Consider the following 72,089-nt stretch of genomic DNA (forward strand, 5'->3'; position numbering starts at 1 on the left):
TCTTCATGGAAGCATAATTCCCCCTCATGATTCTGAATAGGGTCACCTTTTTATTTTTTACTATTTTAAGGGATGTACTAAGGGGTCAGAACGCACCCATTGTATGCTGACATCAGGAGAGGAAAATTACGGTAAGTATTGGATAACAGTTTTGCACGAGCTTCTCTTGGCCACCACCAAGCTGAAGGAAAGACCAAAGATGCATGGTGCTAAATGAGCAATCTGTCTCTTGTCTTTCCTTCAGCTCCCTCTAGTGGTGGCCAAGAGCAACTACAGTAGGACAGAATGAAAACAAACTGCTTCCTTTGTCTGCAACTGTTTGTTTAGCAGCAAAAAAACATACTTGTGGCAACTGAGTTTTTAAGCTGGCGGAAGAAATAATAATAATAATAAGTATTTGGATCCCTTATTATCTGGCATTCATCTCAAGAATTGTGATACTTCCAACAAAATGTGAATCCTTTGTATAAGTGCTCACTCTGTATTACAATTATTACATTTGTTGTAGATTACTTGAAGAAGGAAATGTTGAAGCTGCTGCAACAGAAAAGCAGAGAATAGAAGAACTTCAGAGAACCAAGAGAAAATACCTGGAAGACAACCATATAGAATATACGCCAAACTATTTCCGGTAAGTTAATTACTGAAAATGTTTTCTGCACATTGCTTGAATATAAAAATATAAAACTGTATGAAGGAGAGAACTGAACAAAAACTGGTCTTTGGGTAAGGTTTAGAATGCTCTGCAAAACTAGAGCGCCAACACAAAATTTAGCAAGAGAGATGTCTAAATGTTAACATTCTGAAATTGCAAGGTCAAAATAATGCATGCACACTTGCACAACTGTGTTTCTTGTGGCTTTTCTGTGAGGTTCCCCAGCTGTTCAGGTTAATGGGATTCCCTATAAGCTCTCGTTTTAAGCTCTGCAAGCTGCACAGTGCAGAGATCATAGCCTTTCCACAACCTCTCTTGGGGGGAATCCTCCAGTTGTGTCATTGTATTCTGACAGAGAAGAGACAAACCCACCATCAGAATACACTGATCAGCGTTGCCGGCTATAGCCTGCAGTGCTGAATGTATAGGGAAACTTCTGTATGACCTCCCTGCTGAACAGGCTGAAATTTGATTCATGTCTTCAATATGTTTTTATGCTTTTCATAAAGGGCAGAGACCAAGACTACACAGAACATTGGTGGCCCGTCCACACGGGGCACCGCCCCCCTAATCCATGCGCCCAGCCCCTAATCTACATGCAGGGTGCCGGACGCATGGATTGCAATAGGAGTGGTTTTTTTTGACAATAGTGAATTAATATTTGCTATTATCTTCCTGATTCTCCTCCCAGCCAATCAGGGAGCTTCCTGAGACCTGATTGGTAGAGAGGAGAAGCTCATATTGAAGGAGGCACAGGGGAAGCCACTGTGAAGCTGAGAAGGGGGGATGCTAGGTGAAGGGGCGCCAGGAGGAAGCGCTGGCAGCGACCTAGATGGGGTAAGTGTGGGGCTGGTGACCGACCGACGGGGGGAGGGGGTGGTGATTCGATTGTGTAGCACCAGCTGGCACAAAACAATGTGGTCCATCTCGGTGGCAGTGTATTGCTTTCGTATTTGAAAGACCACAGCGTTAAAAGGAAAAGAGGAATAAGTTGCTGAAAGTGCAGGAGGGGGGAAATTAGGTGGGAAAAAAACACCCTATTACCTGCCTGGTTTCCTGGTTACGTGCCTGGTTCCTAACAAACAGTGTCCTAATGTGACCAGGATGAGGGTGAGCATCCCCGAACACACGCTGTCTGCATTCAGGGTCCCTCGCCTAGATGCTGGTCACATTAGGACAAGCGGCAGTGTTCGCGTGAACAAGGCCATAGACAGTCAATTGGCATAATCACACCAATAATTAGCCAATAGGGAGGCAGCAAATCCAGGAAGCTATAGAGCAGCAAAACCAGGAAACGGCTGTCAAATATAGCAATTGTGTGTGAATCACAAACAGACTTCTGGTGACTGGTATCAAGGCCTGGTAGTGGTTGGATAGAATGATACATTTGTGTAAGGATGGCATAGTTCCCCCCCATCCACACAGTCAACATGGATAGAGAAATTCAAACTTAAATATTGGGGGATTTTGTATTCTCCGGTTATTAAACCTGGAGAGTGCAAAATCTGGTGCAGCTCTGCATAGGAACCAATCGGCTTCTAGGTTTGTTTGTTTTTGTCAAAGCTTAAAGGTTAGGTTCACCTGTCATAACATGTTACATGTTGCCCTCATATTAAGTGTGTAACATGTTATGAAAAGACCAGTCCCTGCTACCCCCGATCCTTCGAGTTGACAGCGATCTTTTTTCCCTGCAGTGTTCTGTAAATGGAAAACTACAAGTCCCGACAGCCCTAGCAGCTGTCGACTTGTAGTTCTCAATTAACTACCATGTCGCTGTGGTAGTTCATTGATTCTCCCTGTCAGAATGTATCGGCTTGCCCCTGTGAGGTATGAGCAAGCAGATACACTGACAGGTCAGCGTGGCATCAGTGATCTGCTGATCGCTGGTGCAAGGCTTTACAGGCTGCTACAACAAAAAATAACTGCACATTTTTTTTACCTGCAAAAAAAGTGCATTTATTATTTTTTGTAAAAAGGTGAACTTATCCTTTATTTGAACAAGCTAATGATAGAAGCTAATTGGCTACCATGCACATCTGCACCAGATTTTGTACTCTTCAGTTTTAGTAAATGAACCCCATTTTATTTGGACTTGGGGACTCTGCACTGGCAGAATACACTGATCAGCGGTTGCAGCCCATTTACCATCTATCCTTTTAAACAAAGTTTAATGCTTTTTAGGATTCTTTTACAAGAACATCAAGTTCCTTTTTAGGATGCACGATTATGAATCATTGTGTTTCTTCTCTGTGTTGCTTCTGCAGGAAGGTGGTTGACACCCATAATAAGGAGACATGGGTTTCCAATGATACTTACTGGGAACTGCGCAAGGACCCTGGTTTTAGCAAAGTGGATTTACCTGTTCTTTGGTAATGATAGAACTATAGATTTGATAAATCGGTCATCATATCAACAGATCAATAACTATGCACAATTCAGTTTCATATCGCTGTAAAAATATATATATATTTTTTTTTTTGTGATGCACAAAACCATGCCATTTGCTTTTTAAATTTTGTTTTAGGTCATTTGCAAGAATAATGAAAAATTCTGGAGTGCTGTTTAGATTGAATGTGTGAAATAATGTATTTGGCTAGTTGCCTTTGCCCTCTATGAGGTATATCTTGTACTTTCATTATTTTTGGCTTTCAATGACAAGGTGGTGCACTGATCAGTGTCAGTGAAGCTACCTCAAGCAGTTATTTTAACAGGTGATCAGTGGCTGATCGGGAAGAGAAACTTTGCTGCCTTCCTTTACAGCAACACTGTTGCTTGAAAAAGCAATTTTAACCAAACTCCCTGCAGAAGAAGACTTAGAACTCACCTCCCTGCTGGAGTCCAAAGATCTCCGTCGTAAAAACGCACAGCGTTCAGCGGATCTTCAGCATCTCACACTTCACGTAGTAGTACGGATGTCTGTGTTCCCCACCCCACAATGTGGTTCCGTCTGCCAGCTCCTACATCACTATAGGACACAATAGAAACTTAGGGGTTTGCACAAGCATCTTGAAGACCGCAGCCAAAGCCCTTGAAGACCATAACGTTCGCACTTGCTGCCAATGGGAGAGAGAAACATATCAGCCCTCTTGTGTGGGGAGGTTTTTTTAGAATGTATTTTTCAAACAAGAGTTCTTCTCACTTCCTACTATCAGTAACTATAGTAGAAATCGTTCTTTGTGTCATCATGCCCTTCCTCCTGCAGCAAATGTAGAAGGAAATGGTGACTGTCTCTGTAAATAGAGGTACTGGTGATGGATATATAGAAGGGTATAGCTTTGTTCCTACAGCATTCTGGCACCACCGATAAGATCGTACCTGTTCTTGTAAACGTGGGCCCTATTTGCACCTGATTTAAAGTAATGTACAAAAGAGGCTAACTATTATTATAGTATTTCAAAGTAAGGTTTCCAATGAGTCTCCAGTCACTGGCTACACGCTAGACCGTGCCATTCCTATAAAAAAACAAAAGGCACAGATTAACTACCATGCAGTATGCGAAAGGCCCTTAAAGCATCTGTGCTTCTTGTAGCAGTCCAAGCCATGCACCTAATTTCTATTGGTTTTCAATAAATGATCAGCTATTCTCCTTGGAATGTAATTCACTTTTTTTTAATTTAGGATCTAAAACCAGCTCCATGCACACTCCTGCCTTGTGATTTATTTTACTCTAAAGCAGGGGTCTCCAAGTTACAGCCCTCCAGTTGTTAAAGAACTACAATTCCCATCATGCCTAGTCATGTCTGTGAATGTCAGACTTTTACAATGCCTCATTGGATGTGTAATTCTGCAACAGCTGGAGGGCCGTAGTTTGAGGATACCTGCTCGAACGACTACCATGTGTTCCTCTACACACCTTGTCTCCAATGAAAGCGGTATTAAATCCAAAAGCAAACATATTTATTATATTGCAGCCTACCATTAGATGTGGTGACAGTATTCATTTTCTTTGTTTAGGCTTTCTTTGCTTTATTTTCACATGATGATCTGGCCAGTAAGTCTGTTTTTCAACAGAACAAGCTGTCCTACAGATGTAGCGGTTAGAGCAGTGATTCTAAACCAGGGTTCCTCCAGAGGTTTCTAGGGGTTCCTTGAGCTTTGGGCGATTTCTGCCTCTCAGATAAGTTCCCACTGACACCTTTGATCTTTTTAACTATCTGTAAGGAGGTAATTCTTCCCAATGACCACAAGTATAAGGACCTTTCTTCCCACTGACCATCTCACTAATGTATCATGAGTTGTAGATTTCTAATTTCAAGGGTTCCTCTGTGTTGAAAAGGTTGAGAATGGCTGGGTTATAGAGTCGAGACAAATTATGTTATGTTTACTTTTTATTAACGTTTTGTTTTACTTAACTTGAGGCACAGAGACTTAGGCCACCCATACAGGGTTCAAATCTCAAGATTTGAACCATTAATGGGCAGGCTGATTGTGTATCAAGTTGATCGACCAACTTGGGCACAACCAGGCTGACAGATTCCCTTGCAATTGTATCATAATCACTACGGGTAATTGTGTTAAAGTGGCCATACTGGGGTTATAGCTGTATGCCATAACCCCGGTATTTTATTTTTATTTTTTTCAGCAGACAATGCTCTTTCAGCTAAAAAGCAGTCCTAGGGGCTGATTACCCCCAGATCTTTCCTATGCTCTCCAAAGCAGGTGATCAAATTGAGATAGGTTTGATCGGCTGCTTTACAAGCCAATGACAGCTTGTAAACAAATAAGCTGAAACCAGAAGTGACTAAATCCTCATCACTTCTGGTTTCTTAGGTCAGAGAAAAGATCGGGGACTGGAAGGTAATTCCACTCCACAGTGTTCTGCTGATGTGACAGGTCACATTGATCTGGAGTTTTTCTGTCTCACTAGACCTCTTTTCACTGCCTAATTAAAGTGATTGGGTGGCTGTAGAGCCCCTTGGATTACATTTACAGTAAAGTTCATCACCCCAGATCCCCAGATCTCTTCTCTACCCTGGAAAGCATGAGGTAAAAAAAAAACATCCTGTGCTTTCCAAAAAAATAAAAATACTCGGACTATCAGAATATCGCTTCTGGCCTCCTAGACCATAGAGATGGCTGGGGACCTTCCGTCCCTCGCTCAGCTGCTATGATACCTCGGTAGCACTGCCGGATCGCATACCGCTCTCCTCCATTTGCTGAAGAAAAGAAAAACTGCATTTTACCCAGCTTTAGCTCGAGCTTGGCTTAGATGTTCTAACAGATTTAAATATGCTAACAAATCGAACACTACCTTCGTCACCAGACTGACAATGCTGCTGTCCAAAGGTGTCTCTGTTGCTCCTTAATCCAGTCTGCAGGCACACTAATACAGGAGGTCTGTTACTGACCTCGTCACCAGCTGAATACAGAGGGGGGAGAAAGCTTAAAAAAAGAGAAAACGAATGCAGCAACCACATCTAATGATTGGTAAGCTGCCATATATTACGATTTTTGTTTTTGGGTTTTATACTGCTTTAATGTTTTTCATTGCCCATATAAGTACACATGTGAAGAGCTGCATAATCTGTAATAACAGCGGGTATTGAATGAAACCTTTCTTGCCATGTTAACTCTTCATACTCCTAAGTGTGTGTTTGCACATGCCCTTTACATAATTTTAACACCTTCTGGATGATTGAGGTGATACACAGAGATGGAAACAAATCCTCCTACATAAGTTGTAACTGACTGTATACAGTCGTCTTCCCACTACATTTGTCCAAAGTGCAGACTTTGCACAAGATCTCTCAGCTCTGAAAAAGCAAGGGGTGGAGAGCTGAAGTTACATCGGTGAAGAGACCTGATTGGAGGGAGGGGTCACACCCCCCTTCATACAGCACACAGGAACAGAGCTGAGGCTGTCAATCAGCTGTAGCTCCCTCCCCTGTAACCTTTTTTCTCTTGGTGTCAGAAAAACTTGTCGGAAGTCATTATAGAAGAGGAATGAGGGAGCAGACCGAAATGACACTTGGTGCTCGGGATTGAGACGAGTACACACTGTAGAGGGAATATGGTTTGTTCATATTTAATGTCTGAGATTCAAAACCACTTTAAATAGTTTGTTTGGGGCAGTTTGGCCCAATCAAACTATTTCCTGCTAAGAAATGTACCCACTGTTGGTGCTACAATACCGTGTTCCATCAGAGGTACAGGGAATTCCCAGAACAAAATAGTTGGTCTGAGCACTGCCCAGGCTTGTATTTTTCTGAATGAATACAGAGAATTCTTTGATTGGCTGAGGTGGAGAGGCAGTCAGAGGAAGGCTTTGTGAATGCGCTCACCCCCAACTCTCTATTTTGTTGAGGGGGTGGGGTGGGAAGCCCCTCTACTTCTAATGCTTCATACAGTTTATACTGCGACTACAGTGGGCACATTTCTTAGTTAAGAAAATAGACCCTTTGGACCATCTTGGCCCAAGTGAACTAGTTAATGCAAAAGTAAACCTGGACTTTAAAGGCTAAATCCACATAAAAAAATAAAAATGAAATGCACATCAATTTCCGCATTCATTTTTCCATGATTAGTGTATTGCGGATGCAATGCCAGGTTCCTGCAAACACTTTCTCCAGCTCTGTCTGTATCAAGGTATGGAATTTCAATTGGAGCTAGAGGAAGTGTTGGTGGACTAGGAATGTGGTGATCACCGTACTTGTGTTTCATTGAGAACTAAAGCTCATCTGCCCCAGTGGTCGATGGGACTTGAAGTGTGTAAAAATAGCCGTGAAGGAGAACTCCCACGTACTGTCATGGGAGGGGCTGATTTGCGCCATGTTACAGCCTAAATACAGGTGTAACCTTTTATCCTAGGACATCTCTTGTAATTTTTTTAAAGTATTTTTAGCCAATTTTTGTTGACTCCCTGCATACAGTGCATCTTAGGCCCCTTTCACACTAGAGATACGATCGGGTCTGCTTGTCCATTTATCAGGTGGACCTATTCGGACCCTCCATTCTCCTCTATGGAGCGGTGAGCGTAAACGGACAGGTATGCGTTTACACCAGCTTACATCCAATCTGATCTGCTTAAAGCAGACAGATGGGGAATCATTCCCCGTTTGTCTTTGGCAGTGATGGCGAACCTTGCCCATGATGCTCAAGCACTCTGCAGTGTAGCTAAGCATCATGGGAAATGTAGTTCCAAAACATCTGGGGTGCCAAGGTTCGCCATCACTGGTCTGTGGGATCAGATGGCAGTTGGGCATAAACGGACAGGCCCATAGAGGAGAACATGCTGTGTACGCTCTGCATAATCGGAGCAGACACAGACTGGTCGTCCGCCTACTCCGCAGGGATCAATGAACAGATGCCCCTCTGAGCAGGCACTTCTGGTGGAGTCTGCCCCGTGTGAAAGGGGCCTTAAAGGGTTGGATGCAAGGCTTATTCTAGGGTTCATATGCATGTCACCAATTCACACGCACAATGGAAACATTCATGTGTTAAGCTGACCATACACTATACAAATCTGATTGTATAATCGCCTTTGAAGTTACCAAAACTATGTAATAGAAGGGAAAAAAAACGAATCAATCTATTCAATTCATTTCTAATTGGGCAAGCTTTTGCACTATATGGCTGATGGTAGATATAAAGGAGACTGTACATTTAGATTGTGATGTATTCCGTTGGGCTCAGATGGCTGCATTTCTGAGTTCCAAACCTAGAGCAGAATAGGAAAATGGTTACCAGAACCATCCAATGCTGCCTCATTGTTAAAAGGGAACCCTGCACTCGTTTGTTTTACTCCACATGCACATCTGAATCTTCCATTACATATGCCTATCATCCACGTAGATTTTATTTTTGAGCAGTTTCCATTTTGTTTAATATTTGCATGTTTTATTAACCTTTACTGCTTTTTTTTATGTCACAATGAAGTCTCTTCAGTAAGATGTAATGTGAGGCCACACATTGACAAGATGAAAGTTGGTTCAACCTGCTGTATATGAGACTGGCACTTTGATTAAAGCCATGTTTTACAGTATATGTAAAACTTTATAGCGCAAGCTTTAAATTAAATGACTTGAATGTAAACTTTGGGGTCAATTTACTAAAAGAGTATCGCATGTTTACCTTGAAAGTGAATTTTCACCTATTTGGTATGTGCAAGGAAAAAAAATATTTAGCTTGCACTTGATTTGAAGTTAACTTCATCTTATTCACCAAGTTAAGTAAGCTTTCCGCTTGCAAAGGAAATATTCACTTAGCATTGTAAATGAGGGGAAGTTGTTATAGACATCACTCATTGACCACTCAAGCAGAGTTCTCTCTGCTTAAAGCATATTTAAACCCCAAAACAAGGATGTTATATTGCAGCTTACCAATCCTAAATTGAGTCTCAACCTGAAAAAACGTATATCTGAAGATTGCCAGGCTGACATAAAGGTTTTATTCTTGCCAGAATTTTTTTTTAATAGAATGTGAGGGGTTAGAGGCTGTGTCATGTTTTTGCTATGCTTTATTAGAGCAATTTTCTTTCACTTCCTGTACTCGGGACAATTTACCAGACAGGAAGTGAGGGAAAATCTGCATCAGTGAACCAGACAACAAAAAATAGGGGGTTTTAGCATTCCCTCCCCTCTGTTTTATCAAGATCTAAGCGGAGGAGGACACGTGACCGCACAGCAGTGCTGTGCAAAAAGGTATTTAGGATTCGATTTTAAAAAAAGGGGGGACACAGTACTTTATACACAATATTTTTATATCTTGATAAAACTAAGGTGATGGTGGGTTTTTCTAAATGTTATATTCCAGCCACAGGAAAGAGCAGCAGGAGGGGCAGGGAGGAGATCACTCTCACACACAGGCTTTGGAACTAACAAGTAGGGAAGGGGAGAGTGAGAGAATCAGAGCAGAATGATGGGAGTGCATAAACAGACCACTGCATCATGGATCAGCAGACATGATTACCGTGGTCAGCACACACAGAGGGACATAGGAACAGGCAGGATCAACCAGGTATTTTACAGCATAGAAAAGGACAAAGTATAAGGCACAAGCACTATGCTATAGATCAGGGGTCTGCAAACTTTCTAAACAAAGGGCTAGTTTGTTGTCCTTCAGACTTTTGGGGGGCCGGACTGTTACCATTGTGAGTAGAAAAGGTCCCACCCTCAGTGGGAAAATAAAACATGCCCCTATCTTTGGTGCCAGTGGGAAGATCGGGTGTCATTGGGAGAAACTGTGCTCCATCATTGGGAGGAATTGTGCCCCATCATTGGTGTCATTATGATTAATTGAGCCCCTTCACTGGTTTCAGTGGGGGGGAATTATGCCCCATTTTTGGTATCAGTGGATGATAGTGCCCAAAGGGCCGCATCTGGGCCCCCCGGGCTGCAGGTTTGAGACCACTGCTATAGTATAGATCATGTCTTAAAGGTACAGAAGCTTGTTTTTTTCCTTTTAGGGTTACAACCGCTTTAACTTAAAAAAAAAAAAAAAAAAATCTTTCTTCTGTCTCTATTGTTGTGTTTCCTTCACTACTTGTTTGTTGAAAAGGTTGTCCGTAGGGTAGTGAGTGAGGGAAAACGGCGCCGATCAACAGTTTGTGTTCGTTCAACCAGCAGGTTGAACAGAGAAAAAAACTGACTTGATTGCCCCATCAGCATACTCTACATGGATGGGGCAAATCCTCCCCACCAAGCTACTGTATTATCATAGTGGGGAGGTTTCCCCACCGTTAGAATACCCTGATCAGCCTGCAGCGCTGATCAAGCACTGGAAAATCGCTCTGGGTGGTTGTACAGAAGTTGATCTCTAGATCGACTTCTGTATAACCTCCCAGGTCATACATGGATCGAAATTCAGCCAGTCAACTCAACTGGATGAACTTCAATCCATGTATGGTCTGGTTTAAAACCTGACAGAAGTCCTAATCCTTTCTCACTAAAAAAAAAAAAAAAAAAGCTAGAGCTACATTTTAATTTATCAAGTAGCTCTGTAATTGGCAGGTGTTGGTCATATGATCATCTCTAAGAGATGACCAATACAGATGGATCCTTCAAGTTGAAATCATATTTTATAATTCTCTAAAATACTGGGGTTCTGGTCTCTGACCGAGTGGGATCCTGGGACTACAGTACAGCAGGCTCTGGAAGGGGATCCAGTGTAGGGTCACCATAGTGTTTCTGTAAAGGTGAACTTCCACTTTAAATTACCCAGGAGAAAGGGCTACAATATTAAGTGAAAGGAGCCAACTTCTCCGGGTCCTCCCGGTTTCCTTACGCATGCCAAAGACATGCTGGTAGGTTAATTGGCTCCTGTCTAAATTGGCCCTAGTATGTGTATGAATGTGAGTTATACATTTTAGATTTGTAAGCTCCTTGAGGGCAGGAACTGATATGAATGTACAATATATATGTATATCACTGCGCAAAATGACGGCGCTATATAAGCTCCTGAAATAAATACCCAGATTTCAGTTTACTTGGGTCCAATCAGAGAATGTTTGGATATTTCAGCTCTTTACGCTCCCCAAACAATAAGCCTGTTAAAATGTGGTCTGGATTTTAAAGGACAACTCAAGGAAAACAAATTTTGGAAACATCTTGGTGCCTTTAATCTTGCCTATCTTGAGCTATATCGTCACTGTTTACTGTACAATCATGAAGCTTCATTGATGCCAGATGCTACACTCCATACTCTTTTTCTGGTGCTGTGACTAAGATCTCCAGCTCTCATTAAGGATTTGACACCTTTTCACTCTTTCATTTGCCCTTGTCCATTTACAACCCCCACTTGTATTTTGTGAATAGACAAAGGTAGGAGGAACCCGTTGTCTGCCCTCTTTCCTCTCAGCTCATCCATTCACAATGCGCTTTGTAAAAGGGAGCGAGGGAAGGTAAGATGGGCCCTTCACTGTATGAAAGCTGCAACGTTTGTGCCAAAAGAGCACATTAATATGACCTCAATGAAGCAATGACTTTTTTTTTTTTTAACAGTAATCCATAACCAGGCTATCCACCATTAAAGGTAACATCTAAATTGTGGTGTTTCCAAAAAATTCCCTGGAGTTCTGCTTTAAGAAGGTTTAAAAGTAAAACCTTACAGAGACATGTACACAATCCTTAAAATGATAATTTAACTTTCTTACCAAATATTAGACGTGAGCTTGTATCATTTGTTGTTTTTGTGTTTTAAACTGTACAACCAATACATTCTACTTCAGGCTGAGCCTGAATGGTAGAGAACTGAGATTTTCAAACGACAAAGAATGATACTTTTAATGTAAATAGACCCTGCATGTATATCTTCTCTGACTAGCCTGCCAATGAATGTTGCTAAAGCCTTACTAAAATACAAGCTTTGTTTTAGTTTAATATTTCTTCACGAAGACACATCAGGTATTGCAAAATCGGAGATTATTGGAGGAAATTTTCTATTTGACCTCTTCTAAAGTCTAAACTGTAAACTTGATGATTTCTTTTTGCATACATTTGTCCTTACATCAATCTGCTGCTAATAACGCTTGTTCAAATAAACTTCTATGTGCACTGTTTCACTTATCAAGGCTTGCGTGTTTTTTTTTTACCACGTTTTAAGTGTGCCAATTGAATTCAAGCAGACACCTTGCAATTTAATGGAAAAAAAAAAACGTTAACAAGTATCCTAAAACTGAAATTCTAAAGGTAAGAATGTATTCAAGTAAACACGTGATGGGTGAGAGAGACCTACTGTTCTGTTCCGCGGGTGATTTTCTTGTTCTTCAGATGCAGACCTTTTTTTGTTTTTTCTTCACTTGCTTTATTTTTATACTTAAAGAAAATTTTGGATAGAGTTTGGCTTTTTTTGTTTTTAATATAATTCATTTGTTAAGCAAAAAGTTGCATTGTACAAAATTAGACAAACATAAATTGAGATGCACAATGGTTAAAATGGATGGAATTGGTGGTTCGAGCAGCATGAGCACATTAACAGCAAAACTGGCATTTAAATAATACAATTCCAGAAGTGTCATAGCAGTTATAGCAAACACCTTTTAAAAAGTATATGGAGAAGTATGGGTAGGTGGACAAGTTACAGCAGGACCACCCAACCAAGTAGCGGGTTTGCAAGTTGCCATCCCAGGGCATCAGTGTTGTGAATGAAGCCGGTGGTAGAGGAAGTAAGCAGCTGTGGAACAGCGCTGCAGAAGCCGATGCTTCCTGTATAGCGCTGGCTCCCGCCACAAGCGGAGTGATACCAAATGCACTCAGCCTGGGACAGGCTTCCATACCTGAATTGAAGACTATTATTAAAGAGGAAGTAAATGTTGCTTTTTTTGTTTTTTCCCTGACCTGCAAAGTAAAGGCATGATGTGGTAGTATGCATCCCATACTGGCACATTATGTAAAACTTACCTGCAAACTAAGCCCTGGTCACTGCTGGAGGCTGCATCCCTCTTTGCCTGTCTTCCTTCTGGGTCTGCAGACTCCAGCTGTGCGACAGGCCCGAGCTATGTGATCTCACTCCGTGGACGTGCGAGGGTCACAGAACAGGGCTCCGAAGAAACCGCACGGGTGGCCGTTCTTTCAGAGCGCATACGCTCATGAATTCATTGGTGGCGTATACAGTAAATGTCTCCTAAACGTGCACCTTCATTATACGGTAACCTATAGGTACAAACAATCCATGGACGTTTACTTCCTCTTTAAAGGTAAGTTTATTACTAAAATCATAGTGTATATATGGGCTACAAGTGCTACTCCTTACCCCAGAGGATTCCCTCATCCACAAGCAATATTGTCTTCTCATAAATGGAGGGTTTAGTAAGCATGTTTTAATGAGCATGCAGTGGAGGAACACAGTGGTGTCCAAAAGCTTGAAGAGCTACTTCTGTTAAGGGACGCTATATTGCTGTGATTTATTTTTGTCGCCCATTTCACTGGTGTGTGTGTGTGTGTGTGTGTGTGTGTGTATATATATATATATATATATATATATATATATATATATATATATATATAAAATCATTTGGACTTTTGAGTATATTTAACTTTCCGCGCATGGTAGACTGGATTTTATTATTTTTCTTTACTTGCGTGCAGCATTTAATTTATGAATAGGTTTTGTTAAAACATTCTTAAGGAACATACATACACGCTCAGACTTTTTGACAACAAACATGCAAATTAGCTGTTTTGGAGCAACATCCGAACGTGTGTACGTTCCATCGGACAAAATTTTTTGTTTTTCATCAGACTTTTGTTGGCTGTGCGAACGGACAAACTTTCTGGCAACAAAAGTCCGATGGAGCAAAGTCTGATCGTGTGTACAGAAAACCATAGGAGTTTGTACAAAGTACAAACAGGCATGCTCAGACCCAATGCAAAAGATCAGACAACAATACAGAAGTTGACCAAAGGTGGCGGTAAAGAGCAGAAAAACCACGTGATTTGGTGAAAGTTGGCTGAAAAAGTCCTGCTGTGTGTATGCAATACAAGTTCAGGGCCAACGCCCTTTGTACAAAAATCCAAGGGAAAGTTTGTACAAAGTCCTATCGTGTGTATGAGGCTTTAGTAAAACTGGGAAGAGTTTCAACCGGAGACAGGTTATTTGCAACTGACTTCCTCTCCTAACATCCGCCCTTCTTTCTTGTCCTCCTGGCAGAGGGGACAGGTAAAGCGAAACAGTCATGAACAGAAGTACAAATTTGACAGCAGTATTACCATATTTATTGACATATAACACGCACCCCAAGTTTAGGAGGAGATTTTAAGGGGAAAAAAAATTACATTTAAATGTCCATCGATGCACCCTTGCCCAGTGTCTTTGTAGCATTGCCTAGCCTCATTGCAGACTGATTATTTAAAATTGGCGCCGATCTCCGCTGACTGTGAGAGGAGCAAGTGCCACCGACATACACAAAGCAGAGTGTACTCGGCTCCTCTCGCAGTCCTGCCCTATGATGGACATAACATAGGACTGTGAGTGGAGCCGAGCGCCACCAAGATACACATAGCCGAGGCTAGGCTTGTCACGCCCAGTCCCTGCGCTATGTCCATCATAGGGCGGGACTGTGAGCCAAACCGAGTACACTCGGCTCACAGTCAGCGGGGATGGGCGTATAACACGCACCCACGATTTCCCCCTGATTTTAAGGGGAAAAAAGTGCGTGTTATACACCTATGAATACAGTCAATCTTTTCAAGTTTATCCAGAACTAAAACCATTTTGGCTGGTGTTATGGTTTTAAAGCCACAGAAGGATACTCAGGCAGACGTTGTACTAAAAACATCCAATTCATGGTCTTGTTTCAGTGCATTGTTGGGTCCAACAGGTATCAGTTTGCCCCTCGTTAACAACTTGAAGGTTGGTGCATTGTCAGCCTTCTCTGCAGAACTTGGATTGGGCCAAAAGGTTATACAAGTCAATCTAATTCAACCAATAGAAAAAAAAAAATACTGTTAACAAAAAAAATCCCTAATAAAGCATGATCCAATTTTGCTTGAAGGACAAAAAAAAAATTCTTTCCTACTATAGGTTTGACCTATTTTCCAGATAGTTTACAAATCTGACAATGGGTTTACATAAGTAGAGGTCTGCCCGTTTGAGTTATTGGTTGTGTGGTCTGGACTGAAGAGGTTTTTTTGACAACCATATCATTTTTAGGTTAAGATTGCACCTATATATCTATCTTTTTCAGACTGTCGGTGTCCATATGATTGAATACATTTTGAGCTAAAAAAAAAATACAGCTATGGCAGTCTGGTTATGGTACAGTATGAATTATAAAGAACAACCTTTTTATCTTGAGCGCTGGCTACTCAAATTTTTTTTAGCTTATTATCTTTTAAGACTTCTATTGAGCTTTAGGTGAATCAGATGCAGGGCAGTCCATGCTGGTGCAATGCTTCACAGGCACTAAGCTCTTTCTCCCCAATATAGGAACCCTTACAAAAGGTGAAATACACTGGAATGGTATTGCCATTCCAATTGACTTCCATGTTTTACTGTCAAATCTTAACTGAACAAGCTGAAGTTGGAAGCTAATTGGCTACCATGCACAAGTACCTGCACCAGATTTTGCACGCTCCAGTTTTAAGTAAAGCTAGAGGCTAGTTATAAGACAGAAACACCTTCCATATGTTTGGGTTTCCTGTAGTATGCTCTCCTATACCTCCAATGCTTTGTCAGCCTCTTGTTACACAAATTGTGCATTACATATTTTAGCACACAACCACCAGCCCCCATGATATCTATATTGTTCTGTATCTGTCTCCAAAATGACACCCATGCAGCTGTTTAACTTTATCAATCATGGGGACTATATTTAGCAATTACTTAGGCTGAAGGATTAGACTGGATGGCAAAAGCTGCTACACTGCAATGTATCCAACATCCATGTCATAAACATAACATTTTGTTCTAGGCTAGGGGCCAAGCACATACTGTATATCTAAGCACGACAGGCTACACAAGAAGCTAAGGCTGCCTACTCAAGATATATATTGTTTAAAAGTCAAATTGATGCCAGTCTGTGGGTTATATATCTGTATATAAGTGACAGACTTACTCAGAAACTTAACAGTAGGACATTTACACCACAAAAAGCAACATAACGACACTGTTTACTGTACCGCCAATTCTTTACTGCACAAGGCCCATGTTCCAATGATGGCCCTAACACTTCTACTATATCTGTCAGCAGGAGAAAGGAGGGCAGAATTCCTCTGCCAGATCCTGTGCTTTTTCGTACAGCCATGGAAAAGCTAGTCTCTGGTTTCCCCCACTCCCTTCTCAGCAGTTGGCCACCCCAAAAAAAAGACCAGAACTCCTCCTATGCCCTGCTGTCCAGCCACAGCACCCCCTAATCTCTGCTTCCCCTGGCATGAGCCCTTCTGCAGACTGCACTTTCTGCTTTCCAGCAGCAGCACAAGGTAAGTAGAGGGCTCTGAGGAAGAGGGTTCTCCCTTGAAACGCATCAGCCAAGCCATCAGACGCCATCTGGTCTCCTTGCATCATTTGAGTATTCCAGCAGTCCTGGAGGTGAGTTGGTTTCACTTTGCATTGATATGCACCTATACATAATGCGTTTCACTTATCTTTTAATAAATGTTTATAATGGCATTGTACCGCTCTTGTTTTTGTCATCTTTCAGTATATTTGGATGCCCATGGTCCTGAGCGGACAAGAAGACCCTAGGCCAGTGATGGCGAACCTTGGCACCCCAGATGTTTTGGAACTACATTTCCCATGATGCTCAAATACACTGCAGAGTGCATAGGAAATGTAGTTCCAAAACATCTGGGGTGCCAAGGTTCGCCATCACTGCCCTAGGCTTTGACACGCTTCTTTCCCACAAGCATAACACTTAAGTGCAGGAGTGTAACTTTCTTACACTGTCTGTAGCCTGAGCAAGCATCACTGCCATGAAGTCATCATGACCCCCAATGCTACCAACTTCATAACATAAAGAAAGCTTTTGCATTTTCCTGAAGTCTTAAAGTGGTTGTAAAGCCTCAAGGTGTTTCACCTTAATGAATTTATGCATTAGCCACTTATAGACCAGAATATTTTCCCCTTAAGGGCCAGGCTATTTTTGTAATATGGCACTGCGTCCCTTTAACTGACAATTGCATGGTCATGCAACGCTGTAACCAAACAAAATTGCAACAATTCTGGGGGGGGGGGCACACAAAAGTTTCACATCATTTTTAAATGGCATTTTTATTATTTTTTTTTTTTTTTTTTTTACTATTAATAGCAGGATTGCGGCAGAGAGATCGGACACTTTTTGGGACCACTAAAATTTATCAAGCAATCACTGCTATTAAAAAAAAAATAAATAAATAAATTACTGTGTAAATTAACTGGCAGGTAAGGGGTTAAAGAGTAAGTAAACCCTGATGAGTTTACCTCTTCTTTCATTCCCTGCAAAGGTAAAGCATAATGGACTACTATGCATCGCATAGTAGTCCATTATGTGTCACTTACCTGACACAGAATCCAGCGAAGTCACCCCTGTCCCCTGTAGTCCAGCGCATCCATCATTCGTCAAAGCCACCACTCGCGGCATATCGCCGTTGTCCGCTCAGTGCGGCTGCGTGCCACTGTCTACGGCGCATGCGCCGTAGACAGCGGTGCCGCCTGTCTTTCGGCAAATATCTCCTAAACCGTGTAGGTTTAGGAGATATTTCTTGGACCTACAGGTAAGCCTTAATCTAGGCTTACCTGTAGGTCAAAGTTGGTTGTAACTGTCGGGGGGGTGGGACTGACTAGAACAGCAGACAGATCTCTTGTTCCTAATCACTAGGAACAGCAAACCTTTCTCTCCTCCCACCAGAACGGAGATCTGTGTGTTTACTTTGAAAGATCCCATTCTGGCTATGGTGATTTGTGGGAATGTGCCAACCTGCTGCCGTATAACGGTGGCTGATCAGCAAGTGGTTAAAAGTGAAAAAGCTTTCACGCTGCAGAGCTCCCCCCCACCCCCTTTTTCTTACCAAAGACCGATCCAGCAATGTGCTCAGCCGCTGTCTCTCCACAGTGAGCAGATTAAATATCAGCAGGAGCCATTGGTTGCTGTCAATCAAATCCAGTGGGGCGGGGTCAAGTCCTGCTGCCTATGTCAGTGGACACAGCAGCACTGAGGAGTGAGCACGCATGGGTGGCCCCAGGGAAAGTGGCTTTGTGAGGGGGCACCCAATAAGATGATGATTGGGGCTTATAATTATTTTAGTTTTATTGGCAAAAAAAAAAAAAAAAAAATGCCTAAACAAAGGTATGTAACCTCTTTAACACTCCAGTGTAAGGTAGATTTAATTAAACTCAAGTTTAACACAATGCTGAAAGCCTTCTTGTAGCGATTTAAAAAGTAATCGTTAGCATTCCTTTTAAGATCAATGTTTACCATCCCACAGATTTAGCTGAGGGTTGCTTTAAAAATGACTTCAGAGATGTTGCAAACAAGCAAAAAGCATTGTAGCTTGCATTTTCAGAAGGAATGCAACCATGGCTACCGCCATAATTCTTTCAAGTTTTCTTTAAAAGCAGAGTTCCACTTGTTTTTCAGGCTGCCTAAAGCCTTGCTCTGCTCTCTGGCACCGTCACTGCAACTGTAGGCTCCCATTTGTGTCAGTTCGCGGCTTCACAGCCAGGTGGGATTCACGCTGTGGGCTAATAGTGGAGAGGCAATCGTCTGGGACCTGTGGGGTGTCCCAGACGCTTGCAGAGAGGGAGGGGCCGTGTAGGGGGAGAGGCATTGCCACTTAGGTGGCAAGAAGATGGGAGGAAGTACTTGTCAAAACCAGGTATCCACACCAAAAAGAAATGACATGCCAAATGTGGCATGCAATGGGGGAAGGAGTGCGTAACCACTTCACGCCCACGCTATAGCCAAAAGATGGCTACAGCGCGAACGCAATCTGCCGGGAGGGCATCCCTGGACATTCTCCTATTTACTTACCCTCTGCACGCCTGCTGCAGGCACGCATCGGGGAAGTTCTGTGCTGGCCGTGTCCCCTGGACACAGCCAATCACAGTGGCCGTTTACAGCACGATTGGCATGTCCAATGGGAGGTGATCTCATAGCCGGCTCTCCCTCCTCACACAGACAGCGTGTGAGGAGGGAGAGATGAAGCGGTTAGTGAAAAAAATTAAATAAAGTGCCCATCTGCCACCGGTCATTGTCCTGGTGCTCCAGGGCCTTCAAAAGTGTAATAGGTAGTCAACAAGTTAGATGTGTAATTTATGCTTCCAAAACACGTGACGGCACTCCCTGCATGTTGGGTCTCTCTAAGTGGCCAGGCTGTGGAAAAGTCCCACACATGTGGTGTCGTAATACGCAGTAGGAGTAGAATTTATTTTGGGGCATTATTTGTGGTATACACATGCCAAGTGAGAGAAATAACCTATGGGGGGAATCAAAAACCTCACCATGCCTCTTACTAAATTCCTTGGAATGTCTACTTTCAAACAAAAAAAAAGGGGGGTCATTTGTACTTTCCTGGCTTGTTTGGGTCGCAAGAAATGAGATTGGCCCTAGTACATAAGGTGTGATCAATATTGTATGATTTGCACCACAGCTTGTAGACTCTAACTTTCACAAAGACCAAATAATATCCACTAATTTGGGTTATTTTTACCTAAGATATGTAGCAGTATAAATTGCGCGCGCCGGGGGGGGTTTAAGTGTAAAGTGGTTAAAGAGGAACTCTGATGAGTTTACTTACTCTTTGTCTCCCTGCAAAAGTAAAGCATATGTGTCGCTTACCTGACACAGGAGCTAGCAATGTCCCCTGTAGCACACAGCATACATCTTTTTCCAGGTATCTCTGCTCCGGCCACTCACAGCTCCGGAGTTTGGGTGGGACTCTGCTTTAAGCACCTCAGTTCTTAGGCCGGGTTCACACCGCTGCGATGCGGGAATGCCGCGAATCCGCGGCGTTTTCCCGCATCGCATTACTCCCGCCGGCAGTTCACACTGCCCTATGCGGACGGCTGGGAGTGTCAATGATATGTTAATGACACCCCCAGATCCGTCCGCATATCGCAGTGCGATCTGCCGACTCGCACAGGAATCGGATCGCATGGTGTGAACCCCCATGCGATCCGATTCTGTTGCGGACCAAAAAAAGGGTCCCGTGCGAGTTTGCTGCGGGAGCGATGCGAATTCAGCCATACTATCTGTATGGCTGAACTCGCATCGCTACGGAGATCGGATGTGATTTGCACTGCAGTGCGGTGCGAATCACATCCGGATCTCCCCCCGCAGCAGTGTGAACCCAGCCTTACTGTAGAAAGCTACTATTTTTTGGGAGCGATGACAGACAAATGGGAGCAACAATGACAACACCACCTCACAAAATGAAGTCTTCCCGTAGGGAGCCCTTGTCAGACACAAATGTAACAATAGCAGCTGCCAGTGTAATCAACATCTGCAGTGTACACATACACTAAACAAAAAAACTTTGTATTACCACATAAATTATGACTCCATGTTTATTGAACATCTACTGGTTTGAAATGCATCCAAAAACGTATAAAAACACACTAATGGCCTGTGTCCACTTGCTTTAGTCTTTGGCTGGTGCCATCAGTTTTAGATGCTTTAGGCCCCTTTCACCGGTGAGCGATTTTCTGCTTGAAGCTTCAAAAAACAAGCCTAATCCCCTGTAAACATCTGAGCATTCTGTCACTCAAAAACAAAAGAGCTTTAAAAAAAAAAAAAAAAAAAAAAAAAAAAAACTTTAGCAAACTGGAGTAGGGCTGAAACTAATCGATTATGAAATTAATTGATCAGCCAGTAACATAATGGGGTTAGGAAAAAAACTAAGACGAGCCCTTTATAGTAAAAAGAGCAAATCACTACTGTAAATATTTTTCACTGTTAAACAGTAATGTTACTAAACGTCTCAGACCCAGTTGATTAGACACACACAACGGTTCATTTACATGGTTTCCTATGGGACACGTTCACATCTATGCTTTATTCAGCCATTGCGTATTTGGAACAGTGATGGGGGGGGGGAGCTGCCATAAATACCAAATCCCACCAGCGCAGAGGACCGCCCCAGGACCAACCAACCACCAGGGTCCCAGGCACTCCCCTCCCCCAAACACCAAGGAGGGGGAAACACCAGTGGAACTATCGAGATTAGGTGAGGAACACCACCCCAGGGTTCCCACTTACCTTAGCATGGCTGGTGCTATTATCTCCTAGAGCAGTTCATGAGACCTCATCTCCTGAGGATGGTGGTCGATCATGCACCTGACAGCTGACTCTACAGTAAGAGGACAAGGCCACACCAGCTGAACGCTCGGCCCATTTTCTGTCCCACATCTGGAACCAAAAGACGTGGGATTGTCAGAAGTGCCCACCCCCACCAGAACTGATATTGCCAGTCATCCGGCCCAGCCATAAAGTGTCACACGCTGGCTGCCTATACAGCAGGAGGGACCTGGTGCACTTCACACAGCATGCCCCCCTCAGACTTCCTCCTTCCCCAAGGGAAGTTGAGGCGCGCCAAACTGCAGTTTCAAACAGGTAATTCCCGGTCTATGGTGCGGTCCTGAAAGATGAATGGGGAAAACTCAAATAAAAAAACACCTGAAAGTCACTCTGCTCAGGTGTAAATGCAGCCTCAGACTTCATTGACAGGTGCTTCTGTTCTGCAGTAATCCGTTCCTGTACTGAATCAATCAGGTTTTGCATCCCACGGAGTTGTATGGATTTCAACAATCCACATGAAGCAAACAGGCCCCCCAACTGTAGCCACCACTTGACATCCTAAACACAGACAAGTTCTGGCTTTCCCAGAAAGAACACTATGCACATTCAGGTTTATTTAAAGTGTATTTTATTTTTTAATTTATTTATTTTTAAAAAGGCCACCATTCAAAACACAGTTTAATTGCTAGTACATGCTATTAAAAGATGTCCACTCAAGAGAACATGGTTTTCAATTATAGAAATGGCTGTAACTGCCCAACACAAGTTCATAGATAAGTAATGATAAATTTGCCATGCGTTTTTAAGATGACTTTATTAAGCACAGGTTAGCCAAATGCACAGGGCAGTTCAGCTGTGGCCAGTAAACTTAGAGGCAAGAGAAGTCTTACCAGCAGCAAAAGTACAATACCTTTACACAGTGCCTGCAGACAGTTCATTTTTGACCACTTTTTCTGATAATTGCCAAGCCAAACATAAGTCATTGCCAACCTTCCTGCTCCATAGTTACCCGCTTACATTTTGTGTGGGATGGAGAATCCTATTGTTTCATTTTCTGAAAACATGAAACCCAATGCTACTTTCAAATTGTATACATTGCAACATGTTAGGCAAGCTGATCTTAGAGCAAGGCTAGGTAAATCACAGGATCCAGGTAGCCAATAAATTAAAACGTTACAGGACAACTTCACATGCCCCAACCAAGCTCCTAAACTGCTTATGGATGTCAAGATAAATAGAAACCAGAACTATGGGAGCTGCCACTATTAAAGTGGCAGCTCCCATAGTGGCATGTCCCAGAAGACTGCTAGACCATTCTGTAGGTGCAGCTCAACTCGGCATCCAGCTGTGAAGCCGCAAGATGTCACAGCTGGATGCGAGATGTCAACTGCCCACAGTTGAAATGCCAGGGAGAGGAGAGGGAGAGAAGCAATGGTTCGGGCAACCACATCACTGGATCCTGGTACAGGGTGAGTGTTTAAGAGTCAGCAGCTACACCAATTAAAGAATAAAATCAGAAGCTGTAAATAATGCCAATACTAGACATTAACTGAGCATTCAGGCGAGATCATTTTTAGTACCCAGCATTCATGCACACAGTTCTTACTGACCTCCGTGGTACACAGCAGCATCAGTATAGATGTTCAGGTCTGTAAGCAACTTTATGCACTTTGGTGGGCACAGATCTGCTAGTAATCACTGGCGTGCATGTGTATGAGCGCACCAATGATAAGTCCACATATTATCCAATTATTCCAAAGTGTATACAAGTATCAAACCGATCTCCAAAACCAAGGTTACCACTAAAAAAGTGGTATTTAAGACCAAATATTTTTCAGAATGTCACGGTGCCTCACTGTATATAGTTTGTGGGCTGTTCATGAGGTCTATCAGATGAGCAGTCCAACAGCCAAATGAAGTAGCTCATATGGCAGGTGGACAGAACTGCAGTTTTTTTCTGAGAGGTAGAGGAAATGCCATTACTGGATTTACAGGTGAGAAACTTCACAATGGATTCACAAAATGCAATTTGCTGAAAAAGCTTGTATACAGTGAGGCATAAGGCAAAACTGAATAGGATTATGGATCACATACACTTTAGACACCAGTATGCACACTTAGAAGTCAGGAGACACTAGACAATTCAGAAAGCCAATACACTAGGATGAGGGCTATGTGCTTGTGCATTGTGGGATGATCAGCCATTTTACCAGTCATTTAAAGGCTTGAAAGTTTGTTTGAGAGCCGACATAAGCACGCTGACAACCCCGAAAGGTGAATTCATACTGCAAGGCAGAGCAGCTGCAGATCAAACAGAAGCTAAAATGGCAACTTCCATAGCTGTAACAGATAGGAGTGTGTAGTTCTGCTTTTACCTTTCTGCTGCCAGAGCAGTTTGTTTTCAGTGCACATGTTTATAAAATTATTTTAGGCCTGAAGATTGATAAACTCACAAAATATTATATATTTTCTGAAAGCAGGCGGCACCCTATAGAATAGTGATATAGTTCCAATTTATGTCAAACGATATAAAGGTCTGGTGAATGCAAAATGTAAGAGGGAAAAAAAAAAAAAAAAACACACACACAACACACACACCCTGGGGGGGGGGGGGGGGGGGGTGAAGATATATGAAAACAATTCAGTCACTAGACCATTTTACCTGAAGTCAGCTTGTCAGATTTACACACACACACACACACACACACGATGCCAACCCCCTGCTGTTGTATGGACCTGCCAGTGAAAGGGTAAAGCATAACTAAACCCTCCTATCCTTTACAGCTAAGGAAGCTGCCATCTTAGCCTCTGATCTACAGTTGCCATGGTGCCACACGTGATCAATTATGACACAAGCAATTTGATGGTTTGGCAGTTTGGTTGAGCGCACAAAGCAACTAACCATTATAATTCCATGGCACGGAAAGCGCTAAATCAAATGGGTTTATTTCCACTTTAAGGCCCCTTTCACACAGGAGGAGCGGCGTCGGCAAAGTGGCGCTATTTTTAGCGCAGTTTTAGCAGCGGTATTCAGCCACGCTAGCAGCCGAAAAAGGGTTAAAACCAACGGTATAGCCACACTGCCCCATTGATTTCAATTGGTAGGAGCGGTGAACACACTTCTCCAAAGATGCTGCTAGCAGGACTTTTCACCATCCTGCTAGCGCACTGCTCCAGTGTGAAAGCCCTCCGGATTTCACACTGGAGTGAAAGGGGCCTTTTTTCAGGTGCTATTTTTAGCGCTGTAGTGCCGGAAAACGCCCCGGTGTGAAAGGGGCCTAAGTGAAAATGGACCCCATAGATACTTATTTTCAAGAAAGTAAGTTCTTTTCAACCAAGTGCAATAAAATTTGAAATGCTACATCAGCCAAGCCCAGTATAACCAAAGCTATATAGGCAGCAAATGTAACAATTTCAAATTGGTAATAACTGCATGATCAGATTCAGAAAAGAGTAATTTTTTCCCCCAATGGCAGATCCGGCACAGCTAAAAACCTTCTGAATAAAAAGGCAGATGATCGGAAAATACACATGGTAGATGAAATGCAAAAGCCAAATCTACAACAAATACTGAAAATGTTTATTTAAAAAAAAAAAAAGTTAACAGTTTAGAGTGGACAGGTTCTTTAAATAATCTGTCTACCAGATGTGTTCTCAAATAAAGTATGCAAGTTTTTTGCAATTTAAATACATTTTAAAAACAATCAAGAATTCAGACCCCATTTGGGTTCTTGGGAGCTGAAAAGCATAATGTGACATTTAATACTCGGGATTAAATTTATCCATACACTAACATAACATGTCCACATAAGGTACCTTTAACTTTTGGTACAGCCATGTTTGTTTAAAATTTATTATGGGAGGTAAAAGACGCAATTAGGTTAATCTTTCATTTTCTTCCAGCCATGATTTTGAGATATTGTAAAGCATTATGCGCAGCATCATTGTGAGCGTTGCCACAAGAAAGACCTGTTCCATGGCATACAGTGACTGGACTGGTGGAGAGCTCTGCAAGACACTGGAACTGTCCATTGACGCTAAGTTCCTCTGAAAAAATAAATAAAGAAACAAATGAACAATACAAGTTACTCACTTGAAGACCAGGCCTTTTCTGGCACAAGTTTAAATGCATACAGGGAATAAAATGGTAATTGTTTTTACGTTGCACTGTTTTCGTGCATGAGGTTTTTCAAATGCAATTGTTTTTGGAAAACACCACACACCATACCCCAATTGTTTTGTAAAATATGGAAGAGGTTACGCCAAATTATATATACGCCCAACCTGTCATGCTTTAAAATTGCACAGGCTCGTGAAAAGTAATCAAAAAATTAAGAATCTCCATAGGCGAGGCTTTAAATATTTTTAAAGGTTACCCGTTTAGAGTTACAGAGGAGGTCTAGTGCTAGAATTATTGCTTTCGCTGTAATGTTCGTGGCGACCTCTCACGTGTGGTGCAAATACCATTTATATATGCGTGCATGACTGACCCAGCACAAAGATGGGGGCTCTAAAAAAAAAAAAAAAAAAAAAAAAACAACAGGACGGGAGGGATGTTGTGACACCACTTCTAGTCTAGATTGGTAGTAAACAAATTGTGTTTTTGTTTATATTTTTTATCTATTGCTTATAAACGGTAAGAGATTTGGGCTGTCTTTGACACAAGATCTCTCCATAAAGAGGCCCTGTCATCCATCTTTCTATTACAAGGGATGTTTACATTCCTTGCAATAGGATTAAAAGTGATCAAATTTTTTTTTTTTTTTTTTTTTTTTTTAAACCGGTCCCTTCAATTTTTTTTTTATGATCACTTTTAATCCTATTACAAGGAATGTAAACAGCCCTTGTAATAGAAAGATGGATGACAGGACCTCTTTATGGAGAGATCTTGTGTCAAAGACAGCCCAAATCTCTTACCTTTATAAGCAATAGATAAAAAAGTGGTGTCACAACATCCCTCCGGTCCTCCTGGTGGCCACGATGTTCGCTGGGCACTTGCGATCACTCCTGAGAGACACAGAATGGAGATCTATCAATGTAAAACAGACAGATCTCCGTTCTGTCAGGCGTGAGGAGACACCGCTATTGTTCATACCAAGTATAAACAGCGATATGTCTCCTTCAGGCAGTCCTCCCTCCCCCTTCCCGGCCAGTGACATTTATACAGCAATCGGCTAACGATAGCCACTAATTACTGTATATAAGGTCAATGGTCCCACACAAAAATAAAAACTATAAAACTTGGCAAACCAATCAATATACGCTTTTTACATGCAATTTTTTTTTTACCAAATATATGAAGAACACATATCGACCTAAGCTGAAGAAAATGTGTTTTTAGATTTTTTTGGTGGATATAGCAAAAAAGTCAAAAATACTGTTTTCAAAATTTTTGCTTTTTTATAGAAAATAGGAGGTGAATACCAAAATAGCTCTATTTGGGGGGGGGGCAGCGATTTTGTTTGGGTACAGTTTTGCACGGCCGTGCAATTGTCAGTTAAAGCGACGCAGTGCCATATTGCAAGAAATGGTCTGGTCATTAAGGGGGCTGAAATGGTTAAAGCGATTGAAGAAGGCAGAAGGCTTTTTATCTTAATGCATTTTATGCATCAACGTAAAAAGCCTTGTGCACAGCAGCCGCCGCCCCCCCCCCCCCCCAATTCTCACTGGAAATCAATCTAGATACAGCGATTTTGCATTAGTCTCTCAGCTGCCCATGACTCCCTCATTGGCTGAAACAGTCATTAGCTCCGACAACTGTCAAAGTCAGTCAACCAATAAGGAGAGAAAGGGGGATGGGCGGGTGCTTGCTGTGGGGGAACTCAACAGGAGGGAGAGGCCAGAAGCACCAAAGAGTGACCCGAGAAGAGGATCTGGGCAGCTCTGTGCAAAACCACTGCACAGCAGATTTTTGTTCTCCCCATCTGGGCATTAAAATTGAGGTATTACTGTCAAGTGCATTTCTACTTGCAACAGTACCTAAAAGAAAAATCTAATGACAGTCTGCCAATTCAAAGATAAGCATGAAGTCCACAAAGTATTTCAAAAGGTTAGGCTTTTCCTAAAAGCAGCTACAATATGCCTTTATTAGGTTTACAAACTGAAAAATATGATTTTTATAACAGCTTACCTGTAAAATTTTTCGTTGCGTACATCACAGGACAGAGCCACAGTAATAACTGTATGGGTTATATGGCACCTTCAGGTGACTGACACTGACTGGCATACCCTAAACAGGAAGTTCAATTCCCCATATAACCTTTACCAGGAGTACCTCAGTTTTGTAGCAAAGAAATACATGCAAAACCAGAAAGAGGGGAGGGACCTGTGTCCCGTGATGTACTCCAAGAAAAGGATTTTACCGTTACAAAAAGCCCATTTTCTGTATCGTACATGCCGGGACGTCCCAAAGCAATGCATTCCGAGGGGAGGGGTCACAAACCAAAGTAGGGTGCAATCAGACCCGAGGACCTATACTGCTGCCTGCAGCACACTGCATCCAAAAGGCGATAAAATCTGGTGAATGTATGGACTTAAGACCAGGTTGCGGCCTTGCAGATTTGAGCCCTGGAGGCTGGTGATGCACTGCCCATAAAGCACCAACAGCCCTGATGGAGTGTGCTTTGACCTGAAAGGTGGAACCTTCAAGCCATAAGCTTGAATAATTGCCAAATCCATTTGGGCAATAGTGGATTTTGATGCTGCCTGTTCTTTCCTAGGACCTTCAGGCAACATGAACAAAACATCTGCTCTCACTACATCCAAAGAGTGTAGTGGCTTTCTTCCTTATAACAGGGTTTTGGAAAAAATAAAAGTAAAACAATATCCTCATTTAGGTGAAAACCTGAAACCACCTCCTTTGGTGGAAAGCTAGGATGAGGATGCAATACTAATCTGTCCTTGTGAACAATATGGCACTTTACAAGAAAGAGCCGCCAACTCAGATACCCTTCTTGCAGAAGAAATGGCTACCAGAAAAGCTACTTGTCAAAAGGCCCATTGAATGTTGTATTGGCTCAGAAGGCTGTTTCTGTAATGCCGACAGAACTAAATTCAAGCCCCAAGGATTCAGGGGTGCCCTAACCGGTGGATTAAGCTGCGTTACCCCATGTATAATGCTTCCGATCGAAGAATGAAGCAAGCGGACGCTGAAACAATACTGATAAGGCCCGAGACCTGGCCCTTGATGAGTACTCAAGGCCAGTTTCATATCTAGCCCCATTTGCAGAAACACAGGCATTCTACATATGACATACTTCCTAGGATGCCAAACCCTGAAGTCACACCAAAAAACATGCCTTCCAGACCCTAATAAAGGACTCTGGAAGCTCTCTTCCTTGCATAATCAAGGTAGGTATCACCGAGCCTGAAAGGCCACGATTCTTTAGAATGTAGGTTTCAATAGCCAAAACTTCAAATTTAGCATTTGTAAAGTAGGATGGAACACTGGTCCCTGCGATAACATGGTCTGGACGTGGTGGTAGGGGCCATCTTACCTATTTATGAATACCAAGATCTTCTGGGCCACAAGAACTACCGACTTTCTTTCTGATGCTGCGAAGAAGTCGAGGTAGCAGCAGAATAGGGGTCATCAATGCATCCGTTCCACATGCAAGTTGATCCCTTGTTCTTGATAAAGTTGTCGACTGTTGAACCTGGACGTAAACAGATCTACATCTGGGATACCCCATATTTGGCATATAGCCAGGAAGACATTGGGGTGAAGGGACCATTCCCTCTGGAACAACTGCTGGTGATTTAGTCTGCCTGCCAGTTCTCTACCACTGGAATGAAGATTGCCGATATGCACAGCACATTTTCTGCCCAGGTTAGGGTATGGTTTACCTCTCCCCTGGGCTGCCTGACTTCTGGTGCCCCCCTGGTGATCGATATAAGCCACTGCTGTGGCATTGTTGGAATGAATCCTGACAGGAGAATTCTGCAGCCTGAATGTCCAGTCCCTTAGGGTTAGATGCGCTGCCCAAATTTCTAGAATGTTGATGGGCAAGGTCCTTTCGGTTCTGGACCATTTCCCTTGGACAGATGCTTCTTCCAGGACTGCCTGGTAAGGAGGATTTCTCCTTCTGCAGTTTCTTGGATACCCTCCACCAACTGAGGCTCCGACGCATTTTTTAGTGGAAAATCTAGTGCCTGAATCTTGTTCCAGGCCGATAAGATACAGTTTTGCAGCAGTCTCGAATGAAACTGAGCATAGGGAACTGCTTTGAATGAAGCCACCATCTTCCAACAACTTCATACAAAAAGGCGAACAGAAGGACCCTTCTTCGCCCCGACCCGCTGGACCAGCTCCTTTATGGCGCTGATCTTTGCCTGGGGTAAAAACACCTTCTGGGCTGTATCTATGACCAGACCCAAGTACTCTACTCCTCTTTGAAGATTTCTCTAGGTTGATGCCCCAACCTAGGTATTTCAGGTAATAGACCAGTCTGTAGTCCACTTGGACCAAAGAGTGGTCACCACAGTCTATTAGCAGGTTGTCCAGGTATGTTATACCTGGATTCCTTAATCTGGCCAGAAGTTTTGTAGACAACCGAGGTGCAGTAGCTGGACTGAAAGGCAAGGCTACAAATTGAAACTGAAGTTTTTCTACTATGAAACGCAGATACTTCTGGTGAGCGGGGGGAATGTTTCGGTAAATGCAGGCAAGCATCCTTGATGTCGATTGATGCCAGAAGCTCTCCCCCTTGTAGGATGGAGACTACCGTTTGGATTGATTCCATTTGAAGAGAGCGAATCTTCAGGAACCGGTTTAGATCTTTGAGATCTAGAACAGGTCTGACATCCTCATTTAGTTTTGGGTACTGTGAAAAGGTTTGAATAAAACCCTGGCACCTGCTTATCCACGGGGACCACCGTGATCACTTGTGACAAAAGTTGGTCTAATAATAGAAAGACTCTCTGGATCTTTGGGGACATTTGTGAGGAAACGAGGAGACAGGAATTCTCCGAACTCTAGTTTGTAACTAACTCTATTGTGGCGACCACCCATCTGTCCCAAAATTCTTCCTGCCAGACCTTTGAGAACTGCAGAAGTCTTCCTCCCCACTTGGGGCACCTCTTCATAAAGGGGCTTTAGTGTTCTGTCTTGTGGGTTTCCTTCCCCAGGACTTTTGTCCCTGGGGTGGACCCTGAGGTTTACCTCTTGAACCAGATAGTGGCGGCCGTTGTGACTGCTTGGAGGTTGATGTCTCTGGCACTGGAAAAAGAGCCCGTTTAAATGAGGGATGTTTACTCTTAACTGGCAAAAGGGTACTTTTCCCACTTGATATTTTTTTGGATACATTTGTCCAAAGCCTCCCAAAACAGCTTTTCACCATGGAAGGAAAACCAGCCAGGAGCTTTTTGCATGGCACTTCAGCTAACCAACTTTTTCAACCATAAGATTCTACACATATGTACCAACCCAATCGCAAGGCAAGAGGTTTGAAGAACAGAATGTCTGATTACGTCAATTGTAAAACAAAGCTGCTGGCAGCTCAGCCAATTCCTGGGCCTGCTGTTTAGGAAACACCTTAAGTACCCGTTTCAAATGGTCTCTCAAGGACTGACATACCCCAATTGCCGCTACCGCAGATTGAATCACTGAACCTGCCAAGGAGAAAATGTTTAACAGGAATGCCAATTTTTTTTTTATCAGTTGGATCCCTAAGTATTTGTGCATTGTCAACCAGACAAGTCAAACGTCTATTCATAGAGCATATCACAGCATCAATTGCTGGTATACTCCGATCTTATTAATTTTTTTCCGCCATAGGATAAAGTGTTGAAAAAAATTTTTGGGTGATCTAACTCCGAATACAGAAGCTTTTTTAGTAAAAAATGGACAGGAAAGGCACGCAAGACTTTCAGAGGCTTTAGTGAACCAAACAGGAAGTGGGCTCTTTGGCTCCGTTAAGGGTAACTTAAATGTGGAACAGACCAAAAGCATGCACCAGCACTTCTCAGCATGTTAAGCTGAAGAAGGTCCTTCCCCACTTGATCCCACAGAAGAGGAATCATCAGCCTTTCATGAACCCAAGGGAGATTCATCTTCCCCCTCCCAAAATGCCTCCGCTTGAGGACCCTAGGTGGTAGAAGGGGACTTAATGCGTTTTCTTCCACTCTGAAGATGCGATTATAGCCACTAATCTTTCCTCTAAACAACTCATAGCTGAGGAGAAAACCTGATCAGTTATATAGACATGGGCTGAGGTGTCAGAAGCAAATTGCAGCCCCTGATGGCTCCCTCTGACCAGCCTCCTTAGAACAGGATGGTGTTGCAGAGGGAGGGTCCTTAGGACCCAAGGGCAAGCCTTTCGTGTCCTTTGTTTTTGCGGCATTAGAACCACCTCCTCTGGTCATAGTGCTGAGCATAAAACGCAGAGGTACAAAAAAAAAAAAATGCACCCACTGCTGAGCAATAGTCCAGTAACTGCCGCTGCCATTAAGCTTTCAGCGCTCTCGCATTTTCAACAATTGCACGATCATGCTATGATGTACCCAAATGAAATTTTTATGATTTTTGTTCGCACAAATAGAGCTTTTTTTGGTGCCATTTATTCACTTTTTTTTTTTGCAATACAAGCGAAAAAAAAAAATCTCTTTAGTCTACTTTAAAAAAAAATCCAATAAAAATCGATTTTTGTCATAAATTTAAGCCAAAAACGTATTCCGCTACATGCCTTTGGTTAAAAAAAATAAAAAAATCCTGTTAAGCGTACAATTGGTTCATGTGATCATAGACAGATGCACGCAAATCATGTACATATGTGCTCAGGTGATCAGACGTGTGCAGATAATCATTGGGACATGTGATTTTACTGAGACATATGTGGGGACATGTGTTTTGGGGACGTGTTTTACACGGTGTGTTACCATGTTGGTGATCAGTGTGTAAAAAGCTGTAAAAAACAGCTCACACACTGATCACCAGCTGGCTGCAGTGATCCGCTCTCCTCGATAAATAATGTGTGAGGAGAGCCGATTGCCTAGAAACCGGCTCTCCGTTTACTTCACATGACGGCTGTGATTGGACGTGGCCATCATGTGATCAGGAGGGCCAATCACAGAGCCCTCCTGCCGATCTGAGATGCGCTTGTCACCTGGACACGGCGTATCGGGATCACGCTGTTGCGCGGGTCCACGTGATCCCCCTCCTTCTGAGGGACATTCCTGAACATCCAGTCAGGAGAGAGCGCCCACCCGGCCGTACATATGCAGTGGCCGGGTGGAAGTGGTTAAAGGAGAAGACTCACAAAAATTAGAAAAATTCTTTATGAATCTTACCTTACCCAGCTGCAACCCAATTTCACCTCTCAGTGGGCTACATTAGAAAACCTTCAGGGATTGCAGCCCCCTTTTTAAATCGGGGATCCACTGCCCTGGGCCTATAAAAAAAAATCACCCCGCCAGGAATATGGTTGGGGGAAAAAAAGAAAGAAAACAAACACCCCAAATACTGGATCCCGCTCTCTAAAAAGAAGTACATTACAGGTAAAACCTTGTTTCTTCAGAGAGGAGGCCTGGGTACCATTCAAATCGGCCTGGAAAAGACACTTTGAATGGATCCGGTTGCATGGCTTGCCCCAGTAAGGAATATTCCAGCGGAGCTCAGCACAGCTTTTTACTCGTGACCAACACCTAAGACACTGGTGAAAAAACAAACCACACACACACACACACACACACACACACACACTAGGGGGGAGGGGTTATATGGGGAATTTAACTTCCCGTTTAGGGTGTGCCAGTGTCCATCACCTGAAGGTGCCATATATCCCATACAATTATTACTGTGGCTCTGTGTCCCCTGATGTACGATAAAGAAAAATTCTCCTCAGTAAACCCTCAAAAATGTTAATACCAAAGACCTTACTTCTCAGACTTGACAGCCAAGCCCTGATAACTACTATCCTACCTCAATGGCAAATAGAGGGCCCTGCCACTGAACTAGGGAATGACTGTTGATGGCAATTAGTCCTGAAATTCAGGCACCCTAGTAACAGTGAAACTAGCTGCATTAAGGCACACTGAAGACTGTTTTCAGACTAACAGGACCTTCTGTTTAAATATTTGACAGGTTTACTCTAAGCAATAACAATGTAGGAAGCTGTGGAAGAAAGGGAGCACTACACAGATCAGGTTGCTAGAATTTAATTAAGGGAATCCAACACTACAACATATGACAGAATATACAAAACTGCTTGCAACCAGAAAACGTGATTTAGAACCAGAACAGTAAAAACGGACATCAAACATTCACAAGAAAATGGTTTACCTGTAAATGTACTTTTTGAACTTGGATCTAATCCAAATGCTGCTTTTCATTAAAGGCCAATTTCATCTTTTTTTGTAAGAACACACACAATTTTTTCTCTGCAAAAAGTGCATTTTATTTTTTCACTCTACAGCCTGTAAGGCATTGCTCCCGCTATCAGCGATGCCAGGCTCCTGCAGACACCTACTACAGCTGTCTGCCCACACCTCGTACAGGCATGATCAAACCGGCAAGGACGCTCACCAGCACCCTTGCAGTTCATTGAGAACTACAAGCTGTTGGCAGCAAAGGTGATGGTAGATGGTGTCAATTCGTTCACAGAACTCTGAATAACGAGGGCGTGTGGACGGAGCCCCGTCCGGCCGTTCTGTTTTTAAATTGTGACAGTGAGTTCCGGGAAAAAGAACCCCCCCCCCCCCCCACCGTCACAGGGAGGGGCAGGAGCTGAAACATGTTACACCCCAAATATGGGTGGAACATGTTACATATTCCAAAAGGTGAATCTAACCTTAAGGTGAGTGACATTCATACATAATATATCAAAAAACACTTACCAATATCCAAGTAGGATACACGGATGTCTTGCTCTTCTGCCACCTCTGTCAACATGGTCACATAATCTGTGTTGGGAATACTTAGTGGGCTTCTTTTCAGCAGGTTTATTTTCTCTCCAGATGAATTTTTCAGGTTGTCCCAGGTACAACCAGTGTTATTCACAATCCCCTTTTTCTGTAACGATCAAAACATTCAACATTAAACGCCAGTATTTTCTGCCATTTCTTTAAATAAAGTATCCAACAAAGCAGTGCAAGACGAAAACAGCAACTTTATTTTTTTGAGACATTTATACAATAAGCGCGTACAGGGCATATAGACAGAATCCAGAGTGCAAGAGTACAAAACTACATAATTCCAGTAAGAGAAGTTTGTCAAATGTGCAGAGGTCCAACCGGTGCAAATAGTAAGCTTAGGGATAGGCAGAATACACCCCCCCCCCAAGTACTGGCCATTAGCCGCAGGGGACATTGGGTTGAGAACACCCCTAATGACTGAGGCAGTAAATCAGACAATACAGCCAGATACCAGCCACAATATGTTCCAAGTCAAACACCCAATTTCATAGATAAAAATCTGAAGAGCACAGGAAAGGAAGTGGGGGAAGAAGAAGAAAAAAAATAAAAATAAAATAAAAAAGGGGGGGGGGGGTAAGAGAGTTGGGTTGGTAAGGTACTATGCTAGCGTGCGCATGTCGATAGGAAGACCAGAAAAGACATCAATTCTTAGAACAGTTTTCCAGTAGGTCCTTACCCTCAGTAGATAAACATGTTCCAGTAGAACCATGTTTTTTGTATAATGTGCCCCCTTGTTCTGGGCAGTAAGTACTAAAGCAACCAGCTCGTTGATGCCCTCAACCTTAAAGTGGTTGTAAAGTCAAAAGTTTATTTCAACACATGATATAGATATATATGCGTGTGCCCCCATAGCAAGCTGCTTGCTGTGGGGGCACTCAACAGGAGGGACAGGGGACAAGAGCCGGCAAGGGACCTGAGAAGAGGAGGATCCGGGCAGCACTGTGCAAAACCACTGCACAGAGCAGGCAAGCATGACTTTTTCCTTCCAACAAAAACTTTTTTTCTCTTCTGGAAGAATAATTCTTTGCTCCACTGAACTTATTTGGTACCCCAGAAATTGTACTTGCAGAGCCAGGTTGAAGTTGGACTTTTGAACATTCACAATACTTTGTGCCTAAGCCCTTTGAGGACAAACATTTAACTGGCTGTTTCTTCTTGACAGGAAAGCACTATCTGCAGGTCTGTCAAGAACTGAATCCAAATCAGAGCTGAACAATAAGTCCAAGAATGGGACCAAAGCTTGGTTTTTGGATGACGCATCTCCCAGCCAGGTTTTTAACCACAGGGCCCTTCTGAGTTAGTAAGGGATGCGGATTTTGTTGTCATCCTAATAGATTCTGCTGATGTGCCTGAAACATAAGCTACAGCTGCTGACAAAGTCGTAAAGGAAGTGAGAATTTCTTGCTTGGGAGAATCCGCCATTATATGTGCTTTAAGCCGATTCACCCAATATTCCATATTCCTAGAGACACAAAGTAGTCGCCATTGCTGGTTTGAAGTTGCCCATGATGGATTGTCAAGCCCTCTTACGCTGTTGAGCCATCTTTTTATCCATACGGTCCTTTAAAATCTCCATGTCCTCATATGCCAGATCAGTTCTTGAAATCTGAGAAAAGGCTGCAATGAGTTTTTCTGCTGGGTCTTCATTGAATGGGAACCTCCTTTTATGGGCCCTTGGGAACAAAGGCAGAGAGAACCCAAAGTAAAATTAGAGCAGAACACACATCTGCCCCTTACCTGGGTCTTGCTGGTGCCTGTGCCACTTGCTGCAGCCCCAGAACCCATCCTGGTACTGTAGTGTGTTGCATGTGGCTAAAACGCCAGTTCCAGACTCCATTAGCGCCTCTGCACCGGACCAGAAATATAGGCACCAGTCCTGTTCCTCCCCCCTCCCCCTGCGTTTTCCAGGAGAAATGCCATGCGCCTGCTCCTAGGATGGCGCGCCACTTTGGGGTACCTCACTTTCAGCAGATGCAGAGTCCTCTGACTGCCCTCCCAAGATGGCGTTGGCGTTCAGGGAAGTGGCCGGATAAAAATAAAAAAATATAAAAAAGGTCCACCGCCTGGAAGCGGCAACACCTAGAGCAGTCCCAGCTCTCTCCGAGCACTGATGAGGGAGAAGTAGCCCATCGCACAGCTTCTGCCATCACCCTGTGGAAATGGGAGGAACTGGCTCTCTGATATATGGAAAGAAAAGTGATGGAGCAGGGAGCCTGACTTCTCAGGACAGCACCTTGAGAGCTCCTCACTCTGCACTAGGTGTTCCCCATCGGAGGAAACAAAAACTGGCAACATGTGGGAAGAAGCCTCCTTTTAAAGTTTGGTGGAGGTGTGTTGCCTGTTGGCAAGTGGGGAGGAGCCACTCTGGTGCTGTCCCGAAAGTAGTTTAGGGAAATAACCAATTTCAAAAAAATTCTTAGGTAAACATAAAAATATTGCATAGCATGTAGTGCTTCATTTTATAGATGACATTGTATACTCCATTTCATATGTAAATTATGGCATTTTCAGCTATACTGAAATCAGCATTAGTCAAAACTAAGTCCACTGCAGGTCCATATAATGTGCATACTTGCATATTCTAGCATATTTACCTACCCTCTAGAGTGCCCTTCTCCAATGAAGGTAGGTCCTCCTTCCAACATCTCTTCCCAGGTCTATTATGCGACCTTGGCAGAAATCTTTCTTACAGATGCTGAGAATAGGCCGAGTATGCGGCACTGCCCAAGTACTAAATAGAGTCTCCTCCACCAAAAATACTGAACCTGATCATTTTATTTTTAACTTTAGTTAAGCTTGAGTCATCAGAGCAGTGACTCATCCCTTATCAGAAAGCTTAGCAATAGGTTTTCTTCAAACTAAGCCTCTTTGCTGTGTTGTCTACAAGTTGCACTGAAAAAATAATCTGCTGTAAGCAGTGCATTTCCTAGCACAGTGATATTTGTCATACTACCATGACTATTACAGAGCTGCATTTGCCATTGACCAATTATAAACCCAGACTTATTGCAAAGCGATTTGACCTTAAACAAGTGGGCAATATTTTATAATGAAGACAAAACTGCACAATAGCAAGAAATTATTTAATGGTGAATAGATGTAAAAATAGATTAGAGTGGATTATTTTGAGGAGGAGGATATAATTTAATGTAACTTTAAATCTAAAAATGTTATTGATTTGTATGAAATCTAATGAAAGGGTGGAATTGCTGTTATGGCAGAACAGACATAATATCCTGAACTAGCCGACATCCAAGTCTATAGAGAAGTAGTTCAGACACTGCCATGAACCACCCCATTCAAAAGAGACGTGGAGCTTCATATCGATGTGTTGAAGCAGCTCTCCAGCAAAAGTCCAAAGAGCCGGCACTTTTATACTGTAAGGACAGATTTGCTGGTCAAGGTATAACGGTTGTTGCCTTTTGATTTTTCTCTTTTTTCAGTGTATAGCTTACCATATTAATGACATACTTACCAAGGAGATATTGAGATTATCAGTGGGAATGCTTTGTAGTTTAGCCAATAACTTCTCTGCCGCTATCCTCTTTGCCACTTTCTTTGACGTCCCTGAGCCTACAAAGAAAATGATTCAGAAACATTTAGTTGCATGGCATGTCAACCACATCAATGGCAAGCCTATCCATCTAACAGTCCAGAGATCATCACATTCTTAACTACATTAGTGCCATCAGTTTACTAATCTGTAGTATAATTTAACAAATAATGTAGAATATAATGTATAATATAATGTATCTACAAATAATGACAGTGCCTGCCATACATAAAATTTTTTTAAAAAAAAACGCACACACTAAACAGTCTTCCTCATTTCATCCTGTATTGAAGTGGTTATAAACCCCCAACATATGCCCAATGAAGTGACAAGCCTCAGGTGACACACAGGGGTTGATTTACTAAATACAAATAGACTAAACATTGCAAGTGCAGTTGCTCCAGAGCTTATTAAATTAGGGAGAGCTATAGACTTCCATCATCCAATCAAGTGCAAGCAAAAATCCTCTCTTGCATGTGATAGGTTACTCTTTGCGAAGTTTCACCTCATTTACAGGTTTATTCTGGATTTTAGAGGTTTACAACCACTTTAACTGTGCTACCCCAAACTGCATAAAGAAGAATATATTAGATGCTTTTAGTCAACTAAAAAGTTTAATGCATTAGAAGACCTTAGCAGCTCATTTTAGAACCTTCTAGTCTTACTCCCATACTGATCTTCCAGGTTATAGCAAATCTAAGAAAACTACAGAGAACGTCTCGTCGAATAACTTCTCATCAAAGGATAATGAAAACAGGGCAAATCTGGTGCAGCTGTGCATAGTAGCAAACCAGCATTTTAAAGCGGGGCTCTGCTTGTTGGCTCCCCCCCCCCCCCCCAAAATTTGGCACCTTTGGGGGAGGGTTCCTGGTTTTGACAGGCATCACCCAGAAGTTTGGCACACCTCCTCCTTCCCCTGATTCACAAAGCGCAGAGTGCTTTGCACATGTGCAGTAGTGAGCTAGCTGAAGCTGCGAGGCTTCACGGAGGGTTTCCCTTTCAAGAAATGGAGGGGGGGGGGGGTCAGCACCCAAGAGCCAACCTGAAAAATCGGCTGGGGTGAAGACACCGCTGGATCTCTGGACAGGTAAATGTCCTAATATTAAAAGTCAGCAGCTGCAGTATTTGGAAGGAGCCTGGAGCTCCTAACTTCAGCTTGTTCAATTAAGCTTTGCCAAAAAAAAAACTGGAAGCTGATTGGTTTCTATGCACAGCTACACCAGATTTTGCATTTCTCCAGTTTTAGTACATTGGCCCCAATTAGTGTTTCAGCACTTTGAAATAGAATCGAAGACTGACCCAGTGTGCCTGTGCATGGAGAATGGTTTCAATGATCAACATACTACTAATAAAGTGCTGCAGCTGCCTTCTTAAGATTAATCTGGGATTTTGGGCTCCAAAGGCCTGGAAGGGTCATGTATCTGTGCAAGGACCACTAGGTAACCAAAGGTTTGAGTTTAATGATCTTGCATGACTAACAGAGGGCCATCACTTGCACTACAAGTCACAAAGGAGATTTTTGCATAGTATTAGGTACTGAATATCAAAAGTGTAAAAAGACTTTACCTACACTGTATAAATTCACCTGTAAATCTGCAGTGACCTGGTGATGGATAAAACCTCCCAATGTCAATATTTTACATGTATGGCTATATAAATACTAATGGTATTACTCCAAATACAGTACACAGTTAATTTACCAGTTTCTACAAAAGTTTCCACTCTGCAAGACAAGGTGAACTCCCTCTTATGAGCCGGTCCTGCTTCCTCCGATATAAAATACTCAGGAAGTCTCCATCCTTTTTGTACAGCAAGCTCCTAAAGAAAGAGTCAATTGAAAACATCATAAACACTTAGTATGCAAGGACTTTCATCACACAGACAGATCAATTCACAGAACATTAAGGGCCTGTTCATGGCAGCGAGCGGTAAAACCGACCACTGGTGTGTGCTGTGAGAACGCAAATGAGCCAATTCCAGCACATTGCAAGATTTTTTTTTTTTCTTTCCACAGTACTTTATGATGCAACCTGTCATTCTAAAAAAAAAAAAAAAAAAGGGGGAATGGTTTGCAGTACTTTTTTTCTGCACACACCATAGGAATGCTGCGATGTGAACTGACACCATAGGAAGCGAGGCATTTTGTCCTGACTATGCAATGGGGATGCAATGCAAATAGCTGCCAGTACAGCCCTGCTGTGAACAGGCTCTGAAATTTCAAAATTTTGTAAAAACATCTAGAAATGCAGATATGTAACTAATTGTACTAGACAGCCATCCACAGCACCTTAGAACTTTTCTGAAGGTCTAAGCTTTGGCAAATCCTCTCAAGCCACAAGGCAATAATGGAGCCTGAATGCCAATGCTTTAGCACTTGGTATAGGGATATAGTGTGCAGGTGTGTTCTGGAGGGTTTACCAGATAACCTGGGAGACCAGTACTGCTGTGATGCACAGGTTTACGGTATGTTTAAAAAAATAAAGAAAATTACCTGAAGTGAGCCAATAGGATTTTCTTGCGTCTGATTAGCCGTTTGCTTGGATACATCTCGTGTAATGGGTTCTGTCATAGGCAAACTGTAATTGACAAACATGCAAATGTGAAAATCAAGAGGCTGTCTTTATAAAGAGAAAATAAAATGCACTGGTCCTAAAGTTAGTGGACATGTTAACCTATTTTAGCCATTTTCCAACTTTCCACTCTCACAGATCACATCCCTAGACAGGTCTCCATCACTAAAACCAAGTCACTTTTGGAGGCCAGCGCAATCTGGTAAACATAGAAACTCAAGCCCGCTTGAAGCGTAATTTCATTCTGCCATTCTCTCCTTGAGGCTAGGTCACCTTTGGAAATTTGTGAATTGGCACTCAGATTAGAATTGGACAGTGGTGAGAGCACAGTGCAGCTTGAGAGGCCCTACAGAAGTTATGGGTTTTGCTTGCGATTCACCTACTACGTGTTACCATTGCCTTAACGTGAGCTTAGGTCATACAGGTTGCATTTCTTCCCTGAATCGTTGACAAATCTTTGGGGATCACATGCCTCGTCACATCAACCTTGGGAGCACAGCCAACTTCCAAAAGCACCGCATACAGAAATAAAATAGCTTCAAGCAATATGCACTCTGCACTTAGACAAAAAAAATACTCTTCAGTACCCCCATGACCTGTCTAAGAGTGGGGGCACAAGATAGTGGGGGCACAAGATAAGACCAGATAACGAGAACACGGGGTAAATACAGAATTGGTGTTTTGCTAGACAAACTTGTAACATATGTTTACATATTATTAGATCATATCTCACTTTAGAGTGGCATCTCCTCTTAATATGTTCAAAGCAGATTCTGCAGCTTTATGTTTTGCAATCTTCTTGCTAGGCCCATCCCCTAGAATATACACAAGAATGAAAATTAAGTTCAATCATCAATAGAAAATGTATAGTCTATTGTGCTAAAGTGGCAGCACTATCAAAAGCACTGCTATTTTCGATCACATTTATCACAAAATGGAGGCTATTCAACCTGAAAAATACATTCATATTTGCAGCAGCCAATACCATTCTGTAAACCCATCATTGCATTTCCAATGCAAAGCATCATGCGTTTCCCTTTGGGTGGGGCAGGTATGCCATCAGCAGTACAGCATTGCATAATGCAAGTGCCACTCTCTGAATCAACAAGGGTCAATTAATGCTGGAGGAGAGGGCAAGATGACCTTGTAAATTATGTAATTGCCCTGAAGACTTTGAAAGAGGCAGAGAGAAGGGAAAAATAAATAAAAGCATGTGATTTTGTGCACGCGGTGTAGAGGGCACGCGCTACTGGAGTGCTACTTGTGCTGTGGTTGGACACAGCCAGAGCCAGTCAGCAGGTCTGGCAGCCACGAAACGCAGCTCGCTGATTGCTCCGTCTCCACTGAACAGCTAAGCTGAAACACTGACCTCTTTTCCCTCCAGTGAATCCATTCCCCACACAGTAAGCACCTCCCAGGAACACACTTAACCCTTTGATTGGCCCATGGCTTTAACCTCTAACCTGCTAGTGTCAGTACAGTGACAGTGCATTCTGTTAGCACTGATCACCGTATTGGTGTCACTTAGTGTCCAATTTGTCCACCGCAATGTTGAAGTCCCAGAAAAAAATAAAAATAAAATAAAAGGGTCATAAATCTATCCCATAGTTTGAAGACACGATAGATTTTGCAAAGCGATCAATATATGCTTATTGGGATTATGTAGCAGAATACATATTGGCCTAAAAACTGATGAAGAAATTTAATTTTTTTTATAGCAAAAAATACAGTTTTTTTATTCAAAATTGTCTTTTGTGCTATAAACAAAAAAAAAAAACCCAAGGAGGTGATCAAAAGCCACCAAAAGAAAGCTCTATTTTTGGGAAAAAAAAAAAAGAAGGAAAATGCTATTAGGGTACAGCATCACAGGGCCGCGCAATTGTCAGTTAAAGCAACACACTGCCATATCGCAAAATAATGTCCTGGTCATGAAGGGGGGGGGGGGATTAAAACAATCCAGAGCTGAAATGGTTCATTTGGGCTCACTATGGTGTATAAAAAATAAAAAAAGGAAGCAGTAGAATAAATAGTAGCCAATAAGGTGCAAGAATCTTTATACACTTGGAATATTTTCCCCCATCTCATACCAACTATCCCAGCCGCAGCGGCTGAAACACAACACCAAGGTCACTTGGGAAAGTTGCAATACAGAAACGCATGACTGAACTACAGATATCTGTTGCTTCTGCTCAAAGACGTTGAAGATTTGGTTCTTCCATTTACATTAAAGCAGCTCTTACCACTCATAGCAAACCTGTTTTGTACTTAAAGCATATCTAACCGCAAAAAAAAAACAAAAAAAAAAAAAAAAAAAAAACAGAAAACTACCTGTTGAGCTTGCTAGAAATGCAATGCCCTTGTCACTGCACAAAGAATGTTATCTTTATTGCGGAAACTATTAGTATCATCAATCTGCCATGTCATGTAGATAAACCAAAGCCCAGCCTGTGTGACAACCACAGATGTCCCAATAGCTACAATGCAGGGGGAGAGAGAAAAAAAAAAAAAAAGAAAAAGAAAAAAACCCACACACACACACACACACACCCCATGAAGGGGTTGATTTACCAAAACCTGGTGCAGCTGTGCATTGCAGCCAAGGATGAGCTCAGGCGTGTTTGCAAACAGCACATGCAGAGCACTCCAGGAAGTCAGCACTGCGGAGCGCCAATCACAGGCATTGAGACATTTCCCGATCTTTGCAGCCGCGCATCGTGACAATGTCTCATTGCTTGTGATTAGCGCTCCGCAGTGCTGACTTCCTGGCGGGCTTTGCACATGCTGTTTTCTAACACGCCTGAGCTCATCCTTAATTGCAGCCAATCAGCTTCTAACTTCAGCTTTTTCAATTAAGCTTTAACAATAACACCTGGAAGCGGATTGGTTTCTATGCACAGCTGGACCAGATTTTGCACTCTTCAGTTTTAGCAAATCAACCCCAAAAGAATCAGAAGCGTGTCAATTGCAGGAGCTTCAGGTGAAAAAAAGACAATGACATGAAAAAAAAATACAATGAATGTAGCTGTCGCTTCTAAAGGACTGGTAAGCTAAAATACATTACACATTTGGTTTTTGGGACTATGCCAAAAGTTTTTGACTAAAGTTCAAAAATGAAGTCCTTTTAATAGGACACTCACCTGCTCCCGGATCCAGCAATGTCCTCACCCGGCCAGTTTCTTCACCGGGTTTCGGTCCCTGGCACCGGCATGCCAACTGTGGGCTGTGTGACAGCTTGTGGCTTCACAGCTGGCTGCTCACTGCACTATTTGATTGGTCCCACAGCTTTCTGGAACCTTTGCCATGTCCCACAGGGCAAAGGAGGGGAGGCCAAACTTCCAGTCAGATTGTCGCAGCGATTTGACCAGAAGCAGGGGAGCGGGCATCTGTTAAAACCAGATACCCATCTTTGGAGTGGCGAAGTAACAATGTTTACACTGCTCCTGCCCATTGAAATGAATGGGGCAGCGCAGCCATACCGCCACTATAGCAGCGCTTTGCGGTGGTTTTAACTCACGCGGCCACTAACGGGGGGGGGGGCGCCCGCACTGCCCTAGAATGAAAGGGGACTTCCCGAGTGTTGAAGTTTACCGCCAGCACAGAGCCACTGGAATAATGTTGTGTGCAATGGAATAATTCCACTGCTGACTGTCAATGGTTCTGTGCATACACACAAAACATTGTCCTGCACTACTACAGAGGAAACGCAATTGGGGGGGGGGGGGGGGATTCATAAAGGGTGCTGCACAAAACTAGTTTGTTGCTGAAATCTATCAGAGGCCAGCACGGAGAAGTGTGCATAATAGGCACTCCTTCCTCAGTGTACTCTCTCCCCAGTCACTGCCCCCATTAGATACAGGTGCATGGATTTTTTAATGTGGAGGCCAGAGCCTGATAAGAACTGAGAGTCTAGTTCCCCATCAGATCCGCCTTCCTGTTTATTGATCATGTATCGCACTGGGCAGATCCATAGCGGCTATTTAGTCCAATAGCGGCTTTCAAATCTGCCTACTGCCATCTCTTTTCAAACAAAATGAAGGTGCATCTGATGGGAAACTAGTCTCAGTCCCCCATGAGGATCAGCCCACCCAGTGACTCAAGTCATTTCCCAAAAAGGGAATTGCCATATTTTGGGAATGACATCACCGCTATCCATGGCTGGGGGGGGGGGGGGGATCAAGGATCACATACAAAGCATTCAGTAACTAACCAAGAACAGGCTACATTCCCAATTGTTAACAGGCAAGTTTACTCCAATCAGAATACTTTCGTATTTAGATATAATATAAAAGTATTGTTATAAATAATATTCGTATTGCTGAGTAAGTCCGCTCCTTAAAGCGAGAAAGTCCTAGTAGCCAAACATTACAAAACTATGCGCATTAGCAATTCTAACATTTTGTAACCTTGGAATACAAGCCAACCAACTCTATGCAACAAGAGATATAGTGAACCCAACAAATGATACACATCTTTCACAGTTTAAAAACGAAATCTCACCTTTTTTCTTAGAAGGATTCACTTTATCCGACATCGCAAGTCTCATCTGTCCCTGACCAAGACTTAATAGGAGTATGAGAGAATAGATATTGAGGGAGCAGGTTACCACTCCCACTGCTGAATAAACTACAGCTGTTCTCAAGGATTCACATTCAGGGACTTGGCCTATATTTACCAGCCTGCTCAGAACTTGTCACATAACCAGACAGTTCAGTAACCGATACCATTAAAGCTGGGCAATGCATTTGTCTTGATACTACCACTGGTCCTATAAACTTGGTGCAGTATAAAATACTAACAAAGCCAACTTTGAATTGCAAAGCTCTAGAAAGGCCATTTACTGGAAGTCTTGCTCCTAATAAATGATAAAGTACCGTATTTATCGGCATATAACACGCACAGGTGTATAACATGCACCTTCATTTTAGGGGGGAAGTTTCAGGAAAAAAACTTAACATTTTAATGAAGTACTTTGAAGCAAAAAAAAAAAAAAAAGTTTTGCATTTAGTTCTATTTCTAGGGGGAAATAAATAACACACAACAGTTTACTTTTAATAATTCAACAGTCAGGCACACATGAAAGAATAAGCCCCCGTTCACATTGGTGCAACTTGTCATGTTATTTGATGGGTTGCATCCTATGGCTAGCAATCACACTGCTCAAATTGGTGCGATACTGACTTCATGGTGCCGCATTGATTTGAAAACAATTCCCCCCCCCCTCAATGACCCTGACAAAGTGGCCCACCGACACCAACGATGGGGCACAATTCCTCCCAACAACGATGGAGCATTATTTCCCTACAGACATGGTACCTTTCCTACTCCAAATAGCAACAGTTCAGCCCCCTAAAGTCAGGACAGTAAACTAGTCCTTTGTTTAGAAAGTTTGGAGACCTCTGCTCTATTAAAAGGGGAAGTAAACCCTGATGGATTTACTTCCTCTGTCTCCCTGCAAAGGTAAAGCATAATGGGCTACTATGCATCACATAATAGCCCATTATGTGTCACTTAACTGACACAGGAGCCAGCAATGTCACCGCTGTCCCCTGTGGCACATCCACATTCTTCTGGTTATCACTGTTCCGGCCACTAACAGCGCCGGAGCATCGACGACATCACTACCGCACAGGAGCCGCCACTAATGGCATATCGCCGTTAACAGCGGTATACTCAGTGCGCCTGTCTTTGTAAATATCTCCTAAACCGTGTAGGTTTAGGAGATATTTCTTGGACCTACGGGTAAGCCTTAATCTAGGCTTACCTGTAGGTCAAAGTGGTTTGTAAGGGCTTACAGCCACTTTAAAGTGGTTGTAAACCTCAGACATGAAATATGAACAAAGCATATCCCTCTGATCGTGGATGTAATCCTTTGCAGTCTTGTGCAAGGAAATAGAAAAGAAAAAAAAAAAAAAAGGGCTTGCCTGCAAAAAAAAAAAAATGTGTAGGTGAACTTAAAAACATCAAACATGAAAATGATAGGGGTCATTTTCCCCAAACACACGCTTTTCAGCTGACAGCCTCATACCGGAGCATATTATTTCCCCAATAGTAACACTGAAAGTGAAACTAGGATTATGGGCTTGTCCTTCAGCCTTCTCCAAGGTGTAGACAGGGGGGTTGTTTGTCTTTGTTCCAAATTCATGTAGCAGCTGAATTGGAGTCTTGCTGATGTTGGCTGTTGGTATTTCATTTAACCTAGAGAGAAAGAACAATGTTTTTGAAAAAAAAATTGTTGTTATATTAATAGTTAGAATCTGAATGTCAGGGAGGGAACACGAGCCCTCCCGGGCTACCAAGGAGGAGGACGCCAGTTCAGCTGCTCTCAGCCTGAACAGGGGACCCCGGATGTCTGTCATCCTGACCCTAGGTACACAGACCTCCTTTCCCTTCTGTCATGGGCTCTCCCAGTTTCAGGGGAAGAAGAGCTCCGATCCAGCCTCCTCCTCCGGTGGAGGAAACAAAGACTGAGGGAGAAGGGACTGGTCCCACCCTTTAAAGGTCTGATGATGCGTTTCCTGCCTCCGGAGGTGGAGCCTTATCTCTCTAGTGCTGTCCTGGACAGACGACTAGAGACAAAAAAATAGTTATATTTATATGAGGCAGTTTATGGCACATAGCGCTTGTGTAGCAGACATTTTGGTATAAAGAACCAACGTAAACAAATTCAACTGTATTCTCTTGCCAATGAACAATTATACCACATGTGGTTGCACTCATTTTCTACACCCAAACATCAAATTTGAATTAAGAGATGTCTTGCCCTGAAAGAATTATACTGTATGTTAAGGTCACCACCATACACTGATCTACCATCAACTATGTACAGTGCATTGAAAAAAAAAGTATTCATACCCCTTGAATATTTTCCACATTGTCATATTACATCCAAAAACATAAATGTATTTTATTGGGATTTTATCTGATAGACCAACACAAAGTGGCACATTATTGTAAAGTGGAAGGAAAATGATTTTAATTTTTTTTTTACAAATATGTGAAAAGTGTGGCGCGCATTTGTATTCAGCCCCCCGGGTCAATACTTTGTAGAAACACCTTTCACTGCAATTACAGCTTCAAGTCTTTCTGGAGATGTCTTTACCAGCTTTGCACATCTAGAGTGACATTTTTGCCCATTCTTTGCAAAATAGCTCAAGCTCTGTCAGATTGGATGGAGGGTGTCTGAACAGCAATTTTCAAGTCTTGCCACAGATTCTCAATTGGATTTAGGCCTGGACCATTCTTTTTTTTCACATAAATTTTTATTAGAATTTTGCGAAAATACAATAAGGCAAAAAGGTACATGTTTCGATAAACAGGTACAGAGTAGATATATGACAATATACATCGCAGATATATACTAATCAGTTGAACACATACGGAACAAATACGAGAACATATCAAGTAAGGAGGCCGGGGGTCTTCATCAGCTATTGCAAACCCATCTTTTAAATAAAGGAATGTACCGTTTCTATATAGCTTCCTAATGATCATGAGTGAGCAGAGAAACAATGCAATCTGCTTCAGAAACCGGACCACACTTTCAGGCCGCCGGACACCCCAAAAGGGATCAAGCTGTGACCGGTGGCTGAATGATGGGAGTAAGCAGGAATGTAAGAAGGGTCAGATAGTGCCGGAATCTGCTAGCTTGCTTTTTATCAGATACTCATAAGGGAGTTTGATCCTGTACTAGTATAGGTCTAAGGTATAGAAGAAGAGCCCATTGGAGGCAAATAATGTAGGTGTACCTGGGGGCATATTAGAATCATAAATGAGAGGTTGAAAGTACAGGACACACTGCGTCACAAGGCCTGGACCATTCTAACACATGAATAGGCTTTGATCTAAACCCATTGTAGCTCTGGCTGTATGTTTAGGGTCGTTGTCCTGTTGGAAGGTGAACCTCTGCCCCAATCTCAAGTCTTTTGCAGGCTCTAAATTGGTTTTCCTCTAAGAGTGCCTGTATTTTGCTCCAATCACCTTTCCCTGCTAAAGTAAAGCATCCCCACAACATGATGCTGCCACCACCATGTTTCACAGTAGGGATGGTGTGTTCAGAGTGATGTGCAGTGTTAGTTTTCTGCCACACATAGAATGTTGCTTTTAAGTCAAAATTTTAAATTTTGGTCTCATCTGACCAGAACACCTTCTTCCACACATTTGCTGTGTCTCCCACATGGCTTCTCGAAAATTGCAAACAGTACTTAGGGCTTTCTTTCACCAATAGCTTTCTTCTTGCCACTTCCATAAAGGCCAGATTTGTGAAGTGCACAACTAATAGTTGTCCTGTAGGGAGAAGACAATGGCCCAGTAGGAGGGTTTTTTGCATCAAGATGGTCTGTGTTGATGGGGGACCCAGTTGCAGGAAAGAAATTTTCTTTGTATCGCTGGCCTTCCTTTCAAGGGGTCATTCACACCATACATGGTGGGCTGTGCTGGGCAGCCTTGCTCGGCACAGTCCCAACTCATAGACCAAGCAATTTGCCTCGAGTCCTAGGAGCTTTACAGCACTGTGCTGCAAAAAGACAGACCTTACTTTTATTTTTAGCCAAGCATGTTGTGACCAGGGGCGGATCCAGAGTCTAATCTCGGGAGGGGCACTGCTATAAAATATGTTTTTTGGGGGGCAATTTATATGGGAAATGGCTGGTATTGGCGCTTCAATCATTACGGCACCATGGTTGTTATGGTGTCAGGATGATTGAAGCGCATTATTTCTATTAATACATTGTAATATAAAATTAAATGGTTCAACTCACCATAATGCAGAATCAGTGGGAGCCCTGAGGATGTCACTTGCCATGTCGCCTGCCACCAAATGTGGATTGTCACTTGTCACCAAATGCGGATTGTTACTTGCCACGTCACCTGCCACACATTGCGGATTGTCACTTGTCACGTAGCCTGCCACACATTGCAGATTGCCACTTGCCATGTCACCTGCCACACATTGCGGATTGTAACTTGCCACGTCGCCTGCCACCAGATGCGGATTGCCACGTAGCCTGCCACACATTGCAGATTGCCACTTGCCACGTCACCTGCCACACATTGCGGATTGTCACTTGCCAAGTTGCCTGACCCACATTGCGGATTGCCACTTGCCACGTCACCTGCCACACATTGCGGATTGTCACTTGCCACGTCACCTGCCACACATTGCGGATTGTCACTTGCCACGTCACCTGCCACACATTGCGGATTGCCACTTGCCACGTAGTCTGCCACACATTGCGGATTGCCACTTGCCACGTAGCCTGCCACACATTGCGGATTGTCACCTACTGGTGGTCTTTTGTTGGGTCCCAGAGTGAACATAGGCAGCAGAGAGATGATGCAATCTCTCTGCTGCACACAGCTTCCTACACAGTGAGGGCGGAACTGGAGGGACGCAGGGCAGTGAGAGATGATGTCATCTCCCTGCTCCCCTGCCTGCTGGCTTCCTGATTGGCCAGCAGCCCTCCTAAGCCGCCCAGCTGCCCCCCCTCACCCGTCCACTCAGCGCGGGTACCCGCGGAACCGGCCGCGCGGGTACCCGCGGAACCGGCCGCGATTGGACCCGCGGAACCGGCCGCGACCGGACCCGCGGAACCGGCCGCGACCGGACCCGCGGAACCGGCCGCGATTGGAGCCGCGGAACCGGCCGCGGGTACCCGCAGAACCGGCCGCGATTGGACCCGCGGAACCGGCCCGCAGGTACCCGCGGAACCGGCCGCGATTGGACCCGCGGAACCGGCCACGATTGGACCCGCGGAACCGGCCATTCTGTCATCAGCTGGCGGTATTCTCGGAGGGGGCAATTGACCCGTTGCCCCCCCCCTGGATCCGCCCCTGGTTGTGACGCGGTACACCTTGAGACCCATTGCAGTGAATAAAGATGAAAAATTCTGCAACACTTCAATAAAGTTGGAAAGAAAGAAACATGTAAACAGTACAAGGCAGCATTTCCAACACACAGGCACCACTCACTTCACAGTGCATACCAACAGCTCACCCTTGCTTCACTAGTTTGTAAGTCACTAAGCTAGAACAAGTATGCAGCCAGTGAAATCACAAGACCTGTAGTATTTTATTATCTAAAAGTAGTGTCAATCTCCAAGGAATTAGTAACATACCTACAACACGTGGCATTTGTCAAGCCAATATGAGACTAATTCACTCATTTATAGGTCTCATCTTGTACTGGCCACTTCCTGGAACTAAAAATAAGAGTTAAAAATAATATCTTAGTGGATTTTGGCATTGGAGTTCTGAATCTAATTCCAGCATCAATAATGCTTCATGGGGTTGATTTACTGAAGGTAAATAGCCTGTGCACTCTACAAATGAACTTGCTCCAGAGCTTAGTAAATGAAGGAAAGTTATGCCGATTGCCATCATCCAACCATGCACAATCAAAAATGCTGTTTTTATTTTCGTTACATGTTATTAGGTATTCTTTGCAAAGTGAAGCATCAAAAATGTGTGGTTGAGCCATGTTTTTGCCACTCAACTACACCCCCCCTTTAAGCTGCAACAGGCAGAAGACAGGGTCGTTTACATGTCCTAGACGGAGACACGTCACATCACCAACTTGCAGTGATCAGCGGACGGCAAGCATTTGAAGAGGTGAGAGTGGTTAATATCCACATCTTTTCGGAATTTACTACTTTGAAGATAGAAACTGCATGAATTATTTTAAAGTTCAAACTCATTAAGTATTTATCTTAAATCCCATTCACACTGGTACGATTTGTCCTATGATTTGACAGTTCCAAAATTGCACCCCATTGTCAACAATGGAACTGTTCAAATTGCTGTAATTCATGTCGCAGCAACTTTGACAAAGATTCCTGCACTACTTTATGCTGATTTCATTGTGACTTGCATAGACTTGTTAAACAAAGTTGCAAATTGCACTGATCTGCACATCAAATGTCTCGGTTTGCAAGTGGTTTACCAGGGTTATGGCTGACGCTTTCAGCCATAACCCCAGTTTTTTTTTAGCCAGCAGCTGGCTCTCATGAAAATTCTCCGATCGGCTCATGAGCCGCTGGAATGCTTTCAGAAGCAGCAGGAGGGGATATCAACCCTCGCCCTCCCCCTGGTGTTTCTCAGACTTAATGGTTTCACTAGCGCACCCAAAAAGTGATCCAACGGTTCAGCCGGCTGGTCACAGAGGCAAAGACTACATAGTCTAAGATCACCTCTTTGGCCTTGGAGGACAGGAGCAACGTCCTCTTCTGCTCCAGGCTGGAAGACTATTTTTCCTTTTTTTTTTTTTTTTTTAATCTCCCTGGCGGAAATCCCGAATCTGGCTCGGGTTGGGATTTTACTATCACAAGCGGTAACCCCGAGCCAGACTTGGGATCGCATCACTGGATGCAGGGAGGACACAGGGAGAGTTACTTACCTTGTCCCCTGGATCCAGCAATGTCCTCCACGCTGTGTGATCGAGATGTCCTCCGCTCGATTCACACAGTGCCGAATGCTGCCGAGCTCCGTTCCCTGCGACGTTACGGCGGACAGCGGAGAACGGCACCAAATTCAAAAAAGTTAAAAGACACAACACACACAGTACTGTAATCTTACAGATTACAGTACTGTATTAAAAAATTACACACACACCCTTTGTCCCTAGTGGTCTGTGCAGTGCCCTGCATGCGCTTTTATATTATAAATACTGCTTTTTTTCTGCCTGGAATTTGGAGATTGTCCATAGCAACCAAAAAGTGTACCTTTTTCAGTGTTTTAGGATTTGATTACATTATTGAATAATTTTTATTATATTATAAACTTTCATACCCGGGATTTCTGCTAGACCCTGGTTTGAATAGATTTAAGAGTTATTCCTAAGAATTACAGGACTACAATATAAAACGCCAAATTTCCATGCAAAATAATTGTACCGCTTTCAGCACCTAAAATCAGAATGAATCATACCACCAGGGAGGTTAAAGGAAAACATTTTTTGATTTTTGTGTTTTTAAAGTAAAAAAGGAGAGATTTGGGGTCTTTTTGACCCCAGATCTCTCCATAAATATGACCTGTAATCCTCATTTCTAATACAAGCAATGTTTACAGAATAAAAAAAAAAAATACTGATTTAAACTTACAAGAAGATACAGGAACAGTGAAGCCAGAGCCGGTCTACATAGCTGGTGATCCATCAGAATCGGTGGCCCGTCATATTTGGTAAAGGAAGTGACGTTCATCTTGGCCATCTTGGTACACCCAGCTCTCGCCTGCAGTCAGAAGTCGGCATGTGGACATCTTTTTACACTTACCGAAGTCTTGCATTTCACACTCATTTTTACCAGTAAATGGAGCTTATATACTGAAATACAATATTTAGAAATCCATGACACTGTTTTGATGTTGAATTTGAAAAACCGTGACAAGCCTGCTGATCTCACAGGTGTGAGAATCTGACAGAACACTGCTGATTTTACAATGTATCAAAACAGTCTGACAGATTTAAAAATACTTTATTTTAGTATATAAGCTCAGCTTACTGATAAAAAGTGTGAAATGCAAGAATTCAGTGGGTATAAAAAGATGTCTGCTTGCTGCCTTCTAACTATAGGCTTAAAAGTAGGATTTTTTTTTAGATTTATACTCACCTAGGTGGACGCAGCATCTGTGCCTCTGCACTGAAAACCTGAGCGATTGAACTTCGCCGATCTCTCGGTTTTCACAGCTCCATCAACAGAGCTGCAGACTGTCAGTCACAGCTCTGTGCTCATCTCCCTCCATGCTCATTGGAGCGCTGAGCTGTGGAGGGGCGGAGTGGCCAACTCAGGCTCTCAGCGGCTCCCCGAGAGGATAAGCCGGGTGTCAGTCCAGATACCTAGCGGATCCAGACTTCCATCGTCAGGATGATGCGGTGCCTGGTCTAATATCCATGTCAGAGAGCGTACTTCAGCCCCCTCTCTGTTGAAAACGGGTCACCGGAGTGCAAAACAAAATTCCACGCCTGTGAAGCCAAACGAGTTCAGGCTGGACTTCTTGAATGTGGCAGAGTGTGCGGGGTGTACCAAGATGGCCACAACGGAACGTCCCTTTTACCAGATCTGACGGAACACCGGACTTTCAGGGTTCAGCATGGGAGACACAACAAATGTAAACAAAAAGTGCCCGAAAAACACCTGGCTTTCAAAGTGGTTATTGTATTTTCCACACACACACACACACACACACACACACACACACAGCTAATCAGCACATCACACGGCATAAAACGATCCTCTCTGTACAAAGATAACAGAGAACCTGGTGTGCACTGCATATACAAAATAATCCAACCTGCAGCAACTTGTATATTAAGAGTTTAAAAACGCAATTGTACAATCATTTCAGACTTGTTAGGACCTTTCATCGGGTACAAGAAAACCAATATTCAGTACGATTGCCTAGAAAGGACCTCTGAAATCGGCCTGAAAAATATGCTTTAGAAGGAATACTGATAAATACAGGCTTCATTCTCGCTGTACCTAAAGGTGGGTCCCAAAGAGTCTGAAAACGTATATTTATTAGAAGTTAAAAACTCATCTGTACAAAGTGCTGCCAAATTAAGGACAAAAAGTAAGCGTGTGTATATATTTTTTAATTTTGTATGCTGCTGCACAGGTTTGCATTCATTGTGGCCTAGTTCTCATGGGCTTCAGCTTGTATAGTGTGTACAGCGAGTATTTGCTTTCAACACACGCCGGCCAGCCGCCGTCATACTGCGGCAGGTCGGCACAATGTCATACTGCGGCAGGTCGGCACAATCCCGCGAGCTGTAATAGCTGTACTTCGGCTCCTTTAAGTGTGATAGGTAGCGGGCACTGCACTCTGGTGGTGCCGACTCTCATGGCTTGCAGTTTCGCGATTACTGCTGGCCACACGTGATCGTGGGCACGAGAGGCAGAACAGGGAGGTGTGTATAAACACACAAATTCCTGTTATGTGAGGAGAGCCAGAATGTGAGTTCCTACTAGCTATGAACCACCAGCAGCCGGTTGCACGGCGAGGCACAGCCGGTTGCTCTGTGCCACCGCCGCGCCGGCAGCACGCTCTGTGCCACCGCCGCGCCGGCAGCACGCTCTGTGCCACCGCCGCGCCGGCAGCCGGTTGCACGCTCTGTGCCACCGCCGCGCCGGCAGCCGGTTGCACGCTCTGTGCCACCGCCGCGCCGGCAGCCGGTTGCACGCTCTGTGCCACCGCCGCGCCGGCAGCCGGTTGCACGCTCTGTGCCACCGCCGCGCCGGCAGCCGGTTGCACGCTCTGTGCCTCCGCCGCGCCGGCAGCCGGTTGCACGCTCTGTGCCTCCGCCGCGCCGGCAGCCGGTTGCACGCTCTGTGCCTCCGCCGCGCCGGCAGCACGCTCTGTGCCTCCGCCGTGTCGGCAGCCGGTTGCACGCTCTGTGCCTCCGCCGTGCCGGCAGCCGGTTGCACGCTCTGTGCCTCCGCCGTGCCGGCAGCCGGTTGCACGCTCTGTGCCTCCGCCGTGCCGGCAGCCGGTTGCACGCTCTGTGCCTCCGCCGTGCCGGCAGCCGGTTGCACGCTCTGTGCCTCCGCCGTGCCGGCAGCACGCTCTGTGCCTCCGCCGTGCCGGCAGCCGGTTGCACGCTCTGTGCCTCCGCCGTGCCGGCAGCCGGTTGCACGCTCTGTGCCACCCTCCCCGATCACCTCTGGCGTCCAGTAACTTATAAGTCGAGTGGTGAGGCACTACAAGTCCCAGCACAGACACTACTCAGCCGGCCCCCTCTATAGAACACACTTCCCCTCTGCAGCTCGGTGTACGCCGGCAGCCCAGGACTGCATAATGGCCGCCCACCTCCCGGCTCTTCCCAGACTCACTTACCCCGGGGCGCCCCTAGCGGTGGCGGTCTTCTCAGAGCTCCTTTTAGGCGCGGCTGGAAACCTCTCCTTGGACATGGCGTCTGAGGGGGAGAGTACGGTCCGCTCTCCGAGGATTAGAGCCGCGCAGAAAAGGTTCTCTCCCGGACGGCGGCTCTTCTACTGCGCTGCACACAATCCCAGGGAGATGCCGGGCATAGCGGAAGGGGCGGGGCTACACTCCTCCATGCTAGACGGGCGACGGGGGCGGGGCCACACGCCTTCATACTGGGCGGACACTTGGGGCGGGGCCACATGCGTCCGTATACTGAACAGCCGAACAAGGCGGAGCCACACACGTGCCTCGCTAAATAGGCGCAATGGGGCGGGGCCATACACACGCCTCTCTTCTAGATGGCTGGCAAAGAGCGGGTCAACACGCTTTTATACGAAAAACAGATGAATGGGGGCGGGACCACACAAGCCTGTCTCCTACACGCTATGCTAAACGACTGAATGGGGGCGGGGTTAAACACGCCCCTCTTCTAGAGGGCTAAACATGCCTTTATATTACATGCCTTTATATTAAGCGAATGAATGGGAGTGGGCGTGGTCATTTCCTGAGAGGGGTGGGGGTTATAGCGGCTCTCAAGGTAGGTTGTAGCTGGTTGAGCCGATCAGAAGAAGAGCTGTGCATATGAGAGAAGTGATGAGCAGGGAGCTCTGTATTTTATGAATGAATAAACGGCTTTCTGTGATTGGCTGAGGTGGTCATTGACCTGCATTTTTGCAACATCCAGTTGCAAGTGCACTAACATCAAAAAGTTCCCAGGTATGATGATAAGCTGCACCATGAAGATACAAGGCAAGACATCAGTTCCCAAAAGTTTGCGTTAAGCACCCAGTATACAATATAGTCATCCTCACCAGTGGCGGCTGGTGCTAAAATATTTTGGGGGTGCAAACAAACAGAAACAAAATTTGAAAAAAAAACCCATCAATTGCAGCCACTGGGCCATCAAACTCTTCCACATTGCCAAATGCTGCCAGTGTGCCCATAAAATGCTGCCAGTGTGCCCAATTCTGCCAGTGTGACAGACAGTGTGCCTAATGCTGCCAGTGTGCTGAATGCTGCCAGTGTCACAGTGTGCCCAATGCTGCCAGTGTGAAAGACAGTGTGCCTAATGCTGCCAGTGTGCTGAATGCTGCCAGTGTGACAGTGTGCCCGGCCCTTACCCTGTCTTGTGACGCAGCGGGTGATGGCAGCGAGCGGGGTCCTTCATGCGTTTCCTGCACTTCTTCTTCCGTCCTCTTCTCCCATCAAGTGTCCAATAGTGGCGCCTGTTGTTTCAGCCAATCAGGTGACAGGTAACCAGACCTGAGGAACCTGATTGGCTGAGAGGCAGGGTCAGTGTTCGGGAAGCGATGCATTCGCTTCTCTAACACACCAATGAGTAATCAGCAAACGCACAGCAGTGCGTCCCCTGTTTACCCTTTTGGAGGCTTATTAGAGCCCATGACTCTATACAGGAAGCCTATTAGAGCCTATGGCTCTAATCAGGCGCTTCCAAAGAAACCCTGCCACTGTAATTCATATGCCCAACGCCCGACAAGAGGCCACTGATCCTCCTTTTTTTATGCTGCCTGTGGCTATTGCAGTTATTGTTCATACTGTTTAACTATCCATCTTTTTCATTTACAAATATGAGTTTTTGGCCTATTGGAGGTTGTCAGTAAAAATATGCTCCATCAGTACTTTTTTCATGTTTTGTCATTCAAAAGATTTTCTGAGAAGTTGGTAGCCCTGCCACCTGTCAGTGCTGCACTGCTCATCCACAGTGCCAAAGTCAGTAAAATAAAATCAACAGCCGGAGAGCCTTCTCATCACCTGCCTGAACCCTGTAAGGATATCTTCCCACTGGAGTATTTTAGATTAGTTTAATGCTAAAATATGGAGAATCGGTAGAACATAAAAAGAAGGATGAACATCAGAACACAAGCATATCACTATATCAGTCTGAATAAATGTACAGCAAAGTATAAGGCACATGGGTCTAACACAAGGCCCACCAGGCCATTTCATGTGCTCCTCACACCCAGGGCTTTTTTTTTTCAGCCAGAACCCTGCACACTGTGCATAGCACACACCTAAAGCCTGCAGTCTGTACATAATGCGCTCCTGAACTCTGCACTCTGTATATAGTGCACCCCTGAATCCTACGCTTAATACATAGTGCACCCCTGAACTCTGCACATGGCACACCCCTGAACTCTGCACTCAGTACATAGCACACCCATAGCGCAGTACATAGCGCACCCCTGAACTCTGCACTCAGTACATAGCACGCCCCTAGAGTTGCCACATCATCCAGGACACACATTAACTACACAGGTTCTGTGGCCGATTAAGGTGGTAATTAAACTCACTTGGTGCCTTATCTACATTAAATCAGCCTCAGTACCTGTGTAATTAATACGTGTCCTGGATTAAAGGGATGATGTGGCAACCCTACGCACCCCTGAACTCTGCACTCAGTACATAGCGCACCCCTGAACTCTGCACTCTCTACATAGCACACCCCTGAACTCTGCACTCTCTACCTAGCACACCCCTGAACTCTGCACTCTCTGCATAGCGCACCCCTGAACTCTGAACTCTCTACGTAGCGCACCCCTGAACGCTGCACTCCATACATAGTGTACCACTGAACTCTGCACTCTCTACATAGCGCACCCCCTGAACTCTGTACTTTCTACATAGCACACCCCTGAACTCTGCACTCTCTACCTAGCACACCCCTGAACTCTGCACTCTCTACATAGCGCACCCCTGAACTCTGCACTCTCTACATAGCGCACCCCTGAACTCTGCACTCCATACATAGCGCACCCCCTGAACTCTGTACTCTCTACATAGCACACCCCTGAACTCTGCACTCTCTACCTAGCACACCCCTGAACTCTGCACTCTCTACATTGCGCACCCCTGAACTCTGCACTCTCTACATAGCGCACCCCTGAACTCTGCTCTCCATACATAGCGTACCACTGAACTCTGCACTCTCTACATAGCGCACCCCCTGAACTCTGTACTCTCTACATAGCACACCCCTGAACTCTGCACTCTCTACCTAGCGCACCCCTGAACTCTGCACTCTCAAAATAGCGCACCCCTGAACCCTGCACTCCATACATAGCGCACCCCTCAACTCTGCACTCTCTACATAGCGCACCCCTGAACTCTCTACATAGCGCACCCCTGAACTCTGCACTCTCTACATAGCGCACCCCCTGAACTCTGTACTCTTTACATAGCACACCCCTGAACTCTGCACGCTCTACCTAGCGCACCCCTGAACTCTGCACTCTAAAAATAGCGCACCCCTGAACCCTGCACTCCATACATAGCGCACCCATGAACTCTGCACTCAGTACATAGTGCACCCCTGAACTCTGCACTCTCTACATAGCGCACCCCTGAACTCTGCACTCTCTACATAGCGCACCCCTGAACTCTGCACTCTCTACACAAGGCCCCCTGGGAGCTGCACTCTGTACATAGTGCATACTAGAGCTGCACGATTCTGGGAAGAATGAAGATCACGATTCTCAAAAAACTTTTATTTGAAAAATGTACAATCTCTGAGAACATTAGGTTATCAAACCAAATGGCAATAAAATAAGCCATACAGAAAAGGGAGATCATCACTATAACACTGGATAACACATGAATGTGATTTTGCATGTAGTGGCCACTGGCCACATCCCTGGATTGTATAGAACATACAAAGAACTGCTCCTCCCCCTTGGATGGGACTTTTAAGGCCACAAACAAACACTGAAGTGCATTAGAAATTTGATTTATTTCACATATATAGATCACATAATGGTCAATGGTTAAAAAGAATAATTTGTTTTGCTTTGTTTGTCACATGTATTATACCACATCTAGTGGTTTATGCCTTTAACCATTGATCATTGTTGTGTGATCTATCTGTTTATGTAAAAATAAATAAATTTCTGACGCACTTCAGTGTTTGTGGCCTTAAAAGTTCCATCCAAGGGGGATTTGGGAACAGTCCTTTGTTCTAAAATAACTTAAGCCATAATTAGGGTTGCCACCTTCTCTTCAAGTCAAATCCGAACACTTTAGCGGAGCACGCCAATTTTTTTTATAGTATAAACTTTATATATATTTTGCCATTAAATAATATTTCTAATCATATGAAGTTAATAACAAGAGTCCCTCTTTACATCAGAGTCCACAGAGTTCCCCTTTTACATCTGAACTCGCAGAGTTCTCTTTCACTGTAGGGGGGGGGGTCTCTGAAGACTCTGATGTAAGGGAGAACTCTGGGGACTCTAACATAAGCAATTCTCTGAGAGCCTTGATTTAAGGGGGAACACTGAGAACTCTGATGTACAGAGAGGACTCTAATGTAAGGGGGAACACTGTGGCTTCTGGTGTAAAGGGGAACTGTTATATAAGGGGTGCTCTGAGAACCCTGATTTACCTTAGTGTACTCACTCAGAGGCAGGAGAGAGAAGGGGGGAGACTTCAGTGACAGACAGGGATGAATGGTGAGCTCACTCACCCCTTGGCAGTCAGCACCTCTCATCCAGATGTATCCGAGGCTGCTGAATTTAAATTTCTGGCCCCAACTTTCCTTTTCTGAGGCACAGCACCGGGGTTTGGAGTGTGGGCAGACACAGAGGGGTAGGGGTGGGAGGATGAGGTGCTGATCGAGCCCTCTCTCCTCTCCTGTCTGTGTGTGTGTTTGGGGGTGGATTGTTAGTGCTGACTTTGGGCAGTGTGAAAGAGAGTAACAGACACTCTCAGCCTAGACAACTGCAGCCAGCAACCCCGCTGGGAAGCCATAGTCCAGTCTAAATAATGTGTCCGGGTTTCAGGCAGTCTAAAACCCGGACGCATGATTCCAAACCCGAACTGTCCGGGTGAATCCTGGACAGGTGGCAACCCTAGCCATAATACTGGCTTCAATCAAACAAAATGTGAAATAAAGAAATTACAATTACTTCAAAAAACATTCAGGTAACAGTTACTAACAGATCATCTTCACTGTCAGTGTCAGTGATGCCTAAGAACAGATAAGAGTGTAAATCCAAGGAGACAAGCGTTCGGATAGTTGTTGCTGTGAGCCTGAAGCTGGAACTGGTGCCCCTTCGCTTTGTGCAGCTTTGAAAAAGCTACACAAGGTTCAGGTTGTGAATGTAGAGGCCACTGGCCACATCCCTGGTGTAGCAGAGCGTCCCAGAGAGAGCCAGGAAAAGTCCTGTTCGGGGTTTATACCTCTCCCAGGCTCCTCTCATACACGTTCAGAAATCTGTGATCCATGATCCAGTTCGGATCTTGGTCCTCCTCCCCAGGCTAATTTAATCTCACCTGAGCAGACAGCCTTTGCTCTCTGCCTGGGACACTCACACAAAGTTCGTTTGTGAAGAGAGTAAGGTTGCTAAAACCTGTTACGCAGTTCTTTGTAGAGACTGACAAGCAGTAGGCTTGTTCAGCCTGGTAGTGAGGGCCTGCAGACTGTATAGCTAGAGCCATGACACAGCTAGGTTTTGTGTTTTGTTACTTTGCCGTTTATTTTGTTTTCTGGAGCACTGTACAGCACCTGTATATGGACTTGTATATACCACAAATAAACACAGCACTGTTTGTCACTTATCGGATTTGGGTATCTGTGCCTGAGAAACTGCTCATCCCAGGGAGCTTTGTACCTGCTACCTGTCCCCCAGGTTACACTGGATTATATAGAACAAAGGACTGTTCCTTCCCCCTTGGCCTGGATGGGACTTTTTAAGGCCACAAACACTGAAGTGCATTAGTAATTTGATTTTACATAAAGATAGATCACTCACATAATGATCAATGGTTAAAAAGCATAATTTGTTTTGCTTTGTTTGTCACATATATTTAGTGGTTTATGCCTTTAACCATTGATCATTGTTGTGTGATGATGTGATCTATCTTTTTATATAAAAATAAATCAATTTTCTAACACACTTCAGTGTTTGTGGCCTTAAAAGTCCCATCCAAGGGGGATTTAGGAACAGTCCTTTGTTCTAAAATAACTTAAGCCATAATACACTGGCTTCAATCAAACAAAATGTGAAATAAAGAAATTACAATTACTTAAAAAAACATTCAGGTAACAGTTCATCTTCACTGTCAGACAGTGTTGCCTAAGAACAGATAAGAGTGTAAAATCCTAGGACAAGAGTCTGGATTGTTGTTGCTGTGAGCCTGAGGCTGCAACTGGTGCCCCTTCACTTTGTGCAGCTATGAAAAAGCTACCCAAGGTTCAGGTTGTGAATGTACTGTAGTGGCCACATCCCTGGATTGTATAGAACAAAGGACTGTTCCGTCCCCCTTGGCCTTTGGATGGGACTTTTAAGGCCACACTGAAGTGCGTTAGAATTTGATTTATTTTTATATAAAGATACATCATCACATACAATGATCAATGGTTAAAAAGATAATTTGTTTTGCTTTGTTTGTCACATGTATTATTATACCACATCTAGTGGTTATGCCTTTAAGGTGTCCTTTTATGAAGCAGTGAAATCTATTCACTGCTTCATTCTCCGGCATTCACATAGGAGATCTTTCTCCTCTGTGTGCCACTATATGAAGCGGAGTAGATCGCTTCACCCTTGGAGGAGTGAAGCGATCTACAAACGCTTCTAACACTGGAGAACGGCCCCTAATACTATAATCTCGTGAGACTTTACGAGATTACAGTACTAGAAATTCACTGATACACAGAGATGTCAATATATTAAGCAGTGATAAATTATCACAGCTCAATACACTGACACGCGGTGTGATTAATGTTAGTGAAATAAAGCGTCCCCCTACATAATATATACATGTATACACACACAGACATTATATATACATGTATATACACACACATTATATATATATATACATATACACATTATATATATATATATGTATACACATACATATGACAGGGGGACATGGTTACAGTGTTGGGGGGTCTGAACGAGGCATAAGGAAGTTAATTATCTTCCTCTTTCCTCCTCAGATCCCCCCCATTCCCTCTTCACTACCCCGGTTCTCCACCTCTGAGTTGGTGAATCGGGGAGTGTGAATTCTGACACAGATCACAAGTGAAGCGCTGAGATCACAGCTTCATATAGTGACCGTTACTGTGTCAGTCTATGAGGATTCTCCATGTGCGGAGATAATCGGCGGGAGAACAAGTTCAAACACATCTCCCCCCGATTATCTCTGGTTTATATACTGTTTATGGGCTGTGATCAGCGGCGATCCTCTGGATCTCCACTGATCATTGCTTCATAAACGGACACCTATGTCTTTAACCATTGATCATTGATGTTGTGTGATCTCTATTTTTATGTAAAAATAAATCAATTTTCTAACACACTTCAGTCAGTGTTTGTGGCCTTAAAAGTCCCATCCAAGGGGGATTGGGGAACAGTCCTTTGTTCTAAAATAAGCCATAGTAATACTCTGGCTTCAATCAAACACATTTTAAAGAAATGACAATGAATGTAATGAAAAACAATGTGAAAGAAAGAAATTACAATTGCATTCAAAAAACATTCAGGTAGGTGGTATCATCATGATACTACCTGAATGTTTTTGAATGTAATTGTAATGTCAGATAAAGATAACAGATTTAAAGATTTTTAGCTAGAAACACGAGCCTATCCACATTTTGAGGCTTCAGCGCAGAACGGCGACAAGTGACAATGTTGCCCCCTGTGCTAAAAACCCTTTCAGAAGGGGAACTGGTTGCAGGAATGCAAAGGTATTTTCTGGCCAGTGCAGACAATCTCGGATACTGCTCCTTGTGAGTCTTCCACCAGACTAACAGATCATCTTCACTGTCAGTGTTGCCTAAGAACAGATAAGAGCGTAGCTCCAAGGACAAGCTTTCAGATTGTTGTTGGTGTGAGCCTGAGGCTGGATCTGGTGCCCCTTCACTTGCCGATTTGAAAAAGCTACTCAAGCTCTTTTGAGCCTTCTTTGCATGACATTGTCCACTAGGAGTTGTAGGGGGGCTTTCTTTAACTGTTGTTAGTTTTGACATCTCCTCTTTTAGTCTGTTCTGGACAGCAGTTTTGTTATCTTCATTAATGCAAGTCATCTTAAACCTGGGATAAAGGGTTGTGGCTATGTCGAGAAGGTCTTGTGTTTTTTGGTCCTGATATTTTTGCACCAGATACCCCATTATCTTTGATTTCATTGTGCAAATAAGATCAGAGTCATCTTCATAACAGCCAAAACAGAAGACTGAAATAGGTGTAGAGCAGGTTTCACAGAAGAGACACTGACTTATTGCTCTCCTGAAAGAGCATCTGTGAAGTCTGCCAGTGGGGTGAGAGTCTTGTCCACAGCCTCCAGGATCTCTAGGTCTTGCCATGTTTGCAAGAGGTGCCTAGCCTTGCAGTCAGAAGAGAGGACATGGGTGATGGCAGCTTGCTGCTCAGGTATCCTCCTCTTAGGACCTGGGCTTGAACCTGGGACCTCTGGTGTGTCTGGCAGTGACTCTGCTTGCTGAGCCACTTGGAATGCTGGAAAGCTCCTTGGACAATTCCTTGAATGATCTTGTCTTGAATCTTGTTTGCCTTGAACCTTGAACCCTTTGCTCCTCCCACGAACTTCCTGATTTAAGCCATGTCTCTGCATTTCCTGGTTGCCAGAATATTGTGCCTTCACCAGCCAATATCTTGCTCCTATCTCTCCTGCTGCCGACCGTATAATCGCTACAATTCGTTACCGACATTTGGCTTGTTCCTGGACTACGCTTCTGCTGAATCCCAACCTGCAACTATTTGTTACCGACTTTTGGCTTGTTTCTCAACTACCTTCTGCTTGATCCCTACCTGCTATATCTGCTACTAGACCCCCGGCTTGCTCACCTCCTGGTGGGGCTATCGTGAGGACTGCGACCTGGCACTAACACGCAGCCAAGCCCATCTCCACCTTTGGGAGCTCTGGTGAGTGGTGAATACCTTTTAGTGCTTAGACCCCGCACCTCAGGTGAACCCATGTCATCAGCCAGGGTGACCTGTGTGAATATCTGCTCTGCTGCTATAGCTACTGGCCTCTGAGCCTGACTCCAGATCGTGACAGAATATTCTGGCCAAAAACATGGAGGCCGTTGTAGCAGCTGCCATGGCTCCTCTCAGGGTTCAAATCGCTGAGTTACAGGCATTTGGTGTTGACTACCAGGAAAAATTTTCTGAGTTACAAATTGAAGTGAAAGGTCTACAAGAGGGAATCCTTGATCTACACAAACAATTGCGGGATTTTCATGTCCGAGATACTGCTGCCATAGAAACGAATGCACGAATGTCCCTACCACTCAAGTTTAGCGGAGACCGCCGCCATTATAGAGGATTCCTTAATCAATGTCGTATATACTTTCAGATGCAACCTGCTGCATTCACTTCTGACAGGAAAAAGGTGCTGTTTATTATCAACCTCCTGACTGAGGAAGCCTTAGCCTGGGCCTCCCCTTATGTGGAGAAAGATGATGTCATCCTGGATAATTTTGATTCTTTTGTGACTGCGATGAACCAAGTTTTCGATGATCCTAACCGCTGTGCTACTAATGAGGCAAAATTGCACAGTTTACGGCAGGGAAGACGCTCTGTTGCAGAGTACACAACTGAATTCTGACGTTGGATCTCAAATACCAATTGGAATCCAGCAACACAAAAGAGTCAGTTCCGTCAAGGACTCTCGGAACAAGTAAAAGATGAGCTTGCCAGAGTAGAAAGTCCTGATGACCTTGAAGCTTTTATTAAATTATGTATTCGAATTGATCAGAGACTTGCTGAAAGGAGAAAGGAGAGACTGGGAATCCTAGGCAGTAATGGTGGCATGCGTTTTTCTACTACTCAGTATCCTCCTAAGGGTCCAAGAGTTTTTCCTGATTCTGACACTCCTGAACCTATGCAGGTGGATGCTATTAAAAGATCTATTACTACTCAGGAGAAAGAAAGATGACATTCAGAAAACGTATGTCTTTATTGTGGAGACTCTGGACATTACGCAGTTAATTGTCCAAATAAATTTAAAAGAACAATTGCAGCAACGGATGTTACAGTATCTGAACAAATAAACTCAATTTCTCAGTCCATCTCTCCTTTGATTCAGGAAGCAAATAAAGTTAATTCTTTATCAACTCATTTTGTCATCCCTATAAAGCTTATTGTTGAAAGCAATGAAATACCTTGCTCTGCTATGCTGGACTCAGGGGCTGGGGGAAACTTCATCGACATCGAATTTGCCCAAAGTAATAACATTCAAATAAGAAATAAACTCGCCCCAATTGATATGGAAACTGTGGATGGCTCACCTTTGACTTCAGGCCCTGTTACCCACAAGACAATCCCACTTAAACTCCTAATTGAAACTGACCATCAGGAGACTATCAGCTTTGAGCTGATTACATCACCCAAGTTCCCTATTATCCTGGGCATTCCTTGGTTCTCTATCCATAATCCCTCCATCAACTGGGAGACGTTCTCTAAGCTTTACATCTGACCATTGCAAGAAACATTGCAAAGAATCTTATCAAATAAGCCCTCCACCAACCCAAGATTTACAAGCAGTTTTGGCAACTATCCAGTCATACGACAAGCTACCTCCACAATATCTTGAGTTTCGGGACGTTTGTGATAAAAAGAACGCAGATCAGCTGCCTCCTCATCGCTCTTATGATTGTCCCATTGAATTGCTTCCAGGGGCAGAAATACCATTTGGTCGACTTTATTCTTTATCAGAACCTGAACTGAAAGTGCTCAGGGAGTGGATTAATGAGAATCTTGAGAAGGGTTTTATCAGACACTCAACCTCTCCTGCTGGCGCAGCCTTATTCTTCGTGATGAAAAAGGACTCCACCCTGCGTCCGTGTATTGACTACAGAGATTTAAATAAGATCACAATTAAGAATCGCTATCCACTCCCACTGATTTCAGAAATGCTTGAGAGACTCCGCTCTGCCAAGCTCTTTACCAAATTAGATTTACGGGGGGCATACAACCTTGTCCGCATTCGTCCCGGAGATGAATGGAAAACTGCTTTCAGAACCAGATATGGACATTTTGAGTCTTTGGTCATGCCCTTTGGGCTTTGCAATGCTCCTGCAACTTTTCAACATTTTATTAATGATGCTTTTCGAGATTTGCTTGATCAGTTTGTAATAGCATATTTGGATGACATTCTCATTTTCTCTGATACTTTGGAAGAACACCGCAGGCATGTCTGTATTGTTTTCGAGAGATTAAGGCGAAATCAACTTTACATAAAATTAGAGAAATGCGAGTTTGAACAAACTCACATCCAGTTCTTGGGATACATAATCTCTTCTGAAGGGGTAAGCATGGATCCCGATAAGATCAAAGCTGTGGTGGATTGGCCCGCCCCTAAGAATGTTAAAGAGATACAGTGATTTGTTGGATTTGCCAACTTTTACAGAAGATTTATAAGGAATTTCTCTAAGGTAATTGCTCCAATCACACAGTTGACAAAGAAAGGGGTGCCCTTTTTGTGGTCACCTGAGGCACAGGCTGCCTTTAGTAAACTTAAAACTCTCTTCACTTCTGCGCCAATACTGGTACATCCAGATCCAGAACTACCTTTCATCATAGAAGTTGATGCTTCTAATTCTGCTGTGGGAGCTATCCTTTCTCAGCGAATGGGAGAAAAAATGCAGCTTCATCCTTGTGCTTATTTCTCTCGACTGATGTCTTCAGCTGAGATGAATTATGACATTGGAAACAAGGAGCTGCTGGCAATTAAAGAAGCATTTTCTGAGTGGAGGCATCTGCTGGAAGGAGCTAAGCACCCTGTAACCGTTCTCACCGATCATAAAAATTTAGAATTTATTAGGTCTGCTAAAAGGTTGTCATCTAGACAAGCACGTTGGACCCTTTTCTTTTCAAGGTTTAATTTTGTTATTTCATACCACCCTGGGTCAAGGAATGGTAAGGCTGATGCCCTATCACGGATGTTGTCTGGGCCTCTCCAGGAAAGCACCTCTGAATGTACAATCCTGCCTCAAAAGAACTTTCTAGGGGCCATGAGTTCGAAGACATTTCTTAATCTTCTCAAGGAGGGGTATGAGAATGACCCACTTCTTAATAATCCTCCTAAGGACATTAACCTCAAGTACAACAATGGTTTTTGGACTCAAGCGCATTGCCTCTATGTACCTGAATCAGTTTGGGTAGAAGCCCTCAGGTTGGTACATGACTCTAAGCTTGCTGGTCATTTTGGGGTTTCTAAGACAGAAGAACTCTTATCATGTTCCTTTTGGTGGCCTGGGTAAAAGAAAGATGTTAAGAGTTATGTGGCTTCATGTCTAACCTGTGCTCGCAATAAGACACCTCGATCTTCTCCTCTGGGGTTACTTCTACCACTACCTGTTCCATCAAGACCATGGGGGTCAATTTCTATGGACTTTGTGGTTGACCTTCCTCTTTCAAAAGGGATGACCACCATTCTGGTAGTCGTTGACCGTCTCACTAAGATGGCTCATTTTATTCCAGTTAAAGGGGTACCCTCCGCCGAACATACTGCTGAGGTAATGGTTAGAGAAGTTTTTAAACTTCATGGAATTCCTGATGATGTGGTGTCTGACAGAGGGGTACAGTTTACCTCAAAATTTTGGAGAAGTTTTTGCTCAGCTTTGGGTGTAACAGTTAATCTGTCCTCGGCTTTTCATCCGCAGTCTAATGGTCAGACCGAGAGGACCAATCAAACTCTGGAGCAATACCTTCGATGTTTCGTGAGTTATCTTCAGGATGACTGAGTGGACTACCTTCCTACGGCAGAGTTTGCTTATAATAACTCTAAACATAGTTCCACATCCCAAAGCCCATTTTTCTTAAACACCGGTTATCATCCAGTTTTTATTCCTGATCTCCCCATCTCAACTTCAATTCCTGCTGTTACCAACAGACTAACTTCATTACATGAAATCCAGGAGAAATTGACTGATACATTGAAGGAGGCGCAGGAATATTACAAGAAGGCTGCCGACAGACATCGTAGGTCTATTCCCACTTTTCAAGTAGTAAGAAAGTTTGGTTATCTACCAAAAATTTAAAAGTTCAAGTTCCATGTGCTAAGTTGGGTCAAAAGTTTATGGGACCTTTTGAGATTTCTGCTCAAATCAACCCAGTCACTTTTCGCCTAAAACTTCCTGACAATATGAAGATTCACCGTGTTTCATATATCACTACTCAAACCATTTCATGAAAATACTTTTTCTAGAAGAATTCATCCTCCTCCTCCACCTGTTGAGGTACATGGTGAAGAAGAATTTGTGGTGGGAAAAATTCTTGACTCCAGAATCTCTAGGAACAAATTGCAATATTTGGTTCAATGGGAAGGATATGGGCCAGAAGAAAATTCTTGGGAGCCTGAAAAGAATGTTCATGCCCCTAGATTAACAAGGGAATTCCACCAGAGGTTTCCTCAGAAACCTGGCCCTAAGATGTCCAGGGGGCATCCTGGGAGGAGGGGAGTACTGTTAGGACCTGGGCTTGAACCTGGGACCTCTGGTGTGTCTGGCAGCGACTCTGCTTGCTGAGCCACCTGGAATGCTGGACAGCTCCTTGGACAGCTCCTTGGACAATTCCTTGAATGATCTTGTCTTGAATCTTGTTTGCCTTGAACCTTGAACCCTTTGCTCCTCCCATGAACTTCCTGATTTAAGCCATGTCTCTGCACTTCCTGGTTGCCAGAATATTGTGTCTTCACCAGCCAATATCTTGCTCCTATCTCTCCTGCTGCCGACCGTATCATCGCTACAATTCGTTACCGACATTTGGCTTGTTCCTGGACTACGCTTCTGCTGAATCCCAACCTGCAGCTATTTGTTACCGACTTTTGGCTTGTTTCTCAACTACGCTTCTGCTTGATCCCTACCTGCTATATCTGCTACCAGACCCCCGGCTTGCTCACCTCCTGGTGGGGCTATCCTGAGGACCGCGACCTGGCACTAACACGCAGCCAAGCCCATCTCCACCTTTGGGAGCTCTGGTGAATACCGGTTAGTGCTTAGACCCCGCACCTCAGGTGAACCTGTGTCATCAGCCAGGGTGACCTGTGTGAATATCTGCTCTGCTGCTATAGCTACTGGCCTCTGAGCCTGACTCCAGATTGTGACACCTCCTCACCATAGCCTGCCTAGATCCCCACCTTGTTGGGCACTCTGTCTTGAGCTTGTGGTCTGGTAAACAGAGTTGTTTTTGTGCCTCAGAAAGCTCCCTCTTACTCCTCCAACTATAGCTAAAACACCCGACAAGCTTTTTGCACAAACCCATAGCACGCTCAATTCGTGGGTCCTTCATTGCATTCTCTATTGCGAGATGAAGCCTATGGCCAAAACACTGCAATCGTGTCCAGTGATTTATGGATATGGCCTTTACAATGTTGCTTCCGTTGTCTGTAGTGATGCACACAAGAGTCTTCTCCACCAATTTCCAGTTGATGAGAGCATCCTTTAATCCCTGCGCCAAAGCTTTGCCAGTGTGGTCCTCAGGGAAAAACCCAGTTTGTAGGCACGACTTGTCATCTCAAAATCATCATTAATGAAATGGATTGTTAAACTCATGTATGGTTCCATTGCTCTGCTGGACCATAAATCTAAAGTCGCTGCAAAATTAACTACATCTTGCAATTACATTGCAACTCTTTCAAGACATTTGACGTACAGACCAGGGATTGCAACATGTGAAAAATAAGATGGGCCATAGTCATATGACGGCCACAGATGGGATCTCCCATCCTGGGTGGACGTCATATGACGGCCTTGGTATTTTGCCGCTCCTGCGGCGATCGTGGATGAGCTGTGTCCCTCGGACACAGCCCATCCCCGATCTGTGTGGTTTCCATCAATAGCGGACCCCCCGATACATGTGACCGGCCGTGTCCAATCACATGTACTGTGCCGGTATAGGGCTTGTGCACGCGCCTAGGGCACGTGCAGAGCGCCGATCGGGGATGCAGCTTGTCTCCCTGACACACAAAATGTGAGGGATGTACTCACTTTTGTAAGATACTATATATTGAATATGAAATGTCTATCTAGTTATGCTGACTTGTCTTTCACTGTAAAGGGATTGAAGTGGTCTGGTGAGTCATTTTAGCATTTTCTTTCTCACTGGGTGATATATACTTTACTGATGGTGCTTCAGTAGTCTTCCATCATCAACATTCCTCCACCAAGAAATATTTTGGAAAAGTTGACAAGTCAGCATTGCTATATGGACTATTCAACATATATACTATGGGGGTTATTTACAAAAGGCAAATCCACTTTACACTGCAAGTGCACTTGGAAGTGCAGTTACTCTAAATCTAAGGGGTAGATCTCAAATGAGTGGAAGCTCTGCTGATTTTATCATCCAATCACGTGCAAGCTAAAATGCTGTTTTTTATTTTCCTTGCATGTCCCCCTCGGATCTACAGTGACTTTACTTCCAAGTGCACTTGCAGTGCAAAGTGGATGTTCCTTTTATAAATATACCCCTATATTACCAAAAAGTATTGGGATGCCTGCATTTACACACACATGAGCTTTAACCTCCCTGGTGGTATGATTTTTTTGGGATTTTTGATGCTCAAAACGGTACAATTCATTTACATGCAAATTTGGCCTTTTATATTGTAGGCCTGTAATTCTTAGGAATAACTCACTTAAATCTGTGGGGAGACATCACAGGATCCTGGGGACAAGGTAAGTAACTGTACCTGGATCCTGCAATGCAATCCCGAGTTTGGCTCGGTGTTACCGCTTTTGGTACTGAAAATCCCCCCCGAGCCACACTCGGGAATACCGTCAGGGAGGTTAAGGGCATCCCAGGCTTAGTCCATAGGGTTCAATATTGAGTTGGCCCACCCTTTGCAGCTATAACCGCTTCAACTCTTCTGTGAAGGGTGTCCACGAGGTTTAGGAGTGTGTCTATGGAAATGTTTGACCATTCTTCCAGAAGTGCATTGGTGAGATCAGGCACTGATGTTGGGCCAGAAGGCTTGGCTTGCAAAGCGTGGGCGAACTCAATATTGAACCCTACAGACTAAGAATGGGATATCATTAAAGTTTGTGTAAAGGCAGGTGTCCCAATACTTTTGACAATATAGTGTATGTGCAACAATTAGGATGGGCATTAATTACCATGCACAGCACATATGTGGCCATAAACCATGCACTAAATTTATTTATTCGGCTCTGCACTTGTTGCCAACACAGGACAGTGTTAAATACAATAACAATTGGGCATGCATCCCTGCTATGTGGAGGCAACCTCAGCCTCCGTCGAGAGTCCTGTGGTACTCTAAAGTTAACTACATCCTCCCGATGGAGGAATTGACAGCTATTCTTTACAATACGGAAGAGCAATTCCGCGACAAGTGGAGGCCCTGGAGGTATTACATGGGCACACAAGAGTATTTGTGTGAGATGGCCTGTGCTGCTACCCTGGAAACCGCCTGACCGCCTTAAACACAACCAGTGCCCAGGGAGCTGGGTATGTGACTCTTGAGTGAGAGCGGGTAGCCCGCCTTTTGCCCTATTCGTCCCTCTTCCCCTCCCCCCAATTTTTTTTTTCCTTCTCCCTCTTCCCCTCCCTTCCCTTTTCCCATCTGTCCTGCTCCAATTCCTCCCCCACCCTTCTTTTTCGTGTTATCTTGCTTTTTCACCTTCTTATGCTCAGGGGTACGGGTGTGTCCTGTAGACCCAACCGGGTACCATAGACCTTGGGATACGAGTGAGAATAGTTGTCTACGGGATGGGTCCTCGTGGACTCCATAGACCCCCTGGTTTAATGTTTCTTCAAAGCATTGAGATGACAGCTTTCTTGGAAGTTACGTGACAATATTTAATGTGTCTAGAGATGTATTGTTCACTCTTCTTAATTT

The 72,089-nt window shown here is 43.9% G+C and overlaps 2 protein-coding genes across 9 annotated transcripts in view; one reads left to right on the forward strand and one right to left on the reverse strand.

Moving 5' to 3' along the window:
• Window positions 1-12,156, forward strand: part of OSBPL6 (oxysterol binding protein like 6) — a 329,956-nt gene extending 317,800 nt beyond the window's left edge. For all 7 annotated transcript variants that reach the window (XM_077448099.1, XM_077448095.1, XM_077448094.1 and 4 more), the window contains 2 exons: window positions 509-631; window positions 2,920-12,156. In XM_077448099.1, the coding sequence (XP_077304225.1) occupies window positions 509-631; window positions 2,920-3,028 (232 nt within the window). In that variant the 3' untranslated portion in view covers window positions 3,029-12,156. The remainder of the gene's footprint in view (window positions 1-508; window positions 632-2,919) is intronic.
• A 9,757-nt stretch (window positions 12,157-21,913) lies between these two features.
• PRKRA (protein activator of interferon induced protein kinase EIF2AK2) lies at window positions 21,914-55,368 on the reverse strand. 2 transcript variants are annotated; one of them, XM_077448101.1, is made up of 8 exons: window positions 55,158-55,368; window positions 46,360-46,529; window positions 41,068-41,149; window positions 40,256-40,340; window positions 39,465-39,582; window positions 37,687-37,784; window positions 34,134-34,308; window positions 21,914-25,349 (listed from the first exon to the last, which is right to left on the reverse strand). In XM_077448101.1, exons 1-8 carry the CDS (start codon window positions 55,229-55,231, stop codon window positions 25,192-25,194), a joined length of 960 nt encoding a protein of 319 aa, XP_077304227.1. In that variant the 5' UTR covers window positions 55,232-55,368; the 3' UTR covers window positions 21,914-25,191. The 2 variants fall into 2 exon arrangements, with proteins under 2 accessions (XP_077304227.1, XP_077304228.1); XM_077448102.1 differs by lacking the exons at window positions 46,360-46,529; window positions 55,158-55,368 and adding an exon at window positions 44,832-44,962.
• Window positions 55,369-72,089: the final 16,721 nt, after the last annotated feature.

This window comes from Lithobates pipiens, unplaced genomic scaffold, assembly GCF_037356315.1.
Source record: "Lithobates pipiens isolate NorthernLeopardFrog02 unplaced genomic scaffold, aLitPip1_a1.2 Scaffold_22, whole genome shotgun sequence".
Lineage (NCBI taxonomy): Eukaryota > Metazoa > Chordata > Amphibia > Anura > Ranidae > Lithobates > Lithobates pipiens.

Bases quoted from the DNA above. Each gene is read 5' to 3' on its own strand.
- PRKRA (XM_077448101.1), bottom strand. From the start codon at position 55,231: ATGTCCAAGGAGAGGTTTCCAGCCGCGCCTAAAAGGAGCTCTGAGAAG. The intron at 34,309-37,686 runs GTAAGTATGTCA...TGATCGTTACAG, and splicing joins ATAATCTCAATATCTCCTTG to AAAAAGGGGATTGTGAATAA. The intron at 25,350-34,133 runs GTAAGTGTTTTT...TTATTTTTTCAG, and splicing joins TGTATCCTACTTGGATATTG to AGGAACTTAGCGTCAATGGA.